General features: G+C 33.8%; 3 protein-coding genes across 6 annotated transcripts; 1 reads left to right on the forward strand and 2 right to left on the reverse strand.

Annotated features, from left to right (window-relative positions):
• The first annotated feature begins 3672 nt into the window (after window positions 1-3672).
• Window positions 3673-6900, forward strand: LOC108455796 (probable polygalacturonase). Its single transcript, XM_017754347.2, has 6 exons — window positions 3673-3910; window positions 4004-4339; window positions 5430-5550; window positions 5648-5822; window positions 5933-6003; window positions 6100-6900. The coding sequence occupies exons 1-6, from the start codon at window positions 3875-3877 to the stop codon at window positions 6807-6809; spliced, it is 1449 nt and encodes a 482-aa protein (XP_017609836.1). The 5' UTR covers window positions 3673-3874; the 3' UTR covers window positions 6810-6900.
• Window positions 6901-7016: 116 nt separating this feature from the next.
• LOC108455806 (mitogen-activated protein kinase 4) lies at window positions 7017-11319 on the reverse strand. Of its 2 annotated transcripts, none has more exons than XM_053030597.1 (7): window positions 11239-11319; window positions 10680-10852; window positions 9942-10071; window positions 9176-9313; window positions 8696-9028; window positions 7915-8098; window positions 7017-7668 (listed from the first exon to the last, which is right to left on the reverse strand). In XM_053030597.1, the coding sequence occupies exons 2-7, from the start codon at window positions 10817-10819 to the stop codon at window positions 7496-7498; spliced, it is 1098 nt and encodes a 365-aa protein (XP_052886557.1). In that variant the 5' UTR covers window positions 10820-10852; window positions 11239-11319; the 3' UTR covers window positions 7017-7495. The 2 variants fall into 2 exon arrangements, with proteins under 2 accessions (XP_052886557.1, XP_017609847.1); XM_017754358.2 differs by lacking the exon at window positions 11239-11319 and adding an exon at window positions 11099-11229.
• Window positions 11320-50521: 39202 nt separating this feature from the next.
• On the reverse strand, window positions 50522-54473 carry LOC108452400 (probable serine/threonine-protein kinase At1g01540). Of its 3 annotated transcripts, none has more exons than XM_053031069.1 (8): window positions 53649-54473; window positions 53070-53174; window positions 52851-52973; window positions 52594-52764; window positions 52305-52434; window positions 52015-52224; window positions 51722-51904; window positions 50522-51412 (listed from the first exon to the last, which is right to left on the reverse strand). In XM_053031069.1, the coding sequence occupies exons 1-7, from the start codon at window positions 54212-54214 to the stop codon at window positions 51740-51742; spliced, it is 1470 nt and encodes a 489-aa protein (XP_052887029.1). In that variant the 5' UTR covers window positions 54215-54473; the 3' UTR covers window positions 50522-51412; window positions 51722-51739. The 3 variants fall into 3 exon arrangements, with proteins under 3 accessions (XP_052887029.1, XP_017605778.1, XP_017605708.1); XM_017750289.2 differs by lacking the exon at window positions 50522-51412 and adding an exon at window positions 51474-51643; XM_017750219.2 differs by lacking the exon at window positions 50522-51412 and having other exon boundaries at window positions 51474-51904.
• Window positions 54474-72089: the final 17616 nt, after the last annotated feature.

The following is a 72089-nucleotide window of genomic DNA, read 5'->3' on the forward strand; positions in this document are numbered from 1 at the left end:
TTTATCAATGATGCTGTTAGTATGGTTGGCCTTGTTTGTTGTCTTTTGTCGCTCACTAGTCTATGTCACAATCGTTTTTCCTACCTCAATCATAATAGTTCATTCTTCTTCTCCCTCGACTCTCATCAGCGACAAAGAAAACCTTCAAAGATCGAATGCACTCTTTTATCCTTTTATTCTCTCCTTTTTCTTTCTCCAACTTTTTTTATTTATAAAATATTAGGGTAAACTATCAAAATAGTCACTTTTGTTTTTATCAAGTTACACTTTAGTCACTTATGTTTGAAATGTTACGTTTTAGTCACTTACGTTATCGTGTTGTAACATTTTGGTTACTAAGCGTTAATTGTCGTTAACGGTGTAATAGTAAGCTGACATGGCACGTTAAATCATCATTTCAAATGAAAATTTTAGGTTAAATTATATAATTGATCCCTTTTTTTTGAGTAATTTAATTTTTTTCTTTTATATTATTTGAACTTTCCTTTTTTTTCTTTTTTCCTCATTCTCTTCTCTTTCTCCCCATGTTTTCTTTCCTTTTTCATTTTTTTAACGTAGTTTTTTTATGTTTTCCATTTGTTAAAACCAGTCGCTATACTTTTATTTTTTTGAGCAATTTTTTTCTTTATTTTTCTTTTCTTCTTCCCTTTTATTTTTCTCTTTTCTTTTATTTTTCACTGCAGAAATATAATCTTTACCCACCAAATAAATCAAATCATTGTTTCTTTCACATGATTACTAAATTGAATTTTACTCAAAACCGAATATCAATCATTCTTAATCAAATAGAGATTTGAATATAGCCTAAATTTAAAACTAAAATTGGATCTAACTAATCAATATAAAAATCATATTCTTAATAAAATCTAAACATAAATTGAATTTTTTATATTCAAAATAATTTTTTTCCTTTTCCAAACTTTTACAGAATCGTGTAAATTATTCATTTCCTTTTCTTTTTATTTTCTAAAGAATAAATTAAGCAAACGATAAAATTGCTTTAAACCTTATTGGATATTCCCAAGCAAGCTTGATTGGAAGTCGAGAATGAATAAATTGAAGAAAGAAAGAGAGCGTAAAATCAAATAGGTTTGGGTGAAGTTGATGATTAGTTTCGTATAGTGGCCATTTTAGTCATTGAGAGTGTAGAGCTAGTTTGAAGAATCTGTGAAACAACGTAGTTTTGAGAGGGCGAGAATGTTGTAGGTAAAATAAATGATATGGTCGTGGGGGTTGGTTAGGAGATTAAGGGAATGGACTCGGGAAACTTTGTTGAGGGTGGACTGCCATAAGTCACAACAGCCGAGGTCTTTGAGTGAAGCGAGCTTGTAGACTAGATCATTGAGAGATCCAAATTAGTTCGTTAAAGTGATGATGGATGACGAGGGTTTGTAATTGTGGGGTGAGAATATGCAAAGCAAGTTTTATTTTGATTTCAAATTTCGTCTTTTCTTTTTTTTCATAAACATAAAAAATGTTTTAACAAATGGAAAATATAGAAAAACTATGTTAAAAGATATGGAGAAAGGGGCAAAACAAGGGGAGAAGCAAATATACTGAAAAAAAAAAAGGAAAGTTAAAAGAATATAAAAGAAAAAATTACTCAAAATGGAAAAATATGGAGACAAATTGTATAATTTAACATAAAATTTTTATTTGAAATGATGATTTAACGTGCCACGTCAACTTACAGCTACACTATTAATAGCAATTAATAGCTCAATGACTAAAATGTCACAACACGTTAACGTAAGTGACTAAAACGTAACATTTCAAATATAAGTGACTAAAATATAACCCGAGGTAAACAAAAATAACTATTTTGGTGGTTTACCCAAAATATTATTTAAATAAAATATGTTATATATTATTTATTTCTCTTTTTAAATGTGAAGAAAATTAGTTTTTAAAATATAAGACATTTACCGATTACTTAATCATGCTTGTAGAGTTTTATACGCATCAAATAATTATCTAATTATTATTATAAGAAATATTTTTTAATATCTAAATAAAATTTAAATTAATGAATTATAATAATTAAATAATACAATTTAAGTAGTGATGAGAAAATCTTTTAAAGAAAATTGCTACACATTTCCTTTTCTGCGTTATAATCATGGCCATTTTGTTAAACATTGTTCTGAAGTTTTTCTTTTGAATAAGTCTCAAAATAGGTATAAATTTAAATGTCAAAAGACAAATCATTATACAGTCATTCCTTCCCATATTACAAATTCTTGAAATTTATAAATAAATAAAGTTAAATTTATTGAATTATTTAAAATTAAGAATAAATTAATAGAATATATTAGTATTGAGGATTAAACGTGTAATTATACCAAATAAAAGAGGTCACGCCATCATTTTGTTAATGATTTAGTAAAGACAAAAATAAAATTATTTATAATTGAATAATCAAAATAAAATATACTAATAATTGAATGATTAATTATATAGTTTACCTTTTAAAAAATATATTTTTAAAAGCTGTTTCATCTTTAAAACTCCAAACGTGATCCGGCATTGCCACCCACGTGCCTGTCTGCATGGCGTGTAATTTCTTCGACCAAATAGCTCACACATTCTTTGAGAAACCCGTTAGTTTCGAATATGAACCAAAAACAAAAGCCGATTAGGAAACTGTTTGTTGGAGGAGACAAGACAAGGCCATTTCTTACATAGGAATGGGGCTCACGTGAAAGTGCACTTTTAATGTTATAGAGATTGATGGACCATAGATAGATGTCTAAAAAGTGGCCGAAAGGACTGCTTATTTCAGTTCAGCCACCAAATCCCACTTATCGGCAAGGCCAGAAACGTTCATTCATTCACCTAAGCAAAATCTTCAACAACAATAATGAAAATCGAGACTGCCTCTTAGTTTTCATTGATTACGTGAAAGCAATACAAATTTTATGTTTATACGATTGCATTAAACAATATCGAACATCATCTTGAACGGGCATTGGGTGAAACTTGGAAGTAAGAGGAACCTGAACCGCTTAACCATCACCATGGTGTTTTAGGCGGGTCAGAGCTAATAATGATCAAGAGAATGGAGGGGAAGGAAAAGGGAAAGGACCCACCAAATTTTACATATATATGTGAAAGTGGGTGGCACTGGCCGGTCACATGAGCAAAGAGGGAGGAGAGATTAGGAGAGAATAATTTTTTTTAACTATGGATGTCGTGGTCCATATAATGAAAGCTTGGATGCTTACATAAGAAAGTGAATTACTTTCTGTAAGGAGTGGCCAATCAGCAAAATAACCTGGTCCTTTTTGCGTCCACAATTCAAGCAAAAAACTAACAAGCTTACACGTTTTTTATAGTAGCCCCAAAGTAATGTGTTCAATAGGCAAGTTTTTATCATATATAGAACACAAGTAGTTTTACTTTTATCATTCACTTAGGCTAACCCCGAAAAGAAAATGGCTGTCGTTCTGGGTCGTATACTTATTGAATTGGAATAATGACTTTAATAATGAGTGCTCCACGTTTTTTCCATTAACGCAAACCACAAAAAGAACATGGTGTTCCAAATTTGACAGTATAAAAATTTAACATTTAGTCTTCTTTTTGAACTTATTTTATATGAAAAAGAATCTGGTCATAATTTCCCTTTCGCAAATTAATATATATTTAAAGGAGTAGTAATTTCTTTGTCCCATTATCTGAATATTATTTTTTAAAGTAAAACCATGATAAACAATGCTTCACTTTGAAGTAGGACAAGAAGCCCAATTGCTGAAGAAAGTAAACCCACCCATCCAATTTGAAACTGTACAACTCCCAGCTTCTATATATATACACTTCATTTGTCTCTTTAGCACATCACATAGCAAGTTCTAGTCTTCACCATTTCCTAACAATGGAGTTGTTAGGGATGAATCCGATGAGGACCAAAGTAAATACCCTTCACACCTTTCCTTCTTCCTTAGCTTTTCTTTACTTTTCCTCATAAGTTACTCCAATGGGTACTTAATTTCTCTTCTTGCAGATGACCAGGATAGTCACAGTCCTTGTCTTGGTGGGTTTTATATTGGGTGTAAGAGGTGGTGAGGCCAGGAAAGGAAAGGTGGCGGAGTCCTTTGCGTACACGGGGATAAGTTGCAGACGACACACTGCATCAATCACAGACTTTGGAGGAGTTGGTGATGGGAAAACATCCAATACTAAAGCATTCCAGGATGCAGTTAATCATCTCAGCAAGTATGCATCTGATGGAGGGGCTCAGCTTTATGTTCCTGCTGGAAAATGGCTGACCGGGAGCTTCAGCCTAACCAGCCACTTCACTCTCTATCTTCAAAAACACGCTTTTCTTCTTGCTTCTCAGGTTTGGTTATTAGTCTGTTTTTCGATTAAAGTTGCATTCAATTTCGTGTTCCACTTTTCTAACGCCGTACCCTCAAGTGGCTGGGATATATAAGTTTCTTTCCAGACCAAAACAAGGCCATGAAAGATACTGACCAATCAATATGTGTTATTTTGGCCCTAAATACTTATCAGTGGTAGATTCGTGGGGTTGAATAAAACATATTTCGTGTCCTGTGGTTTATATCTTCGAAATGCAATTGTCATTATCACCCACAATGAATACATTGGAAATTATGCATGTGGAAAAATATTTTCAAAAAATATCTATATAACAATTCCCTTTATCCATATCAATACCCATAAGTAGACGCCAATTTAGGGTTCTCCTAAATTTTATAATTTTTTGAAGTTGTTTGAGTTTTGAATATTTTTATTTTAATATTACAATTAGTGATTAAAAATAACAAATCTGTGTTTGGCCTTTCAAGTTTTTCAAATTTGATTCTTTTATAAAATTTATAATTTTTAATGATAAATTTAGTAACATTTTTAACGATAAACTTGTTCAAAGTAGTATTTTAATAATTTGGTAAAAACAAAGTTTAATATTAGGTAAAAGTAAACTTAAATATTTATAATATCTAATACAAATTGAACATTTAACTTTTTTTCTTAAATTTTAATGATTAAGATTATCCTAAATTAAGAATATCTTGTTGAAAATAATCACTACTTGTACCAAACCTACTTTTAACATGTATATTTTATATATATATCCCGAACTACTTATCAACAATCTGCCCTGCATATAAGTAGAGAACAAAAATAAATCTGCCATTATGATACTGGGAAGTTGGGTTTTAAGTGCACTTGCACCTAACGAAGACTCAGAAATCAGAAACAAAGACATTTGAATTTCTCTCGTTTCGTTTATTGATTGTTATGACCCCACTGTTATTTGGGTGCGAAAATCACGCCCCAATGCTTGTTTACTACCAACAGTTAGTGGGTTTTTTTGACTTATGGTGATAGTATTAGGTAGCACAAACAACAGCATTTGCTTCATTTTATCTTAACCCTTAACTCTTTTGACTAATCAATTGGTTTAGGATATGAAAGAATGGCCTGTTTTGAAGCCTTTGCCATCCTATGGTCGTGGAAGGGATGCAGCTGGTGGAAGGTTTACCAGCCTGATATATGGCACTAATCTCACTGACGTCATCGTTACAGGTTTATACTATGTTTATCTGCATCAATCAATTAGTAGTAACTTAACTTTACCAAATCAATGGACCCTACATGAGTTAATTACCATCTGGTTTATCAGGGGCCAATGGTACTATCGATGGTCAAGGTTCATTCTGGTGGCAAAAATTCCACAAGGGGAAGTTGAAATATACCCGGCCTTACCTTATCGAGTTTATGTACTCGGATACCATTCAAATTTCCAATCTAACCCTTCTGAACTCCCCATCATGGAATGTTCATCCAGTTTATAGCAGGTAAACCATTTTATGCTATCTTCAATCTTATCTCTCCACGTGTAAAAAACAGATATGGGAGACGTGATTAATTCTTGGTTTTTATTTACTTCTTGATGATGATGATGCAGCAACATTCTTATACAAGGCATCACAATCCTCGCTCCCGTCAAATCCCCTAACACTGATGGCATCAATCCAGGCATTAACACAAAAAACAACCCGAATGTTTTTCAGAACATTAAATTGTCGTCAACTTCTAATTACTGTTGTTTTTCTAACATGTTTTGATGATCAGATTCTTGCACCAATGTTAGGATTGAGGACAGTTACATAGTCTCAGGGGATGACTGTATAGCAGTGAAGAGTGGTTGGGATGAATATGGGATTTCATTTGGGATGCCCACCAAACAGTTGGTCATCAGGAGGCTGACATGCATATCTCCTTACAGTGCCGCCATCGCGTTGGGAAGCGAGATGTCAGGCGGAATCCAGGATGTCAGAGCCGAAGACATCACTGCTGTTCATACGGAATCCGGGGTCAGGATCAAGACTGCAAGAGGGAGAGGAGGGTTTGTGAAAGACATCTTCGTGAGAAGAATGTCTTTGCACACCATGAAATGGGTGTTTTGGATGACAGGGAACTATAAACAACATGCTGATAATCACTACGATCCCAATGCATTGCCAGTGATCCAAGGGATCAATTATAGAGATATTGTGGCCAATAACGTGTCGATGGCGGCCAGATTGGAAGGCATCGAGGGTGATCCATTTACTCAAATCTGCATAGCCAATGTCACAATCGGAATGGCAGCTAAAGCAAAGAAGGTGCCATGGACTTGCACTGATGTTGAGGGGATCACAAGTGGAGTTAGTCCTCGGCCATGTGACCTATTACCTGATCAAGGACAGAAGAAAATCACAGCTTGTGACTTTCCGGCCGAGCCCTTGTCCATTGATAGAGTGATGCTCAAAACTTGCACCTATATGGTTAATCATATGTGATTGAATCGATTAAAGTAAAACCTAAGTCGATTGTTACATGTAGTAAGATTCTCAACATTATCTTATGACAAGTTGCATCATATTATAATAACGTAAATGCATTCTCATACAGTGATGGGTTTATATAGATCATTACTGTAAAATTGCTTGAGAAATGGTAATACCAATATCGCAAGAATCACCATTCACCAGCATAACACATACCAATTTTTGTACACAACATTCTTATTTCAAGAAAAACAAAACCAGATAGCACCAATTGAACGAGATAGCTAACAGACCAGAATCAGAAGGAATTCCAGGAAGAGCCAGCTTGATGTAACCAATATATACAGATAAAGAAAAAAGAAAAGAAGTTTCATCGTAAGACTAGAAAGTTATAGAATCAGCAGATCAGAGCACTGAAGCCTTAACGTATATTACTGTACCGAGGAAAACCTACATGACTTTAGATTTAACACATGCTCCAGACGTGCATATTACTGGTTTACTCCTCAAGATAGAATGAACTGATAACAGCATCATCAGCTTGATTAACTAATCTCTCTAGCAAGAGATTGAAAGTGGAATAAACTATCATTCTGTTTACGAGTTTTCAAGGCCGAGGCACACAGATGGACTGATGAGCCTCTACATGGTGTTATAGCAAACACAAGGTGCTAGGTACACTATACAACAAATGATCCTCAATGAATTGGGTCTGGATTGAATTTTACAGATTCTCTATAGATGAGCTCCTTGATATTTTCTTCAGTAAAAGATGGCTGCTCAAAATCAAAATTGAAAGGCCTTGGGCATACAGGCTCCTCATTGATGTCATGAAGAGGTGCCAAGTATGGGTGGCATAGAGCTTCATCGACTGCAATAAATAATAAAAAGTTGTCAGCAAATGAAGAAAGGACCTTAAGGTGGTGGAGAAGGAAAATTGGAGAGCAACGGGTGGGATAAAGAAAGGGATGATTCAGTTCTGAGTATAAGAATCGTGCAAATTGTCCGATGCTGGTAAAATAATTAACACAACATGGCAATTTGGGCTTAAAACAAGCTTAGAACTATATGAATCTTAATTGTGAAAAACATGTAAGAATTCAGCAACTAGTTATACCTGTAATGCGCCTATGCGGATCAAAGATAAGCATCCTCTCTAGCAAATCAACAGCACCAGGTGACATGTTAGGAAATCTAACAGAAAAATTTTGCCTTGGGTATTGTGGAAGCTGTCTAACATATCTTCTGGCATTGTCACTTCGAAGGAACCCAAGGCTGGAATCATCAGGTGAACCTATAAGCTATTCAAGACAAAGGAAACCATGCAGAAATTTAGCATACTTTGTTCAACTTCCATCAAAACAAGAAACTACTCAACACCTTTGGAAAAATATCTACGGCGTCTCTTAGGCCACAATTGTCAATCTAATACCAGCACTAATAAAACACAAATAAATTAAGATAGAATGTCAATGCGGAGTCCATATTGATCTAACAGAACTGCAAATCAAGGTAAAAGGAGGAGAATGAGATAAAAATCAAGTCTTCAGACAATCATATACTCATTATTTCGAGATTTTGATTTTGTATTAGACCTTACAAACTAAATGCTCAACCATTTAACTATCAGTTCAGATCCAAGGTAACATTTCTTGGATGGCCCCAACTATTGCTGGTTTGACCTCATTAGAATACAAGATCATGCAATTTCACTGAAGAAGCAAAATACATCTCAGAATCTTACAACCAAAGGGTGAAGAGGAACAGGCCAAAACATAAACCAAATGGCATTGTAGGACGCAATTAAAAGATCTTCACACTTCAAGAAAAATGCCAAGTGTTAAAAGAGAATCTAAAGAGGCTTCCTGTAGTTTCTAGTGAGAAATTCTGGAAAATACCTCTGTGATAAGCCTCAACTGATGCACATAGTCTCTTCCAGGGAAGAGGGGTTGCCTGGTCATCATTTCACCAAGTATGCAACCTACCGACCAAATATCAATTGCAGCAGTGTACTCAGAACAATTTAGAAGTAATTCTGGCGCTCGATACCAACGAGTGACTACATATTCTGTCATAAAATCAGTTTCGGATGTCGTCCTTGCAAGCCCAAAATCCCCAATTTTAAGGTCGCAATTAGCATTCAGAAGCAAATTGCTGGGCTTTAAATCACGATGCAATACATTTGCTGAATGTACATACTTGAGCCCTCGTAAAATCTGATATAGAAAGTACTGCAAGAGTGGAACTGCATGATCAACAATGGTTATAGCTTCCAGACAGCTAAACATAAATCATTCGATGTTTCTAACTAAATATGACAAAAGACAGTAGGAAGATCCTGTTATATATTTATACGAGGGGATGTATTTGATACCAACCCGACAATGATCATCTGTCAATTGTTGGTCAGATCGTATGATTTGATGAAGATCAGTGTCCATCAGTTCATAAACAATGTAGACATCATTAAAGTTCTCCCTCAGCGGAGGCCGTATGATGTCTTTGATGGCAATCACCTGAAGAAAAAAGGGACGAACCAATCAAACTATAATTCCACAACCAGATATTACTACTTCAGTGTACTCTCATGCCATTATTAAGATGCATACACAACAAGTGAAGGAACGTTGTTAACCAGACCTAAGAGTAAGAAACCAACATAAAACATGTCCTCTGTTGGCCGTAAACTTGCAAAGATGAAAGCATTAGTCAAGCCAGAAAAAGGAATTCTGATAGTCATACACATGGCAAAATGTAATGTGCTCCAGTTTCATTGAAGCATATAAAGACTGATAAGAAGAATTTTTATAAGATTCAAGAGAAGCCTGGTTAGATAGTGCTTTCTAATATGAAATGGTAAAATAGTGTTCATGCACAATATCGTAAGATTGGCCTGTCCTTAAAGGTTCAAAGTTACTTTAGGGTTAAAAGATGATCTTCTCAAGGAACTCAAATCAACAGGAATGTTAGGCCAAATCCCTCTAAGTACACAAATAGGGACCAAATACAGATATTGTTTAGCCATAGAAACCTGACCTTATACAAGCAAGAAGCCTAACAATTAGGAGTCTATGACTTAAACAACATTATTGAAACGTCCATCAAAAAGTTAACCATGGGAACTATGAAACCAACAGCGCTTACATTCTCATGATCCATGTGACGAAGAAGCTTGATCTCTCGCAATGTCCTTTTGGCATCAATCCTATTGTCAAATGCATTACCAATTTTCTTGATAGCAACCTCCTCACGCGTCTCTGAATTCAAAGCAGCACTGGGAAAAAGATGGGGAAATCAAATCTTAGCCTCACATTGTTAATAACAAAATAGACAGTAAGTCAAATGAACAGAATGTTAGCTTTCTTTCAATCTTCTCAGCCTGAAAGCCGAACCTAAAGTTATTAACTTCAATGGAACCCTAGAATTTGGCAGCTTAATTTCATCAAAAGCGATCACACTGCCAAATACCTTTTATAAACCGTATTACCCAGAGTTTTCATTTTCCTCAAGTATCCATATACAAAATATATTTGGACATGGCTATAAAATTTTGGTCCTCGAAATACTTGTATTAGCCACATACCCTTGTCTAACACTCAGTCCGGGTAACATACTCAAGTGTGATTACAGTGCACTAAAATTAAAATTGTAATTTAAAAGGGGGGGGGGGACTACCTAGCCTGTTTGATCATACTAGTAACTAACTAATTAATCAAGAAACTGGAATCTAACAAAAGAAAAATGATCACATATTGACCTGTTGAAAAACTATCATGTTGAAGCTCTAAGACTAAAACAAACCCAGAAATTGAAATAAACAGGAAGTGAATCGAACTAGGAACTTAAACCGAAACAAAGTTAGAAGGGGAAAAAAGATCTTACCAGACAATACCATAAGCACCACGGCCGACGGGGCGAATAGGAGGGACGTATTTTCTGGAAACTTCGAAGTGGTTACCATAAACGTTGTACAGAACATAGCGTCCACCATGAGTTGGTATTCCGGTTGACTCCATTGACATGCCGGACTCCAACCCAGAATAAAGAAAGACTTTCTGCAGTAATGACAGGTAAAATCAGAGAGGTAGAAAAAGAAGAAAATGGGGAGTGGAATTTAGGATAGCGTGTCGGTGGGTGTAAAGTATGTTCTCTTTCTTAAAAAAATTTCCTTTGGGGTTTGTCCTGTATGTGTGAAGATTCCACTTTTCAGATACGCATATAGGCAAAGTTACTGTTATTCTGGGGTTCATACTTCATAGTCAAACGAGTCGTTAGTTGTAGTCTTAACAAATTCATATTACCTAAAAACTCAACTATTATCTTATTTCTGCCTGACAGATTCTTCAGAACAGCACTGTTTTTATTTTCTTTTATAAAAGTCAAAATCTTTGGATTTATGTTAGGAAAATAAAAATCTTAACTTTTAGATTATGAAGGCTACCTCATTTCCTAACTCTTCATATCCACAGTTGTTCAATTATGTTCAAAGATCAGTTATTGAAGTACAATAAAATGTGGGGTCGAACCATTTAATATGGTGGATGAAAACATCATGGTAATTAATTCTATCAACTCATTGTTATTGGAACGCTGCTACATTATCTTTAATAAAAACTATACTTCCAAAAATTATGAAAATAACTCTTTAAAATTAAATTTTGAAAAAAACCTTGAAAATGTATTCTTTTCTAACTTTAAATAAAAACTTTAAAAATGCAATAATATTTATAGAAAAGGATGATTAAAATGAAAGTAATTATTATTGAGAGGCATTAATCTAATTATTTTTAGTTTTTGAGACGAGTATTTAATTGCTACAATAATATTTAATAATTTTTTTCTATAGCTTATTTTATTCTAAATTTTCTTAATAAACTAAAACTAATGAATTGAGTTGAGTTTATCACTCCATTGATGAAACAATCTTGTTGAAACTTTTTTTTTTAAGATAATACGGTAGATTGAGTTTTAGTTTGATTGATATTAATATTGTTGTCAGTGTTAGAGGACGTGAATTCTACCCATACATCATGTGCTATGTATAGATACAAGTCCATAGCCCATTTCTACCCATACATCTCATGACTTGTCTCAATACAAGTATGTTTATAATGCTTCCAATAACTTGATTTTATTCCCGACAGTTATAAATGGTCTCAAATTTTTCCTTGTTATATATGCACATAAAAATACTTTAATACACAAGAGATGAGCATCCCAAGTATAAAAATTAAGAAAAACCTTCAATTCTTGAAATTAAAAATTTTGATTCATTGTTTTGAATTTTTAAAATTTAGAATTCTTGAAAAATATTATATTATATTATACAATAACTTATTCCTTGAATAAAAGCATACTAAGTAATTTTCTATTTTTTTTATGCAGACGATTTTGAAATTTTGATATGTGATAAATAATAAAATTTATTATTTAATTATTATTTAAGTAATTAATTATTATTTATTTTAAGTATATTATTCATATATATGATTTGAAGGAAAAATAAAATATATACAAGGCATTGATTATTTTATCAATATAATTTTAGTACTTAATTTGAAAATAATTTTGAATATTTATCAATCTAAATAAAATTATAAATTATATAATCAATTAATTTAAACACAAAATAAAAATTGTAATTAATTATAGAATACTTAATTATTTAGAATTTACAAATATAAATCCTTATACTTTCCAAAATAAAAAAATGTTATAAAGTAATTAATAGTTTATTAATTATAATTACTATGCATAAAATGTTATCAAGTTATAATTGTTGAAAATATACTATTGCAAAATGAAATAGTTAGCACGACATGATAAATAAACTGAGGAAAATAAATAAAATAATCATTGTGTCGTGATTGTTAACATAGTATTTCAATATTCGTACACCCGAATATTTGTATAGTGAATGTCACCTCCCAAAGTTAACACAATATTTCAATATTCATACACTCAAATAAAGAAGATAGAACACAGATGGTATTACTCTTTTCAAAAGTAATCTAAAAATTAGACTGGAAACTAAAATTGAAATCTTGGTGGGAAAAGACAAAAAAGATATTGTTATTTGCTTGTTGTTGTGTAAAATGAGAAGAATGACCTACTATTTTTATTGTTTTTCTACAACAATTAGAAAATTTTCTGCAACTAAAAAAATATTTCTAATAAAACTAACATAAGTTTTATTAAAAAAGCATTTATTTCCTTATTAGTAGTCATGCTTCTAACATCAAAATAGGAAGATGCTCTATATACTAGCTTTTGCATGAGGAAAAAGATGCTCTAAATACCATGCACAATGATTGGGTGGATTTCATAATGAATTGCATTAGATCAGTTTCATATTCAATTGTTCTCGATGGGAAAAAAAGGGTAGAGATGTAAGTCATCTAGAGGTTTGAGATAGGGAGTGTGACAGCCCGAAAGTGACCCTAGTCGGAAAGCGGTTTTGGGACCGCTAAACTGAGTCACTAAATTATTTGAGTATGATAGTTACTGTCTAAATATGTGAATATGCATGTGTGAAAATTTCTTAATTGAATTTTTTTGCTTAATTATAGGTGAATTTTAGTGATTAGGACTTATGTGAGAAAATTTAGAAATGTGCTAGGCAAATGTAAGGTGGCCTATTAATACATGTGGGGAAATGGTTGTCCTTGCATGTCAAATAACCCCTTTCCTAAGGTGAGTGGCCGGCCATGACAAAGTGATGGGCAAGGAAAACATGTCCTAGACAAGTTGGCCTAGTGCATGATGTAAGGGAGAATAAAGAAATGAAATTGGAAAAAAAAAAAAGGGAATATGATGAAAACAAAAGAAAAAAAAAGTGTCCATTCTCTCATTTTTCTTTGCATGGCCGAATGTACTAAGAAGAAAGGGGGGGAAAGCTTGAGAAAATCAGCCATGGGAGCTTACTAGACTAAGGTGTTTTGATACAAGAAGGCATGTTTTATGCCACTCTTGAAAATGCATGCATAGTTTGGAGGATTGGTTCAAATTTTTCCTTGAATCTTGGATCGAAACTAAGTTGTTAGGTGAGTTAAATTTCGGCCAAGAATGTTGTATTTCCTAATTAGTGTTTTGTTGTTGTTGTGATGAAAGCATGGAGATGAGTGAGTTCGAATGTTTAACAAAAGGAGATTTTTGTGCCATTGAGTTCTTGTTGTTATGTGTGTATGTGCATGAGTATTCGCCATGCTATAAAATTTATGTTGCAAAATGATTTAATGCTTAATGTGATATATAATAGTACTTGTGAATGAGCTTGAGAGCACCTAAATTATTAGTTGGAAGTGCCGAATGTAGTCTTGGATGAATTTTAAAGAACAAAGAAATTTTGGGTGACTAGAGGTCAAGGACATTCGGCCAAAGGCTTGTGTGCTAGCAAAATTTGGCCTAGATGGGGTAAATGTTAAGTGTTAAATGCAATGGAAATGCTAGATTAATGTTGCACATTCGGCTATAGTTAGGCATGTTTATGATCTCATTTAGACGATTAGACATAAAAGGGTGGTAATGAGGTTGAAAATTGTTGAATGACTAGTTGGGTAATGAATGTAGCATTCGCCATATGGGGTAAAAATGGGTCAAATGTTCGTGAAATAAAACTTTGTGAATTGATGAATCAATGATGATAGTATTGTTGATGTCATGTATATATGTATAAATATTTGGCAAGACGGTTAAACTAGTTAATTTATTGATTAGCTCAAGAAGCTAGAGGGGAGAATCAAGCAAAAGCAAAGGAAAGAACATCGAATAGCGAGTTGGAACCATTTTACCCAACACAAGGTAAGTCATTAAGCATATATTTGGTATTGATTTAAATGATCATAATATATATGCAATTGTGTTTAATGAATTGATGTGTAAATGGAAATGTATGTGTATGGAATGATGCCATCGTTGAATGTATAAAGGTGGTAAATTGCATAAAGTATTGGTCTCGGCACTAAGTGTGCGGGTATAAATGGACACGGTGACAAGATTGGCACTACGTGTGCGGGTTTAAAATTTGTACAGCACTAAGTGTGCGAATTTGATTATATAGCACTATGTGTGCGAGCTGATTTTATAGCACTAAGTGTGCGGATTCACTATATGCTCTTGCATTACAATTGGCACTGAGTGTGCGACATTATCGAGTTAATCCCGGACAGCGGATCGGGTAAGTACCTTGAGCTCATGACGAATAGGCAATATGTTCATGCTCGGGGTTGAGCTTGGTAAGCTTTAAATCTATGTGATGATTGTAATTGTATGATTGTGGTGAAAATGAGTTGGTGTGTGAAAATGCCTCAAATATCTTATTGTATAGAATATGAAATGTGGATGTATGACTTGGTATGAGATTGAACCGAAAGGTCCGAGGAATTATGGTATAGTTTCGATATGGATGGAGTACCTAGCCTCGTTTATCGTTTCATGTTGTGATAATTTTATTGATGGATGGTTGATGAATGCTTATGACTTCTTGAGTTATAAACTCACTCGGTGTTTTCTTGTCACCCATTTTAGGTCTCTTGGACTTGTATCGTTATGCGTGCTCGGAACCGTCGTTGAAGTCATCACACCGGCTGGAAATCTTTTGGTATTGTCTTCGTAGTTGAACTAGGAGAACATTTGGCATGTATAGGCTATTTTGTTTTGTTGAATTGTGGGTTGTAAACTTTAAGCCATGCGAAAATGGCCTATGTGGTCGGTTGAGTGTGATTCTAAAACCTATGGTCACGAGCCTTAGATACCTTAATTTTGATAAGGTGGCCATAGTTGCATTATGTATGATGAAATAGTTGGCCATGGAAGAATTATGAAATAGTCATTGTTTGCTTTAGTAACAGATGCTGCCAGCAGCAGTGAGGTGAGATGGAAAAATCACTAAAAATAGTAGAAGTATAATTAAATAGTGAATAAATAATGAAATTGAACCTTGATGAATCTATTTTCATATGGACGAAACGAAACTACCATATGAGCCGTATTTTAAGAGATATTCTAGATTTCATGAGACAGGGCCAGAACGGTTTCTGGATCCTCTGTTTCGACTTTAAAAATTTACCATAAATTATCCAGAAACAATTAGGAGTCATGCCTTATAAGCATAGATTCCCCTTTGAGTCTAGTTTCATTAGAAACAAACAGCATGAGCATTGGAGCTCTGTACGAGATGATATCCAGGTCGTAATGCGCAAAGGTCAGTGTAATCGAACTCTGAAACAGGGGTGACTTTAACTAATAAACTGTACTAATTGGCTCGACCAAAAATTCTATAAAAAAATGTGTAGATTGGATTATGAGTCTAGTTTCAGGGAAAATTAACGGAACTGATTTTCGAGTTCTGGAACTCGAGATATGACTTTTAAGGTGACAGTGATGCAGTTAGCTAGCCTGCCTGGAACAGAAATTAAACATTTCAAAGAGAGGAATAAGGGAAGTAAGCCCGGTAACACCACGTGGTCAAATCCGGTGACGGTCACGGGTTTGGGGCGTTACAGGGAGACCCTTTTTAAGTCTCTATCTTTTCTTTTCTTTTTTTTTTTTGTAGTGAAGGATCTTTCTCTTTAATGAGATTAGCCAGGGAGGAAAGCAATCTGAAAGGAGCTAAAGTTAGTCAACGATGACCAATCATATTTCCTTACACCCGAATAAATAAAATAACTTTGGAAGATTGCTTGAGGAGTAAAATAAAGTGTTGGAGCACAAGGTAGTTATCTCAAGGTGAAAAAGAGATTTTTATAAAATCGGTTTTACAGGCTGTTCCATCTTATGTAATGATTTGTTTTTTTCTTCCCAATTCTCTTTGTCAAGAAATGGAGAATATTATCGCAAAATTCGAGTGGCAGAAAGGACATGGAAGGCGTGGCATACATTGGAGTGAAGGGCGAAATCTATGCAAATTGAAGGACAATGGAGGTATGGGTTTTAGATATTTATCACCTTTTAATTTTGTCATTACTTGCAAAACAAGTTGGAGACTTATGAATTGTTCGGAGTCGTTATTATCTTGTACTTTAAAGGTGAAATATTATCTCGATTCAAATTTTCTAAAAGCAGAGTTAGGGAATTTATCTCCTTATACCTAAAAGAGTGTTTGGGCTACCAAAGGTATACTGCTAGAAGGATTATGCTGTAGAGTTGGTACTGGAACAAAAATTCTAGTTAGACACTCTGCTTGGGTGCCTGGATTGGTTGATTTTAAAATTGAAGGAAATAACAATATATCAAAAACCATGATGGTGGCAGATATAAATCATGAAGATTCAAGACAGTGGAATAGGGAGCTCATTAATCAACCTTTAGAGAGACTGATGCAAGTAGAATCTTGTTTATCCCTTTGGCGAAAACCCCACATGATGATTTTTTGGTCTGAAGAGGAGAACCCATAGGAGCTTTTTTGGTGCACAATGCTTAAAAGCAGCTATTACAAAATTCTACTATTATGAATCAATTACAAACCTAGGACTGTTACAAACAATTCTATAGGAAGATCTGGGATCTAAAATTTCCCTCCAAATTAAAAATTACAATTTGGAGGTGCTCAAACAATGTTATCCCTAATCATAGTAATCTACACTATAAAAGATTGTCTAATACAATATCATGTCCAAAATGTGAAGAAGAGGTGGAGTCCAGAGAGCATGTCTTCAGAGATTGTCCTATAACAAAAGATATATGGCAATGGTTGAATGTTAAATGGCCAAATGAACTACAAAGTACGAGGTTCAAAGAGTGGTTTACATGGCTTATTGCTAACAATCCTACTCGATAATGTCCCATCATTGCATGTGTGATATGAGAGTTGTGGACTAATAGAAATAAATGGGTTCATGAAAGAAAAAGATCAGTGGTTGAAATTGCAAAATATGTAAAAGAATATGTTATGGAATTGGATAGGTTAGAGGATGCATTACCTAAACCAACTCTGAAACAGGGGATTTGGATACCACCAATACATCCAATGGTCTGAATCAATGTGGATGCAGCATACAAAAAATAGGAAAATAGATCCAGTTCGGGCATAGTTATAAAGGATTCAAGTGGTTGTGTGGTGGGTTCAAGAATAGTTCAAAATGATAACGTACCTTTGTTGTTTGCAGCAGAAGCGTTGGCTTGTGCCTAAAGGATGCAACTAGGACTAGATCTGGGTCTCAAGAATGTAGAGATCGAAGGAGATTCATTTACAGTTATTAAAAAGTTGTACAAAAAAGAAAATGATGAGAAAATAAAATAAAATAAAAATAAAAAAACACACAGATTTTACGTGGAAACCTTTTCGGGAAAAAACCACGGGCAGAGGAGAAGAAAATTCACTATGTCGAAAATTTTGAATCAATACAAGAGGAATAGACTATGTCTATTTATAGGCTTGTAAAGCCATATTCTAGTAAGACTGAAACACCTTATTCTAATCAATATCAAATAGATAGAATTTTATAAGGTTTAAAAAACCTTATTCTAAAATAAAATAAAAGAAGTGTAATTCTATATGGATTCTTCTTTTATTTTATTTTACCACTGTATTTTACTTAAATAATGATTCGAGTCACTTAATTCTAACAATCTCCACCTTGACACGAATTCTCAATGAACAAGTTCTTCATTGCGAAATCTCAGCGAACAAGTTCTCCACCTCTTCCACAAAACCCCTTAAGGGTTTAACTTCAACAATATACACCAACCAAGTCTAAGCAATGCTCAAACTTGGTTATAGAAAGTGACTTAGTCATCATATCTGTAGGATTTTCATGAGTACTAATTTTGCTCACAACAATATCACCACGAACAATAATATCACGAAAAAAATGATACCGAACATCAATGTGTTTTGTTCTCTCATGAAACATTTGATCTTTTATAAGAAAGATGGCACTCTAATTGTCACAAAATACTCTGCTGATTTGAAGGTCTTCATTGAGTTCACTAAATAGTCCCTTCAACTAAATAGCTTCTTTACAAGCCTTAGTTTTTGCCATGTACTCAGCTTCAGTGGTAGACAAAGCGACTGTAGTTTGCAAAGTGGCTTTCCAACTAATTGCACAACCTCCAATTATAAATACATAACCTGTGAGAGATCTTCTTTTATCAAGGTCTCCAGCAAAATCAGCATCAACATACCCAATGACTCCATCTCTTGTTCTTTCAAACTGTAAGCAAACATCAGTAGTACCTCGCAAGTATCTTAGAATCCACTAAACTACTTTCCAGTATTCTTTACCAGGATTCGCCATGTATCTGCTAACTGTACTGACTGCATATGATAAATCTGGACGTGAACAAACCATAACATACATGAGAGATCCCACTACATTAGAGTATGGAACATGTGACATGTACTCAATCTCATTATCTGATTGTGGAGGCAAAACCGATGAAACTCTGAAATGGGCTGCTAAAGGAGTACTAACAGGCTTAGCACTCTGCATATTGAACCTGCAAAGAACTTTCTCAATGTACCCCTTCTGACTTAGGTACAATTTACTTGTTTTTCTATCTCTGAGAATCTCCATTCCAAGTATCTTATTTGCTGGTCCTAAATCTTTCATCTCAAACTCATTACTTAGTTGGGTTTTGACCTTTCTTATCTCTCATTTATCTTTTGCTGCTATCAACATGTCATCAACATAAAGAAGTAAATACACAAAAGAACCATCACTGTTTTTCTTAAAGTAAACACAACTATCAAAACTACTTCTTTTGAAATCATGAGAAGTCATAAAGGAATCAAACCTCTTGTACCACTATCTTGGTGACTGTTTCAAACCATTAAGAGACTTTTTCAACAAGCAAACATAGTCCTCTTTTTCTGAGACTATAAAACCCTCTGGTTGTTGTATGTAAATATCCTCCTCAAGTTCTTCATGCAAAAATGTAGTTTTTACATCTAACTGCTCAAGATTCAAATCATGCATGGCCACAATACCAAGTAAAGCTCGAATCGAACTATGCTTAACAACTGGGGAGAACACATCTGTGAAGTCCACTCCTGGAATTTGACTGTAACCCTTTGCAATAAGCCTTACTTTAAATCTGGGTTCTTCAACTCTTAGAGTCCTTTTTTTTTTAAACACCCATTTACAACGAATATCCTTTTTACCTTTAGGAAGTTTCACAGGGTCCCATGTTCTGTTTTTGTGGAGTGATTCTATCTCTTCTTGCATAGCAAACATCTACTTTCTGAGTCTTCACAGCTAACCGCCTCAGAATAATTAGATGGCTCTTGATTCGCATCTATATCTTCAGCTACATTTAAAGCATAAGTAACTAGATCAGCCTCGGCATACTTCTTTAGAGGTTTAATTTCTCTTCTAGTTCTATTTTTCGCGATAGAGATTCTGGTAAAGAAGCAACTCTATTCTCAATTTTTATTCTGGCTTGAAGAGTTGACTCTGTATTAATCTAATGCTCCACCTGCTTTTGATTTTCTTTATTGGAAGAGTCTTTAAGAGATAAGTTAGGTAGCATAGCAGTTTCATCAAAAACAACATCTCTGCTAATCACAACTTTTCCATTTTCAGGGCACCATAACTTATACCCTTTTACACCAACTTTATAACAAAAAAAAAACATTTAATGGATTTTGGTTCTAATTTTCCATTATCAACATGAGCATACGCAGGACACCCAAAGATTTTTAAATTAGAATAATTAGTAGGATTACCAGACCATACCTCTTGTGGAGTCTTTTTCTCAATGGCAACGGATGGGGATCGGTTGATCAAAAAACATATAGTAGAGGCTGCTTCTGCCCATAATGAATTCGGTAAGTTGGCATTTGACAACATACATCAAACCTTCTCTATGATCATTCTGTTCATTCGTTTTACAACGTCGTTTTACTGTGGAGTATGACGAACTGTCAAGTGTCTCATGATCCCTTCTGACTTGCACAATCTATTAAACTCATCAGAACAGAACTCTAAGCCATTATCTGTACGGAGGTATTTTATCTGTTTTCCCGTCTATTTTTTAATCATAATTTTCTAAGACTTAAAGGTGAAAAACACATCGCTTTTCTGCTTCAGGAAGAATGCCCAAACTTTTCTGGAAAAATCATCAATAAAGGTTAGCATATAATTAGCTCCACCTCTCGAAGGCACTCTGGATGACCCCCACAGATCAGAATGAATATACTCCAACATTCCCTTCGTGTTATGGATTTCTCTAGTGAATCAAACTCTCTTTTGCTTCCCAAAAACACAGTGCTCACAGAAATTCAGTTTGCAAATTCCTTGCCCATCAAGAAGTTCTCTTTTGCTCAATTCTACCATGCCATTCTCACTCATATGCCCTAGGCGCATATGCCAAAGTTTAGTAATATCATCATCTAACAAGGAAGAGGAAGCGGCAATTTGCACCACGATAGAATAGAACCACGCAAAACATATAACTTGGGCAATCTTTCTCGCCCTTTCATCACAACAAGGGACCCTTTGAAATCTTTAAAACCCCACTTTCACCGTGTATCTGCACCTTTTGAATCAAGAGTACTCAACGAAATTAAATTTCTTTTCAATTCGGAATATGTAAATGCGTCACTAAGTGTTCTGACAACTTCATCAAACATCTTAACTTTAATTGTTCCAACACCTGCGATTTTACACGAATCATTATTTCCCATCAAAACAACACCTTCAGACACTATTTCGTAAGTTGTAAACCAATCCCGATTGGGACTCATGTGGAAAGTGAAGTCTGAATTAAGTATCTACTCCTTGCTTACTTTAGAATCATTGACAGAAGTGACAAGAAGTTCACCATCGTTGTAGTCTTCTACAACATCAGCTTCACCGGAATTTTCTGGTTGTTATCCCTTTTGATTCGCAGCCTCCCTTTTAATCTTATTTTGTAGCTTATAGCACTCAGATTTAATGTGCCCTTTCTTCTTGAAAAAGTTACAAGTTTTACCTCTTTTTGAAGACTTTGATCTACCCTTAGATTTACCGCGAAGATTCCGTTCCTGTGTCCTTCCACGATCATCATTAGCATTCCGATCTTGTCTCCCATGAACAATGAGACCCTCTCCCTGAGAGCCGAGTTTAACCACAAGATGCTTCATCTTATCATACGAGGTCAAAGAATCATAAACCTCATCAACTATGAGAGACTCGCGGCTATATAAAATTATGTCTCTAAAGGTTGAATAAGGCGGGGGCAATGAACAAAGTAGAATCAACCCTAGATCTTCCTTATCATACTGAACCTCCATGGCCTCCAAGTTTGAGAAAATTTCTTTAAACATTGTTAAGTGTTCGTGTACAGATGCACCTTCCTCCAAACGATGAGCATAAAGACGTTGCTTCATATGCAACTTGCTTGTTAGAGTTTTCGACATACATAATTGTTCTAGCCTCTTCCATAATACAGCGGCGGTCTTCTCTTTTATCACATCCTGTAAAATTTCGTTGGACAAATGCAGATGTAATTGTGTTAACGCCTTTCTATCCTTACGCTTCTTCTTTTCATCTGTTAATGTCGAAGGCATCTTATTTATCCTAGAAGGCAATCGTCCAGATCCATCTGCTTAAGAACTGCTTGCATCTTAATCTGCCACAATGCAAATCTGGTGTTGCGATCCAACAGCGGAATTTCATACTTTAAAGACGCCATTACCGTGATCGAGATGAACAACCCGGAAGCTCGAATACCAATTTGAGAAAATAAAATAAAATAAAATAAAAAAATACACAGATTTCACGTGAAAACCCTTTCGGGAAAAGACCACGGGTAGAGGAGAAAAAAATTCACTATGTCGAAAATTTTGAATCAATACAAGAGGAATAGACTATGTCTATTTATAGGCTTGTAAAGCCATATTCTAGTAAGACTGAAACACCTTATTCTAATCAATATCAAATAGATAGAATTTAATAAGGTTTAAAAAACATTATTCTAAAATAAAATAAAAGAAGTGTAATTCTATACGGGTTCTTCTTTTATTTTATTTTACCACTGTATTTTACTTAAATAACGATTCGAGTCACTTAATTCTAACAGATGATGAATCAGAAATTCATGCAGTTGTCAGAGGCCGCCTATGTTTGTAGGGAGGTTTTTGGATTTGTCAGTTTAAGTATGGCTTTCGGGATATAAAAAAAGTAGCACATATGTTGGCCAAAAAAGGATTTAAGAAAGGAGAACAGTGGGACATGAGGATGACTTTACCGGAGGATATAGCAACGGAGGTGGAGAAGGATTGCAAGAGGATCTCTGCTAACTAGATCGATGAGTTATAGAGATGAAAGCTGGAAGACATAGAAATGAAAAAGGAAAGAAGGGTAGATGAACGTTTGGAAGCATTTTAAAAGAAAGTGTTTTAATTAAGATGTTCTGATCTTTCCAACGTTTGCTCTTTTAGGTGTTAAAAAGATTTATTGATGGCTATTGTAGTTTTGAGAAGACTCTAGAGTACACTCCTTTTTGTTTTCGCTGGATTGGGACTCGTCCAATGGGGTTTTATTTTTACTGATTTGTTAAGTATGCTTTGTTTGTGTTTTGGAATTTTTTATTTGAGTTTATGATTTCTAATAAAATCTAACAGAAATTTATTAAAAAAAAAGATGCTCTATATACAAGCTTTTTGGTTAGAATACAAAAGCACTACACAACTGTTTTTTTTCAAACACACTATGTTCTTTATTGCTTTTGCAAGAGCGGCCCCTAAGTCAAAGTTCCCCATGTTTGTTTCTTGCATACAATACAATAAAGTTCGGTATTAGAAGTGCTCATGGGGTATTTAGATTAATTTTTTAATTTTAGGTTTAATTTCATTTGAAAATTGGACTTATTTTTTAATTCAAGTCTGATCCAATTAAGAAAAGCAAACCCAAGCTCAATCTGTGTAACACCCATAACCCGTAACCGTCACCAAATTAGAGTTACAGAATATTACCATTCAACTCAAAATAATGAATATCAAATAGCATCAAATTTACCAAATTTAATTAACAATTTCATAAATAATTCTGATTGTGGTAGAACATCTATTTACGAGCCTTAAATCGAGCATTCATGGCCCTAAAAAATAGTTTTGAAACAATCAAGGACCAATTCAAAACAAATCAAAAAGTTTAGGGAAAAATTAAAAAATTTCAATTCAGGGGTCACACGGCCGTGCGTCTAGGCCGTATATGACAAAGCCCAGACCATGTGTCTCCAAACATGGTTGTGTGGTCATCCAGCACGCTAGCGTGCGACCTCAAACGCCTATGTGCGTGGGCCAAGTAACTCTCTGACTTGGGTCATACGGCCGTGTCGCAGGCCGTGTGCCAGCCCGTGTGTACTAAAAAATGGCCTAAATCATGCCCTTTTTTATCCAATTGCATAGGACCTAAACCAACTTATAACACATACTCACAAGGCCATAAACACACTTAAGAACAACCAAAAAATGCCAAATTCAACAACCTATGACCTAACCAATGTATCATACATGAAATCACACTATAAGCACTTATACATTCACACAAAATAACGTTTTTCAATCTCACCATGCCAAACCTCAAACATGACAACTACTATTTCATGTTAGGCTACTTAACACCAACAAACATACATACTTTATATAGTTGTTTTAAGCTACCATATCAAAAGCATAGCACATATACACTACAATAAGCTTAGGAACCATAACAAAACATGGCCAAATTATCCTATTGCATACCATGTGACCCAAGTTAAATTCAAAATCTACCAAAGAGGCTCTCGGATAGTGTGATTCTTCGAGTTAATTTGATCTCTTAGTTCCATAAAATGCAATCTACAAAGAAAAAGGCAAAGACACGAGTAAGCTTATGTAAAGCTTAGTAAGTTTGTCATTTAAATGATAAAGCTTACCAAATTAAACATAGCAATTCAAATAACAAGATAAAAGAACAAGGCTCCTGTCAAACACAACCTCAACAGGTGAGTATTGCTCAACACAATAATATTAATAAATTTTTACATTTCAATACCGTCCAAAAATCAATAAAACATAGCCTGATGAACGATAAGTGGATATGAGGACACGGTTAACCATCCAGCACACTAGATGCTTGAATGAGCCAGACCAACCAGCACACCAGAATGCTCGTAAGAGCCAGATCAACCAACACACCAGAGTACACTGTAATATAACACGATAGTCCACAACAAAATGTAGGACTTCGGCATATCCAGTGAACATAGAATATACAGAAATCATCTCCACTATTCAGATCAATCCCATACTGCGTATAAAATAACCTATTGGCATGCCAATCGTACTCTATCCTATGTTCATCGGTTTGGAGTATTTCATCATAGAACAATTCTTGAATAACTTACTATCTCATGTTCCATTTATAAGCAATAGTTTAATAACCCAATGTTTAATATCAAAGTTCCTACAACAAAAGTTAAATTGCACTGAAATTAAATTGAACGAACTTACCGGACTAATCTGCAGTAACAACCAAAGTACAAAGACTACTTAGCTACTTTGTCTTTTTCTCGGTTATCAACCCGTTCTTGATCTAAAATAATAATTTCATTCAATTAACTAATCCAACAACAAAATTAAATCATTTTATGCAATTAAGTCCTTTTTGACATTTTACAAAATTACCCTTAATTTTTCACTTTTATACAATTTAGCCCTAAGCCCAAAACATGCAATTTAACCATTTTCACTCACATTTAAACTTAGCTAAATCATGTTTGCAAATATTTCACATCAATTATAAGCTATTTTATCATTTTAACAATTTAGTCTTTAACATTAAATCATCCAAAATTACTTCACAAAATAGTCCTATCTAACAACTAAGCTTAATAATTTAACATAAAACTTCAAAAAAAACTCAAACTCATCAATGACACAATTCAAAAAAATTTATGATTTTACAATTTAGTCCTCGGGTTAGCTAAATTTAGCTAATACGAGCTCAAAAATATAAAAATTACTAAAAACGAGTATCAAATACCTACCGAATAGAAGAACCCTAACCAGTCGAAGCTCTCCTCGCCTTCAACAATGGTTTTTCATTTAGAAAGTGTGAATGGAAGAAGATGACTAGAAATTTCTATCTTATTTTATTTTAATTTCATGTATAACCTAATTATTATTGTACCCTTATTATTTCCATTCAAATATCAACAATTATATGTCATTTACCGTCCACTATAAAGAATAATGGTTTAATTACCATTCTAGACCTCTTTATAGCTATTTGACCACTTTAATTTATAGCAAACAACTTTATCAATTTTTATGATTTAGTCCTTTTTCACTTAATTAATTATCTAAACAACAAAATTTCTTAACCAAAATTTAATACAACACTAATGACCTCATAAATATTAGATGATTAATATTTACGGACTGACACATCAGAGTTGTGGTTTCGAAGCCACTATTTTCCGACACTACTAAAAAACAAGTTGTTACAATTTGCCCGTCCATATTTGATTTTTCTTTAGATTAGTTTTCATTTAAAAATATAATACACCAAATGCACTAAAAACGCTAAATTAAAAGTTTTCTAACACATTAAAATATATTAAAAAGTATTTATATAATAAATATTTTATTATATTAAAAACACAAATAAATAATTTATTGTATTAAATTTAATTTTTTAAAATTTATATTTTGGATCGATTGTTTAATTGGGTAAATTTTTTTATAGGTTTTGGGTAATGAGATGAATTGTTATTGGATTAATAGTTTAATATAAATATATATTGTTATTTAACATATATAATTAATATAATATTTTATAACATAATATATTCGAGCAAAGCCGAGTCAGGCTTAGGCCAAAAAATTCTTGCCCAAGGCTCAGTTCATGTAGAAACGGGCCTTAAATTTTACCTAAATCCATTTTTCGAATGGACCTTCGGGCTTGGACGGATGGCCCAGCCCATAAACATGTCTACTTGGCGCCTCGTAAACAAGGAAAGGTTAAAGGAAGAAGGTGGAGGCAATTTCTAAGCAATTCCAGAAATTAAGATCACTCATTACTAATTATTACTAAGGTAAATCATTGTAGATTTAGTAACTTATGCATGATTTAAATTATATTTTGATCATCAAACTTTAAAAAGTTACAATACGGTCATTAACATTATCAATTTTTACATTTTGATCACTAAACAATTAAGTAACGTTAAAGGTGTAATAACAAGCTAAGGGACACATCATATAATCATTTAAGAGGTATTATATGTAGGTTTTGTTTTTGAACAAATTAATTCTTTTCCTTTCATTTTCATCTAATTTTCCCTTATTTTTCTCCTTTTTTTTTCACTTTCATAACCATTTTGTACAAATAGGATAATACGCATGAAGCAATTAAATCTAACTTAGTTGATGTTTGAAAAAATCTAATTGAAAAAGAAGGTTGATGAAGGCTCTAGAGCTGGATTGCTTTTAAAATAAGAATTAATATATCCGTGCTAAATTATTATTTTAGATCATATTATTAATTCTTCTATTTTTATTTTTGTGCACACTCCACTTAATTCTTTACTGTTATAGTTTTAACTAGTCTTTTTACTCACGCTATCTCCCGACAAAATGTAAAATTTTAATTAAGAATATTATATAGATATATGTTTTAAGTGAGAAAAAATTTGCATAATAATTGTAATTAAGTTGTAATATTGTAAGTTATTTTTATTATGTAATCATATAAGTGGAAAAATTAGAAGAAAAGGCCAATTGTAGAACTTAATTAGGATATTAGGTTTTTCTTTCTTTCTAAATTTAGAGAATAGATTGGTTTTGGAGAGAGAACCAAAAAACGTGTCTTGTTAGAAGCGTTTGCTTCCTTCCAAAAATTGTTTTTTTCTGTGTGTTGGTTGTTGGAAATTTAGGGAGAAAGATTTATTTGTGTTTGTGTTTTTTAGAGAAATTGTGATATTTTTAAGGTATGTTTGAGTTCACGATGATACGATGACATTCAAAGACTTACACATTTCATTTATCGTGTAGGGAGTGCACCATCACCTTAGAAGATGTCGCATTGCAACTCGGACTCTTAGCTCACTGTGGTTATACGATCACAGATTAAAGTATAACTAGGGCTCCCAGTTGACAGTGGTTATACAGTCACGGGTTCAAGTCGGGTCCCCAGTTGACGATGGTTATGAGATCACGGGTTCAAGTTTCATGCCACTAGAAAAGGATGATTTATAGACCTCATACATAAGTTTGAAATAATAATCTTAGGGAAAAAAATGCTCACTAGTATTATCAACTAAATCTTTTTCTCCATCAAAGTAGTATCCTTAACCTCAATATCCAAAACATGTGTCAGAGGTGGGACCAAGAAGACTTTTAAGGGGAGTGACTATTACGATGGAGAAAAAGATAAAATTTGAGTAGGGACAGTAGTGATTGTAGTTATTAATGAGTTATTTAATCACAACAACTGTTTTCGTCCTGAGTTACGTTTCATCTTTTCGCCACCGCCACAATCACTCCCTCTAAAAGTCTTCTTGCCCCCAATTCTTTCATAGGTTTGGGGCAATGAGGTTAAGGATACTACTTTAATGGGGAAAAAGAATAAGTTGATTATACTGATTAACCTTTTTTTTTCCTCTATGATTATGCTCTCAAACTTATATATGCAATTTATAAAGCATCCTCTTCTGGTGACATGAAACTTGAACCTGTAATCGTACAACCACCGTCAGTTGGGGGCCCGAGTTATACTTAAACACATGATCGCATAACCACTGTCAACTGGAAGCCCTAGTTATACTTCAATCCATGACCATATAATTACCGTCAATTGGGAATCTGAGTTGCAATGCGACATCTTCTAAGGTGATGGTGCACTTGACAGAGAAGGGACGGAAGAAGGATCGTATTCAAGTTGTTCAACACGAGAAACAAGGATTAGGATGTGACCTGAAAGAAACTAAATAGATTTAGAAAAAAAAACAAAGAAAATAAGAAATTTAAAAACAAAGAATAAATTATTAAAAAAACAAAAAATAAATATTCAAAATAATAAATAGATAACTAAATGAAATTTAAAAGTGAAAGATAGATCGAATAAACCGATAGATGTGATGGATAGATGTTTAAGTGTCCAATTGAACCCTTTGTGATATAAACCCTAGCAAACTCAATTAATGACTCTAATCAACCCTCCAAAAAATAAATTTTGACAAATTGAAGGGTAGAGAATGAATTCCCACGACTCATTGAAGAACATTAAGAAAAAAACTATTTCTAAAAACCATAAGGAAAAAATATTGCACAAAAAAAAACTCCCAAAGTTGAAAACCTTATTAATGATGAAAACAATGAAAAACCTTTATATAAGTTAGCTAAGTACATCTAAAAAAAGTATAAGTTTGCTAAGTACATCCAAATAAAGTCTAAAGTATATTGAAACTCTAACTAATCTAAATAAGAATTAATTTTAAACTAAGCTTTCTTTATTTGACTAAGAAACATAAACTCCTAAGTAAATTAAAATACTTAAATAATATATAAAATTCGAAATAAATAAATAATAAAATAATAAAGCCTAATAAATACAATATTTGGCTCATATATAATAAAAATTAAGCCTAAAAATCGAACATTTAAACTTGAATTAAAAGCTTGAAACTCAAATTAAACCCAGAAATTCTGCTATTGGAATCTTCATTAAAACGACCATAACTTGAGCTTCCGAACTTGAAATTGAGTGATTAAAAATGCGTTTCGAAGCTAAAAAATAAATCTTCAAAAGCTATGCAGACATGACTAAAGTAATAACATGAATAGGAATTATGAATATAACAATATAACATGTTTTTCTTGAAACAAATTATGGGAGGGGATAAATGTTTTGGGAAATTTATAAATGACAACATGATTCAAATCTTAACAATTCGATTAGGTAGAGGCAGTATAACATTGTAGACTTTATTAGATGTTATTGATGAAAAGTATACAAATGATACCTATAAAAGAATACTGTGATGCGTAACCATTATTTGTGTGTAGATTCCACTATAGATATAATTCAATAAAGGAAACTCTTGGGGGTAAAGATTATAAAAAAAAAGGCAAACAATTGGAATATTGATAAAAAATACTGGGTAAGGTGAGAAAGTAAGTGTAAATTAATTGAATTATATAACAGAATGTATTTCTGACTGCATTCACCCGATTTAATATATATATTCTAGGGCCCAAATTTTGCCCGGCCCAAGATACAAGCTAAATTACAATAAACCAGGCCCGATAGGCCCAAAGTTTTGAGGTTTTCGGAAACCCTAGGTTTCCTTCTGCGCCGTAGCACCAGCACCTCCACGCACGACCCCCGTGTGCCCCGCTCCACGTTCGAACCCACGCCCCACGTCTCCTTTCTCCACCTACGATTTGAACAAGAAAATAGCAAGAAACCACTTGTATTTGGCTATAAAGCCTTCAAATTTTGATTGTAAAAGGGAGGACAAACGCATATTGAAAAAAGAAATCAATCAAAATCAGTTTTTCAAAAAGGTGATTTGAGATCTCACTTTTCTCTAGAATTTAGTTCTTATTTCTTTGATCTTCATTTGCTGAAAAAAAATAAAGATATAAAGGAAGAGGGGTTTTTCTTATCTGTTGTTTCGAGTCGATCTAGCCAGTGTTTACTTCTTCGGTCCAAAGGTTGACGGATCCTTGTGGATCTGGTTGAAACCGCAACGGTGGTGGAGGTGTATTAGGCGTTGATGAGACCCACCGGTCGACTGAGAGGGAGGAGAGGTTGAAAAGTTTTGAGAGAAAAGGTTTTGAAATCTGTTTTGAGAGAATAATCGGCGCAAGAGAAGAGAAAAAATGAAAACCCTTTTAGACTTCATCAAATTTGACGCAAATGATTTTGGTAAACAAAATGGCTTAGTGTTGTCTGTATAATGAAACGGCACCATTTGGGTAAAAGAGGTAGGGATCGGCGCATCCCAGCTTAAAATGGGTAATTTGCGTGGTTAATCCTCCTCGTTTGCGCCGCTGTTTATTTGGGTCCTATTTTTTTTATTTTTTTACAAATCTTGCACCAAAATTTCGTGTCAATTGCATTTTAGCCCACGCTAAAGCACTGCGTTTTGGGGAGTTGGGTTATTTACATTTTTAATCCCGTTTTGTTTACGTGCACTGTTTTTAATCCTTAATTCTATTTTATTACTTTATTTATTTTCGAATTGTCCTTTTGATTTTATTTTTATTGCAATCGAGTATTTGTTATTTCAGTTTACGTTTTTATTCTTTGCAATTCTTTTATTTTTTTAATTGATTTATTATTCATCTTGTAGAAGTTGTTTTTAACATATTACCTTGAATTATTTTACTGATTTTGCATCATTCTTGTTTGTTATTTCATACTTTCATTTTATATATATATATATATATATATATATATATATTAATTGTTTTATTTTACAATTTATTTATTATTATCTTTTATGTATATTTCTACATTTTACATGATTTTTAATTTAATGCTATTATACATACATATACATAACTTATACTAAATTATCTTTTACTCTAAGTACACATTATTGATTTCATATTATTTTATGTCAATATTTTCTTTTAAATCTATTATGTATATATATATATATTTTCTTTTAAAATTATTTATGCATGTAATTAGTTTCTTTTAAGACCCTATTTTAAATTGTATATTTTATTTATTTTAAACACTTTCATATATTAGCATATTTGTATATACATTATTTATATTAGGTTTTCAGTTTCATATATATCATTAGTTAAATCAATATGTTTTGTTTGAAATTATTTTGTATATTATTTATTTCAAATTCTTCTTACATAATATCTATTTTAATAATCATTCATAAATTATTAGTTTTATTATTATACATGCAAATTATTTCAAACCCTATCATGTGTTGTTCATTCTTAAGTTTTCATATTTTAATAGTCTTTAAATCGTTTATATCACATTGATTCCTAGTTTTCATATTATTTTGTATATCATGTGTCGTTTTTGGTTTTCATATTGTATTCACATATTATTGTTTTATACATGTAATTAAGTTTTTATTTCTGTTATTGCATCATGATTATGATTCTCATATTCACTCCATATCGATTGACTTTTATCTCCAAACAAGCATATTTTGATTCGGTTTTTATAATTGTTTATTTGAAAATCTCCCAAAACAAAAGCAATGTTTGGTGTTTAAGGAAATTCGGGAAATCGTGCCTAACGTGCTGGGTTTCGATTTTCCATTTGTCCAAAATAATTAAATATCCCTTTAAAATTTTGTCCGTGTTTTCTAAATTTTAAAACAAGACAATGTCCTATGTTTGGAAATCCGAGAAGTCGTGCCCTAGCGTGTTGGGTTTTGATTTTTTCATTGGACCAAATAATCGGATATCCTTTTGTAATCTTCAAATGTATGAGCTTTTGGAAATAGGAAATTGATTGTGGCTTCGAGGGTTTAAAGGATCATGTCTTAACGTGCTGGATGTGATATTGTATTCCTTCGAAACAAGCGAATTTTAATGTCCAATTTAAGTTATTCAAATGTTTTAAAAGAAATCGTATTTCAAAATATATATATTTTAAATTTTCGATATTAGGACCTTAATTAATCAATTGGTACTAACTTTGGGCGTTACGAGGGTGCTAGCCCTTCCTCGTGCGTAACCAACCCCCGAACCCTTTTTCTCGAATTTCGTAGACCCAAAATCATTATTTTAATAAATCAAGATGTTTTATTAAAATGATCAATCTCAAGGTGATCCGATCACACCTCGAAAAAAGATTGGTGTCGACTCCATATTTCATTTTTTTAAATCGATCCCCGTTTTTTCAAATTTAAAAATTTGGTTTCAACCGCTTGGAAACTCCACTGGGGACCATAAGAGAGTCAAGCTGTAAAATTGATTATTTTCTGTCCTTTTGTCGAAAATTGAAAATTTGATTTGAAAAATCATGCGTCTTTTGTCGCATTTGTTGGTGTCATGTCATATGTTTGTTGTGATTTAAGATACGTAGGGTATTCCTTCATCATATTGCATGACCGTTGTGGTCACACCTTTTAAGTAGGAGTGAGAAACTATGCCTTCGTGAGGTTTTCACCTCCACATGGATTAGTGGACTGCTTTCGGTATACATCCGTACCTATGTCTTCGTGAGGTTTTCACCTTCGCATGGCTATAGGGAAATATATTCCCTTGAACTGAACTCGATCCGCATGAGCCTATAATGGGTGAGGGTTGAGGAATCTGTTGGTTCAGGTATCCTTTCTTAGAACCAAACCGCATATAGCGAGCCTTAAGAGCCCACCCTAGGTAGAGCCTCCAAACCATAGTGGTTACCCAAGTAGGTGCTCTATTTGCTAATTCTGTATTTGTATTGACGTGTTTTGTTTTGTTTTAGTTATGATTGCATTGCATTTTCATCATAGAAAAGAGGTGTTGATTCACGTTCAGTTGCTAAAATAAAGAGCTTGTGATGAAAAATGAATTTCTTGATAAAGTGGAATACAATACGGTCGTCTGAATATGGTCCGAGTAAACACGACAAGAGAAGGATGAGAGTCCACAAAGGAGCACACGACTTGGCTTCAAAATTCAAGCCAACAAGGATTATTCTGGAACCGTCAACGTCTCGACTTACTTAAAGAAACTGACGAGCATCAAGAGGATGAATGAGCAATGAGCCGTAGCCCAGATCAAACAAAAACTAGATAATTCGTAAGATTTGATTTTAGCGTCCAAATATGAAGAAAATGATCGATGTCTACGCCTGGAATATACGGGCAAGGCCGTACATGTTTCCACTTTATGTAAAGAGATTTGTTATCTAGAAAAGTTGTTCTAACAGAATTGAACTAGAATAAACATTTCTTTTTGCATTCATTTCATACATTTGTATTACATCGCATCATGAGCATTTCACAAAAGAATCCTAATTAATTAGAAATTGTGTTATAGTTACCCTAGAACATCACTACTACACACGGAGAAAAACTAAAGTTATGGATCAAAAGTTGGAAAAACTGGAACAAATGCAGAAGGAAATGCAAGATCGGCTGCAAGTACAGATGCAAGAGCAACTAGCCAAGATTCAGCAAGATATGAAGGATCAGATGTTAGAATCGCAAAATAACATGATGAATCAATTAACCCAGTTACTGTTTGGAGGGCCAAGAAAAGGAAAGAGCCCTATCGTCAACCCCAGGCATAACAGTGAGGACCCTGTCTATCCACTGGTTTCGCCCCAACAAATACCCCAACACAACCCAATGTATATCTATCTAGCTTTTCCGTCAATATCAGTCCTCAGTATCAAGCCGGCGTTTCGGCATTAACACACTTCCCAATAGGCTCAGGCTCCAGAGACAATCCGGCAAATCTCGATGTCCCTGATCTGGACAACGTGACGGAGGTAGAAAAGGTAAAAGGGGAACTCCCAAAGTAACTGGAAGACCGATACAAATGGCTGGAGGAAAAATTCAAGGCGATGGAAAATGCTGATGATTATCGTGGAATTAACGCTAAGAACCTGAGCTTGGTTCTGGACTTAATACTTCCCTACAAGTTTAAAATGCCTGAATTTAAAAAGTATAATGGGACTAACTTTCCAGAAGCTCACATCACCATGTTTTGCAGACAAATGACTGGGTATGTCAATAATGACCAATTATTGATTCACTGTTTCTAAGAAAGTCTGGTTGGGGCAGCATCCAAATGGTACAACCAATTGAGCCATACTCAGATCAATTCATGGAAAGATCTAACACAAGCTTTCATGAAATAGTATAGTCATGTAACAGATATGACTCATGATTGGATTTGTAACGCCCCCACGCCCGAAACCATCACCGGAGTCAAGCTTGAGGTGTTACTAAACTTATCTTACCTTTTAAACAACTCTAAATCACTTATTTTAATTTTCGGAATAAACTATTTTTCTGCGTCATGGTTACTTAAAAATTCATTTCTCGAGTTTCAAAACTCGAAATTAAGATCCGTAAATTTTTCATGAAACTAGACTCATATATATATCTACTAATTTTTTTCTAGAATTTTTGACTTAGCCAATTAGTACAGTTTATTAGTTAAAGTTTCCCCTGTTTCAAAACTCGACTGCACTGACCTCTTCTTACTACGAACCATTTTTCTTCCTGTAAAAAATTCATATGACTAAGTCGTTTGTTTCTCTCAAAACTAGATTCAACAAGCATTCTAACCATATAAATTATACCTTCTAATTAGTTTTGTACAATTTATGGTGAATTTCCAAAGTTGAAACAGGGGATCCAGAAATCGCTCTGACCCTGTTTCACTAAAACTCAGATATATCATAAAATATAATACTTTTACCTGTTTTGCTTATTCCATAAGAAAATATACATAATAAGCTTTAATTTCATATATTATTCATCTTCAAACTATGTTTCTACAATTTTAGTGATTTTCAAAGTTACATCATTTCTGTTACTTGAATCTGTTTTAGGTTACTTTCACATTTTCATAATTTTCATGTGATAATCATCATTCAATCATACATATTAATAAACATGTATATCATCAGCTATTTTCTTAGCTAATCACTAGCAAGTATTTACACATCATTCATTATTCATATTATACCAAAAGTAGCTAAGTTTCTATACATGCCATACCCAAAACAAAACGTCTAGTTATACCGAGTTATTTCTTTGATAGTGTGATCGGCCTCCGACATTTCCTTCGATCCCGAGTGACTAGATAAGTACTATAAGAAGAAGAAAATAAAGAGATTAAGCACTAGGCTTAGTAAGCTTACAAGCAAATAAATCACAACATTCAACATAATGAATAATTATGCATAATATCATCTAACATCATAAATTTCTTTACTTCTCAATTTCTATCTTCTTCTTTATTCCCTTACCTTCTTTCTTACGACCTTTCCTTTTCATAAGTATAATCTACTTTTCCTTTGCTGTTAATTCACTGTAATTTAACTCAGATCCTGACCCGTTGAACCACTCGGAATACTAAGGATACTAGGGTCGTTCTGTCTATCAATATCTCGCCAATGCCATGTCTTTGACATGGACTTACATGAATTATTCCTGCTCCAATGCCATATATAATATGGACTTACATGGCTCAATCCTGTCTCCAAAGCCATATTTCTAATATGGACTTACATGGCTCATTTCATTACGTCACACAACCCTAATATCCTAACATTCCTAGGGTTCAACCGGGCTTTCTAACACTTTTCCTCTGTCACTTCACCTTAAATTGACTTTAAATATTTTCATAACATAATATATAAATGCTGAAATTGACAATAATAATGTAAAATAAAAAATATTGCATTTATTTACTGTAAACTTACCTCGATACAAAATGTGACTAAACTTTACAATTTAGTCCTTTACTTTTTCTTTTCCCGATCTACTCTCAATTTCGCTCTTCTTGATTATGAAGCTTGAAAGTTGAAGAAACCCCAGCTATGGAGAGAGGTAAGGTTCTGCTGGTAACTTGAAGAAGATGATACAATTTTATCATCTTTTTACCTTTTATTAATGTTAATAACCAAATGACCAAAATGCCCTCCTTACTAAACTTTCAAAAATTCCTTCCATGTCCTAATTTTGTCCATGAACTTAAAATTGGTCAAATTACCATTTAAGATCTCCTAATTAATATTCCAAAATAATTTCATACTAAAACTTATAGAATGCAAGTTTTGCAAATTATTCGATTTAGTCCCTAACCTCAATTTAAGCACTTTATGCATAGAATTTTATCACGAAATTTTCACACAATCATGTAATCATACCATGAACCTCAAAATAATAATAAAATATTTTTATTTTTTTATTTTTTTACCACAATTTGTGGTTTCGCAACCACTGTTCCGTTTAGGCCCTATTTCGGAATGTTACAGGATTACTTTATAGAGCATGGAAAAGAAACTGAATGAGAGTTTCTGGCAATACGCCCAAAGGTGGAGGGAAATTGCCATACAAGTTCAGCCACCTCTCCTAGAAAAAGAGATTACCATGCTTTTCATCAATACTTTGAAAGCCCCGTTCATTAGCCATATGTTGGGAAGCACTACTCTGAGCTTTTCAGATATAGTAATGTCCGTTGAGATAACTAAAAATGCGGTAAGGAGTGGGAAAATAGAGGCGGAAGAGAGCGCTAAAAGGTCAACCCCAAGAAACAAGGAAAATGAAGTAAACATTGTGAGCAAGCCTTCCAAATTGGTCAACATAGGCCAGCCGAGGGCTGTAACTACTGGCTATCAAGACTCTTCAAGGCAGGAATCCAACTAGAGGCCAAATACAGAAAGGTTCAAGTTTATACCCATCCCAATGTCATATAAGGAGTTGTATCAGAATCTTTTTTATGTGCATGTGGTGTCTCCGTTCTACTCAGAACCCGTGCAACCTCCATTTCCAAAATGGTATAATGAGAATGCTCAATGCGAGTACCACGTGGGAATAACTGGACACTCAATTGAAAATTGCACTACATTTAAAAAGTTGGTCGAAAGGTTCATTGAAATGAGGATTGTGAAATTCGATGATCCCCCAAAACCTAATCGCTCTGACAATGAAGTGAATGCGATATTTGAAAGTATGGGCAAAAGAGTGGTGATGTCTTGAACAAGTCAAAAGCCTGAAAGGAATATCGTGGAATCTGAACAATATATCCGAAGAAGGAACCAGGGAATAAAGGTTTTTCAAACCCTTGCATACTTGAGAGTGTTTTGAACAATGGGATTGTGAAGGAGATTCCTGTATTTTTAGGGCTAATCTAGAGTAATATTCAAAACATGCTTGTTTCTTTAAGCCTAGAAGCAATAAGAATCCTTTTGTGAAACAGACTTGTGTCCAAAATTTTTATTTCAATAAAATACATCCTTTTTGAGAAAATATTCTTTCATTCTTTATATGTTCTTTTGTTCTTTGAATATTCTTTTATTCTTCATTCATGACCATATTATAATCATCCTTAGAATCATTTATTCTTTGAAAATATGCCTTTGTACCTACAATAGGTCCCCAAATATCAACAACATGAGCAACGTTGTAACTGACTCCCTTTTGAGGTGAGATATGTGTTTAAGCGGATCTCAAGACTTTAAAGGTGACAAAGATTGTAACTTATCTCCTGATTTGTTAAGGATGGTAGAACAAGATGAAAAACAGATCCTACTTTACGAAAGGTCAATGGACATTGTGAGTAAAAGGCAAAGATCGGAACCTGAGTTACCGCAAAGACAAAGCGAATTGTCATTGAGTTATTCCAAGAATGCAAAGATGTTTTCGCATAACCATGTCAAAATATGCCTGGGATATTAAAACTTGTGGCTACTAATGTCTATGCGGTGTTAGAGGACACATGTTAATAGTTTCACGGTAGCCACACTAATCAAGAGGTTTAAGTACTATTGATCCACTATGGAAGGGGACTGTATTAGCTAAGTTGTATTTAGGGAGACAAGATTCATGTGCCTCATTTATTTCTTCAAAGTTTCTCTATGTGTGGTATAGATGTTATCAAGCCATTTTCATCTAATATACATTGATTCATCTTGGCAGTCGTTGTTTACTTCACAAAGAGGGTGAAGGTCGCTTCATATGCCACTGTTACAAAGACGATAGTTATCAAACCCCCTCCCAAAAAAAGGTGTCGACAAGTAATATCAAAAAAGATCATGTCTAATACAACTGCACAGTGTCAAAATTTTGCAGTATATTCAAAGATTAGACACTATATCACAGTGCAGCAAAGGCAACCAAAAAGAAAAATAGAAGTACAAAAAAAAAGAGAGAAAAATAATAAAACAAAGGTCATAGTGAAAGGCGACTGAGACTTGTAAAGATTGGCATAAAGAAGTTACCATTTACCAAACGTCGGCCAGGACCTTCACTCATTGGTTTATGGGATAGAAATAGTTTTGAAGGTAAGATTATTTTTCTCTGAGTCTTGTAAGAGTTGAAGTTGGATAAGGCAGAATGGATCTAAGCTCGATATGATCAGTTGAATTTGAAAAGAGGAGATTCTGTCATGGTCCAATACACCAGAAATGAATGATATAAGCTTATAATAAAGATGTTTATCCTAAAAAATTCCATAAAGGAACTTGATATTGAAGAAGATCCTTCCTATACAAAAGGAATTCAGAGGAAGAAATAGGTCAAACTAGGAGGGACCTTATGTAGTAAAGAAGACCTGTTGTGGAGAAGCGTTGATATTGAGCAAGACGGATGGAAAATCCAATCAAGGAGTATTCTACCTAAAAGAGGAGAGGCAGGCCAATGTGAAAACCCACAAAGGGCTCTTGAGACCTTAAAAATAAAAAAAAATTAAAAAAAGAAGAAGAATCAATCAAAAATTAAAAAAGAAAAGAAATAAAAAGGAGAGGCCAAGGTAAAAACTCGCAAAGGGCACTTTGAGACCAAAAGAGATTTGAGTTGAAAACCTGAAAAGGGCTGCTTAAATTTGGATCAAAGTGGGGTATACAGTAGCCTTGCTATGCCTGAATTAACAATGAAGAAGTATGCTACGTCTTGGGGCATCGACAAAGTACTCCAAATCTCTTAAACACATATTAAGCTCAAAATGGTCCTCAAGAAGTTGGTACAGAGAAGCTCAAGCTGCGATATCTGGGGTACCTAGTTTTCCATTTTACCCACTTTTGAATTTGCTATCTTTAATTACCTTGTTCTTTTCAAGATACATCCTAATAAATTTCCTTCCTAATTGCATTTGCTATCCTTTATTAACTTACTTGCTTCGAGCTATGCTCTTAATTAGTTTTCTTCTGATCCATTGTTATGATCTTTTTCAAACATTTTGCATTGAAATAACGATTAGTGGACTAATAATAATTTCATAAAAGGAGTTTTGTATATTACTCTAGAAGGCTTTAAACAGTGCAAGGACCTGAAACTGGACTATTGTTTAGAATTTACCCAATTTAAGGGTTGGAAATGTTTGAGTCTAAATTGAGATTATCTCTTCAGATTTTCAGTCAAAGATATCGACTGAACAAGAGGACAGGATATCGCATCAATAACGAAAATGAGTGATATCAACCCAAGCATAAGAGGGGATCATTCTCGGAAAAAGATAAATGATATTCCTTATTCATGCAAATATCAGGTGTACACATCTGGTCATGACACTCGAGGAATGGTGTAATAGACCAAATTGATGGAAAGATTCGGATCCTATACTCCTAGGTTGCAGGGGAGGATTTGAAGATGATACAAACCTTAGGTCCCAGAAGTACAGTGAAATAGACCCTGAAGTTACAATAGGGCAAACCAGTTGAGCAAAATGGGTTGTTTCTACGGGTTTTCTATTGGAAAATGCTAGCCGAGCAAAGAGGCAGTATAATACAACAGTGATAAAACTCTGATGAAAAACAAGTGATGTCACTTTAAGCTTTTAAAAAAAGGGGGAATCATTCTCATGACATTTCTACTTTCATATCATTCATAGCGCATTTGGTTAGGAGCATCTAATTCATTTTGATTATAGCATCCTAATCATTTGGGCATAAACATAGGCATATGAAACTGAGTCTACAGAGCATGTTCCCCAGAGGATAGTGTAGTGATATCGGTGAATTCGCAGATCTTATCTTCCTAAGCAGTAGTGGAGCAGATCGAAGACGAAAAATCTTATCTCCATGTATCGACAATGAAGTAGATTTTAGCAACTAGTCTTATCTCTCTGAGGTAGCAATAGAGCAAGTTGAAGATACAAGTCTTATCTTCTTGAGGTAGTAAGGAAGCAGACTGAAAATTACAGATCTTATCTCCCTAAGCAGTAGTGGAGCAGATCGAAGACGGCGGATCTTATCTCCATGTATCGGCAATGGAGCAGATTTAAGCCACTAGCCTTATCTCCTTGAAGTTGCAGTGGAGTAGGCTCAATATATAAGTCTTATCTCCCTGAGGTTGCAGTGGAGCAGACTAAAAATTACAGATATTATCTCCCTAAGCAGTAGTGGAGTAGATCGAAGATGGAAAATCTTATCTCCATGTATCGGCAATGAAGCAGATTTAAGTCACTAGCCCTATCTCCTTGAAGTTGTTGTGGAGTAGGCTCAATATACAAGTCTTATCTCCCTGAGATTACAGTGGAGTAGACTAAAAATTACAGATCTTATCTCCCTAAGTAGTAGTGGAACAGATCGAAGACGACGGATCTTATCTCTATGTATCGACAATGGAGCAGATTTAAACCACTAGTCTTATCTTCTTGAAGCAGTAGTGGAGCAGACTCAATATACAAGTCCTATCTCCCTGAGGTTGCAGTGGAGCAGACTGAAAATTACAGATCTTATCTCCTTAAGCAGTAGTGGAGCAGATCAAAAACGGTGAATCTTATCTCCATGTATCGATAATGGAGCAAATTTAAGCCACCAGCCTTGTCTCCCTGAAATTGCAGTGAAGCAGACTGAAAATTGCAGATCTTATCTCCCTAAGCAGTAGTGGAACAGATTGAAGACGGCAGATCTTATCTCCATGTATCGACAATGGAGCAGATTTTAGCCACTAGCCTTATCTCTCTGAGGTAGCAAGAGAGCAGGTTGAAGATACAAAGTCTTATCTTCTTGAAGTAGCAATGAAACAGATTGGAAATTGCAGATCTTATCTCCCTAAGCAGTAGTAGAGCAGATCGAAGACAGTGAATCTTATCTCCATGTAGCGACAATGGAGCAGATTTAAGCCATTAGCCTTATTGCCTTGAGTGGCAGCAGAGCAGACTGAAGATGCAGAGGAACAAATTGAAGCTATAAATATACAGATCATAGCCAACCTTATCTCCCTGAAGTTGCAGTGGAGCAAGTTGAAATTACCAATTCCATTCTCCATGAAGTTCTAGTGGTGGATTAGAGCGAGGTTACGTGAGGAAAAGAAGTATCAAGAAGTCAAGACTCAGTGAGACTAGGCAAAATTGGCCCTTTAAAAGTCTTTACTCTGTTCTTATTTCACGACAATGAGCAAAGAAGGGCAACTATAGGGCCTAAATTTGGCCCGGCCCATGATACAAGCGAAGTTACAATAAACCAGGCCCGATAGGCCCAAAGTTTTGAGGTTTTCAAAAACCGTAGGTTTCCCTCTATGCCGCAGCACCAGCACCTTCACGCACGACCCCCGTATGCCCCGCTCCACGTTTGCACCCACGCCCCACGTCGTACTTCTCCACCTATGATTTGAACAAGAAAACAATAAGAAACCACTTGTATTTGGCTATAAAGCCTTCAAATTTTGATTGTAAAAAGGGGGACAAACACATATTGAAAAAAGAAATCAATGAAAATCAGTTTTTCAAAAAGGTGATTTGAGATCTCGCTTTTCTCTAGAATTTAGTTCTTATTTCTTTGATCTTCATTTGCTGCAAAAAAATAAAGATATAAAGGAAGAGGGGTTTTTCTTATCTGTTGTTTGGAGTCTATCTAGCCAGTGTTTACTTCTTCGGTCCAAAAGTTGACAGATCCTTGTGGATCTGGTTGAAACCGCGACGGTGGTGGAGGTGCATTAGGCGTCGATGAGGCCCACCGGTCGACTGAAAGGGAGGAGAGGTTGAAAAGTTTTGAGAGAAAAGATTTTGAAATCTGTTTTGAGAGAATAATCAGTGCAAGAGAAGAGAAAAAATGAAAACCCTTTTAGACTTCATCAAATTTGACGCAAATGATTTTGGTAAACAAAATGGCTTAGTGTTGTCTGTATAATGAAACGGCACCATTTGGGTAAAAGAGGTAGGGATCGGCGCATCCCAGCTTAAAATGGGTAATTTGCGTGGTTAATCCTCCTCGTTTGCGCCGCTGTTTATTTGGGCCCTATTTTTTTTATTTTTTTACAAATCTTGCACCAAAATTTCGTGTCAATTGCATTTTAGCCCACGCTAAACCACCGCATTTTGGGGAGTTGGGTTATTTACATTTTTAATCCCCTTTTGTTTACGCGTATTGTTTTTAATCCTTAATTCTGTTTTATTACTTTATTTATTTTCGAATTGTCCTTTTGATTTTACTTTTATTGCAATCGAGTATTTGTTATTTCAGTTTACGTTTTATTCTTTGTAATTCTTTTATTTTTTTAATTGATTTATTATTCATCTTGTAGAAGTTGTTTTAACATATTACCTTGAATTATTTTACTTGATTTTGCATCATTCTAGTTTGTTATTTCATGCTTTCATTTATATATATATATTTTAAATTGTTTTATTTTACAATTTATTTATTATTATCTTTTATGTATATTTCTACATTTTTACATGATTTTTAATTTAATGCTATTATACATACATATCGTAACTTATACTAAATTATCTTTTACTCTAAGTACACATTATTGATTTCATATTATTTTATGTAAATATTTTCTTTTAAATCTATTATGTATATATATATTTTTTCTTTTAAATTTATTTATGCATGTAATTAGTTTTTTAAGACCCTATTTTAAATTGTATATTTTATTTATTTTAAACACTTTCAATATTAGCATATTTGTATATACATTATTTATATTAGGTTTTAGTTTCATATATATCATTTGTTAAATCAATATGTTTTGTTTGAAATTATTTTGTATATTATTTATTTCAAATTTCTTCTTACATAATATCTATTTTAATAATCATTCATAAATTATTAGTTTTATTATTATACATGCAAATTATTTCAAACCCTATCATGTGTTGTTCATTCTTAAGTTTTCATATATTTAATAGTCTTTAAATCGTTTATATCACATTGATTCCTAGTTTTCATATTGTTTTGCATATCATGTGTCGTTTTTGGTTTTCGTATTGTATTCACATATTATTGTTTCATGCTTGCAATTAAGTTTTTTATTTCTTGTTATTGCATCATGATTATGATTCTCATATTCACTCGATATCGATTGACTTTTATCTCCAAACAAGCATATTTTGATTCGGTTTTTATAATTGTTTATTTGAAAATCTCCCAAAACAAAAGCAATGTTTGGTGTTTGGGGAAATTCAAGAAATCGTGCCCTAACGTGCTGGGTTTTGATTTTCTATTTGTCTAAAATAATTAAATATCCCTTTAAAATTTTGTCCGTGTTTTCTAAATTTTAAAATAAGACAATGTTCTATGTTTGGAAATCCGAGAAGTCATGCCCTAGCGTGTTGGGTTTCAATTTTTTCATTGGACCAAATAATCGGATATCCTTTTGTAATCTTCAAATTTATGAGCTTTTGGAAATAGGGAATTGATCGTGGTTTCGAGGGTTTAAAGGATCATGTCCTAACGTGCTGATGTGATATTGTATTCCTTCGAAACAAGCGAATTTTAATGTCTAATTTAAGTTATTCAAATGTTTTAAAAGAAATCGTATTTCAAAATATATATATATTTTAAATTTTTGACATTAGGACCTTAATTAATCAATTGGTACCAATTTTGGGCGTTACGAGGGTGCTAGCCCTTCCTCGTGCGTAACCAACCCCCGAACCCTTTTTCTCGAATTTCGTAGACCCAAAATCATTGTTTTAATAAATCAAAATGTTTTATTAAAATGATCAATCTCAAGGTGATCCGATCACACCTTGAAAAAAGATCGGTGGCGACTCCATATTTTAGTTTTTTAAGTCGATCCCCGTTTTTTCAAATTTAAAAATTTGGTTTCGACTGCTTGGCAACTCCACTAGGGACCATAAGAGAGTCAAGCTGTAAAATTCATTATTTTCTGTCCTTTTGTCGAAAATTGAAAATTTGATTTGAAAAATCATGCCTCTTTTGTCGCATTTGTTGGTGTCATGTCATATGTTTGTTGTGATTTAAGATACGTAGGGTATTCTTGCATCATATTGCATGACGATTGTGGTCACACCTTTTAAGTGGGAGTGAGAAACTATGCTTTCGTGAGGTTTTCACCTCCGTATTGGTTAGTGGACTGCTTCCGGTATACATCCGTACCTATGTCTTCGTGAGGTTTTCACCTCCGTATGGCCATAGGGAAATGTATTCCCCTAAACTGAACTCGACCCGCATGAGCCTATAATGGGTGAGGGTTGAAGAATCTGCTGGTTCAGGTACCCTTTCTTAGAACCAAACTGCATATAGCGAGCCTTAAGAGCCCACCCTAGGTAGAGCCTCTAAACCCTAGTGGTTACCCAAATAGGTGCTATATTTGCTATTTATGTATTTGTACTGACGTGTTTTCTTTTGTTTTGGTTATGATTGCATTGTATTTTCATCATAGAAAAGAGGTATTGATTCACGTTCAGTTGCTAAATTGAGTGCTTGTCATGAAAAATGAATTTCTTGATAAAGTGGAATACAATACAGCCGTCCGAATATGGTCCGAGTAAACACGACAAGAGAAGGATGAGAGTCCACAGAGGAGTACATGACTTGGCTTCAAGATTCAAGCCAACAAAGATTATTCTGGAACCACCAACGTCTCGAGTTACTTAAAGAAACTGACGAGCATCAAAAGGATGAATGAGCAAGAAGCCATAGCCCATATCAAGCAAAAAGGAGATAATTCATAAGATTTGATTTTAGCATCCGAATATGAAGAAAAAGATCGATGTCTATGCCTGGAATATACGGGCAAGGCTGTACATGTTTCCGCTTTATGTAAAGAGATTTGTTATCTAGAAACGTTATTTTAGCAGAATTGAACTAGAATAAACGTCTCTTTCTGCATTCATTTCATGCATTTGCATTACATCGCATTACATCGCATCATGTGCATTTCACAAAAGAATCCTAATTAATTAGAAATCGTGTTATAGTTACCCTAGAACATCACTACTACACACGGAGAAAAACTAAAGTTATGGATCAAAAGTTGGAAAAACTGGAACAAATGCAGAAAGAAATACAGGATCGGCTGCAAGTACAAATGCAAGAGCAACTGGCCAAGATTCAACAGGATATGAAGGATCAGATGTTAGAATCGCAAAAGAACATGATGAATCAGTTAACCCGGTTACTGCTTAGAGGGCCAGGAAAAGGAAAGAGCCCTATGGTCAACCCCAGGGATAACAGTGAGGACCCTGTCTATCCACCGGGTTTCGCCCCAACAAATACCCCAACACAACCCAATGTATATCCACCTAGGGTGTCCGTCAATATCAGTCCTCAGCATCAAGCCAGCGTTTCGGCATTAACACACTTCCCAATAGGCTCAGGCTCCAGAGACAATCCGGCAAATCTCGGTGTCCCTGGTCTGGACGACGTGGCGGAGGTAGAAATGGTAAAAGGGGAACTCCCAAAGCAACTAGAAGACCGATACAAATGGCTGGAGGAAAAATTCAAGGCGATGGAAAATGCTGATGATTATCATGGAAAATTCAAGAGAGTTGCATAAGTCAAAGGTTATTATTAATAAGGAAATTGAAATGGGAACATAATTAGAAAGAAAAAACAATTAATTGTGTGAGATGAAGGCAAAATTATAGTTTGTAGATGGTAAAAGTGACTAATTGATGCATTTAAAACGTAATGTTCAATTATTGTATATCGGTAGTTCCGTGTAAAAAAATTAAAAAAATAGTAAATTTAGTTGAATTAAATTAACCAATTATTTTAATTTAATTCTAATTAAGTTACGCATTATTAAATTAAAATTTATGTTTACTTTAAACGTTAATTAAATATTAAATATAAATTATATACAAATTATTAGAGAATTTTAGTTTTATAAAATTAGTTGTTTAAAAAGTTAGAGAACGTTTTCAATAAATTTGGTAATAAATAATATTTTAATATTAATCTTATTAAATATTATCAATATTAAAGAATTTTTAATTCAAATAGTAATTAAATTACACACTTAAATAGTTTGATATTAATTATTTTAAATAAATTTGGCAATAAATATTATCCATGTAATTTAATATTAGATAATTGGTTAATTTAATTCAAATAGTTTTTGAATCCAAGTAATTCATTTTAGTACTAAAATACAATTCACACAGTGCTATTCAGTTTTTTTTTTTTAAATTCTTTTAGATGCCGTATATGGAAAAGAACAGGTAAATAAGATGTAGATGTGGCAAATTCTGACGTTGCCACGTGTTGAAAAAAACTTAGTCAACTAACTCAATTTTTTTTTTAATAAAAGAAAACCTACCAATAGAATATATATTAGATACAGACTTATTGATCAACAATGTTACTTATCTAATTTTTAGGGCGATTTCATTCTTATCATTAAAAATAAAATTTATATAATTTAATTATTTAATTTTTAAAGCGTTTTATTTTAGTCATTTAAATATTAAATTTTAAATAGAAGTTAATTGTCTGTGCCATATCATGTTTGAACTTTCATTTTGATCACTTAACTTTTAGGTAGCTTTTATTTTGTCATCTAAAAATATCTTTTTAAGTATTGATTAGGATAAAAATTGAGAATTAAAGTAAAAAGTAGTAGAAACTAAAATAATACACAAAATTATCAAATTGTATTTGTTTATCCCATTACCAAAAATTCTATATTTGGGTTTTGAAATATAAATTTTAAATATTGATATTCAAAACTATAGTAGCAAATTGGTTGACATTATCAATAGATAAAAATTTCAATAATTTATTTAATTTATTTTGATGTTTTGAAATTATTTTCAAAAGTTATGAATGAAAATTTTGTCTTTCTACAAAATCCAAATTTCTTTTAATTATACCAACTTATATCTTCTATGCTAAGCTAAAAGCAAAAAAAAAAATTCTTTGCTATTAATTTAAATAATTAATTTTATCTTCCATTCCAAACAAATATCATAATTTTTTCATCATTTTTTACCTAAATAAAGAACAGATAATTAATGTAATTAATTGTAAGTATTTTTTCCTTTACTTTTAACTTAGTAAGATAGATTCGATATTATATAATCAAAAAATTTTAAGTTTCATAGACAATTATTAAATATGAGTTATTTGAATTGATTTTTGGTAAGAATAATTTAGAAATATAAAATAAAAATTTAAAATTTAGAAGGAGATTAAATTAATTAATTTTAATATTATAATAACAAATCGGTTGAAAATTTTTCAACAATTTATTCAATTTATTTTGATGTTTTGAAATTTAAAATTTTAATATTAAAAAATTTAGAAGTTCGGCAATGGGATAAACAAAGTACAATTTGACAATTTTGGTGTATTATCTTAGTTTCTATCACTTTTTCACTTTAATATTTTTTTTAATCCCAATCAATAATTAAAAAAATATTTTTTTGGTAACCAAAATGAAAGCAGCCTAAATGTTGGGTAACCAAAATGAAAGTATAAACATGATGTAACATGTACAGTTAACCGTCATTAGAGATTTAACATTTGAGTGACTAAAATGAAAGTGCCCTAGAAGTTGAGTGACCAAATTGCAAAAAAAAAATCATTTTGGTTCCAAATGATAACATCTTAAAAGTTGAGTGACCAATTAGGTAAGTTACAAAAAAAATAATGTAAATATATTTTCTTCCTAGCATAATCTAGATATTATTTACCGATTGGTGGCTCATTATTAGCCATCCTTCAATTCTTGTATGAGAAAAAAGAAATTGTTTTTGTTTTAGTTGGGTATACTTTTATTTGTTTGTCCTTCAATTCAATACACAATGTGTACACATCTAATACAAGTAATGGCTAGAGTTACGAAAGGGAAAAGAGAGAAGAAGAGAAGGAAAAAAGTTAAAAAAAAAAAAAAAGAAAAAGTTTAGAGGTTAGTTGTGTAATTTAACTTAAAATTTATATATGTCATGCTTGTTATTACTCAACGATTAAAATATGACAAATTTTCTTTTTTTAATGCAAAAAATAGATAATATTAATTATTGTAAACATAGACAAATCCTAAAAATTAAATTACAAATTAATATATACTAAAATTATACTTTAAGAATGATCATATTATATATTTTTAATTTAAGTAGGAAAGTATAATTTAAATGATAGGTCACTAAAATCTTAGTTTTACTTTATTACTACTAAAAGGAAATCTATAATGTACACAGTCATATTCTATGGAGTTGGATCATATTATGCAGGTTATCAGATTTTCTCCATTGCTGCCTTCGTCATGGTCGGTTGGTTACTGTCTCACTGACGCGGTTTTTTTTTTTATCCAAATAAAAAAATTAAATATTAAAATAGTACGTCAATATCATTATTTATCAAAATGGTATATTTGAAATAATAATAAATGATGCAGGTTGAGATGGGCAGCATTCATGATTTTTTTGACACTCATTAAATTATCGTTACAAAATTATGTGTGTTTAAAAACATATATTTTTTTAAGAGTGGAGGGGGAGAGATAGACGGCATCGGTATAAAAAATAAATTTTTTGCTCAAATTATTTTATTTTAGTTGGAATAATTTTACAAAAGAAATTATTTGAACAGTGAAATAAAATAATTTGAACAAATTTTTTTGAAAAATAAATAAAATTGATTTCAAGTTAGAATCAGATTTTTACAAAAATATTTTTGATAGAAATTATTTTTGAATTAATTAGTAATAAGCTTCTCTATTTTTGTGTTGGTAGGACTTATGAAGCAATTTAACATTTTTGAAGTTTCACAGCACCTAAAAGGTTTTTTTAGCAATCAATTAAAATAGTAATTTTATATATTAGATCCCTAAATATTTTAAGTCATCACATTTTAGTCTAGTGTTGCCTCTCTCTTATCCTCTACTAGTCAAAATGTATTTTTTCACCACAAAAAATACTCGTGCCGCCCATCTCTCCCCTTCCACCCTTAAAAAATATTTTATTTTTAAACACACATTATTTTGTAATGATGATTCGATGAGTGTGTAAAAAAAAAATTCATGGGCATTATCTATCTCTTTTCCTCTATCCTTTATTACAGTTTTAAATATACCATTTTAATAAATAATAATACTGAGATACCATTTATTTGCTTTATATATATATATATAAAAAGCCTACGGACGCTATTTATTGGACTTACAGCCAACCCTAAAGTATAATATTCTTAATTAGCCATATTATTTTATAACAATATAATCAAAGTTACATTGTTGGCAACGGCTAGATAGATGTCATACATCAATTTAATGTAATACGATAAATAGTTGTGGTGGGTATAGTATACATTGTTTTCGGTTCCTTTTATTATATTTAAATTTAGTATTTAGTATTTAGTATATATGATATATTTTTATTTTTATGACATTATTAGTTAGTTTAAACATTTGATACCTTTAATTATTATGGATAAAATGCAAAGGTAATTTTTTTTGTTAAAAATACTCGTTTTAACTTATTTTATTATAAAATAGAGATTCAAATTAAAATATAAAAACTAAATCCAAATATAATAGAATCTTATTATAGTTAAAAATAATAATAAAGAAAAGAATTGTACATGTATCATGAAGGAAAGCCCTTCTGATGTTTTTTTATATATATTAAATTCATATTTTAAATGTTGTTTTTTGTGTTATCTTCTATATTCGTTTTATAATTTATATTAGAAGTTGTTCTCTCTAAATTTTAAACAAGTAATCTCTTCTTGAGAATGAAATGCGTTTAACATTACAAATAACAATTGGTTTTTCTCTCTTTATTTTTATAAAATTATTAAAATTTTAATTTGTATTAAAAGAATGAGCTAATTTTTTAAAGCTCATATGAACCCTAAAACCCTAAATCTTAATAACTTTCAACCCAAGACCCAAACACCAAGTTAAGCTCTCCCTATCATTTCAATCTCATAACAGAAAAGAAAAACATGCGAGGCCCCTCCATAAAATAGTAGATTAAAATTCAACTTCAATTCATCCTAATCCCAGGTTATAACATAAGATAATCCCTATAAATAATAATAATCCCCACTTTAAATGTAAAAGAATAAAAATAAAAATTGAAATGGACCATCGAATGCGTTTTGCCATGTTAGGGTGAGAGATGAAATGCTTCGGAGGAGTTGGGAGGAAAGAAGGGGGTGGGTGGGGGACAAGATTAAAAGGATCTCGTCAGAGGCAATGATATGCCTGAGAATTTATCCCCCATGTGTCCTGCTTATATGCCTTGGAAGTTTTAACATCCTTGTCTCCCCCGTCCTCCGCTCTTCCCTCTAGTAATTTATGCCCACTTCTTCTGCTCACTTTTAACGCACAGAACTTGATTCAGATTAAACCCGAATATGGGTGATAATGCATGAGCTTCATAGACAAAGAAAGCGAACAATAAGCCAAAAGGACAACCAGGCTAATACTACTTGTGTTTAATTGGGGATGAGAAAGACAGGTTCCATAGATGATTTGGATAAGACCCAGTCCCCAGAGATTGCCCTTAAAATGCCAAAGGCAGCTAAAAGGGTCCACCACATCCAGCTTAACTCTATCTTGCCAAATGTCGTTATTCAGCTCCCATGGCCTATCCCATGCTCTGGCATTGATGTTGAAATTCACCCCTATCTAACGACCCCACCATCCCATCTTGTTTTTGCTCCAACTCCAACAAGCCAACAAAGATAAAGGAAAACACACACACATATATATGAATCCGTTGCAATCAAATGAGCCCGTTGCCGGGTCCATCTCTCACCACTATCCGACGTTGAAATTTGGCATTGATGCAGACATTTATGAGAATAATGAATGGTCCACCACCAATCTAACAAATGAGGACTCTGAGAGTTGAAAAGCCAGGCAATGCAATGCATGTCAAAGTTTAGAGGACTACAACAATAATAGACGAAAATATAATTTTTTTTCTTGTGATCCTAACAAAGACATTGAATTACAATGGGTATAAGAATTTATGGATTCTTCCATATTCATACATGTAAAGCAAACATAAAATAAATGCCAGATTATTGTTTTCTTCTCGTAATTGGAGATACAACACCAATACCGGGGAACTAATAGAAAAATAAATTAATTAATAAAGAAAAAAGACTCCAAAAAACTTAAAAAGGGACTTTAAAGTTGTTAGTCACCTAATGTTGTTGATAGCATTATCTCCACCTAGTTGGCTGGTGATAGTTCCTCCCACTATCCCCTTCACTTGTATCAGAAGCAGAGGCCCCATCGAATCGTCTTTCACCTACTTTTGCAGAGTTGCGGTTCGTTCGATGATCATCAGAACGAGAATTGGATTGTTCTCTTGCAATCCGACGTTCCTGAAAAACATGATAAAGGTAAATATATGGTTCACAAAGAAAATAATGTGAAAGCTCCCTTTCTGATGCGGTAAACTGTTGTTAATCTACGGTAAGGAAGAGGTGCTTACATCACGGAAGAGCAGATCATCAGCCTCAAGCATGTGGATAATATGCCCCATTTTTGGCCTCTTTGTCGCATCAGGATCAACGCATTTAAGAGCAACCAGCAGTACACGTTTAAGTGCTTTTGAAGCAGGCATCTCGGGTAACTTAGGGTCAACTACTTCCTCAGATTTTCGGTTTCCAACCTTGGTTTTTAACCACTCCACCAAATTCACCTGTCAGTTGGTTCCATCTTAGCAACTTCAAGAATTTAGGGTAAGCAATATAGAAGGAAATTTAATAAGTCAAGTCTAACCTCTCCTGGAGGACGGCTATAGTCAACAGGGCTTCTCCCGGAAATAATCTCCATAATAAGTATACCAAAGCTATACACATCACTCTTCTCATTCAGCATTCCAGTACAAGCATATTCTGGAGCAACATAACTGGGAAAGAAAAATGTAATTTTCCTACTTCAGGACTACATAGCATTTTGGTTACAGCTCAAGTATGCATTCATAATGGTTAAATTCAAATTTCTTTTTTTTTTAAAAAAAAAAAAGAGAGAGAGAGAGCGTGCAAGAAGGCAAAATGGAATTACTAACCCAAAAGTTCCCATCACACGAGTTGTCACATAACTATTTTCAGAACACAAGAGTTTAGCAAGCCCAAAATCAGAAACTTTGGGGTTCCACTGGCGATCAAGTAGGATGTTGCTGGATTTTACATCCCGATGGACAACCTTCGGTTCAAGACCCTCATGAAGGTAGGCTAAACTGCACGTAAATAGCAATACACAATCTGAAGAAGAAATTATAAACAACTGTATAGGAACCAAAGCATACAATTCTAACTAATGTACCCTTTGGCTGTTCCCACTATGATATTCATTCGTATCTCCCATGTAAGAGGACTGACATCCCCAACATCCCCATGGACCCACTGTTCCAGATTCCCATTGTCAACATACTCATATACAAGCATCCTGAACAGCAAAACCAGATAAAAAAGGTCACTTCTCTTACACTATTCAGAAAAAGAGTAGCATTTTTGTTTTCATGGTGGAAGATAATCACAGTACCTATATGCACCTTCAACACAGTATCCAAGCAATCTTACAAGATTCTTGTGCCTTACACGCCCAATTGCTTCCACCTCCACCTTAAATTCCTTCTCAGCTTGACCCCTGAAGGATTGATTCATTACTTTGTTAAGCTAATTGGTAGGCAAACCAAACTTAAATAAATGAATTAAGGGGAATAACGAAGACAAAAAAAGATTCCATAAAAGTCTAACCAAAAAGAAAAAACACATTATCGTCCAGGCCTAATAATGACTTCTTTTCCTCAAAAAGCAGTGATTTTTACACTTTACAGCACAATGTCTGACCAACCCAAGGCAAGAACTTTAAACCAGAAAAGAAAAAAAACATTGAGGCAGCTAACTGTTCACAGTTGCATGAATACATCGATTTCATGACAGAAAAAATTTTGTGTTTTTCCCCTTAGCAATCAAATTAAGTTCAAACTAATTACTATAATGAAAAACAAACCCAATCAAAGATACATAATTCGCAAAAGAACATTCATTTCAAGAAATGACAATTATTAACAAAAAAAAAAGAGGCATAATCAAATAAAAGTTATAAAAAAAGGGGTACCTGTTATTAAGCAAATTCTTAACAGCAACTTTAGTTCCGTCAGTTAAAACGCCACTATAAACAATTCCATAGCCACCTTCCCCAATCACATTCTCTTCACACAATCCATTGGTAGCTAATTCAAGTTCCCTCAAAGTATACCATCTTCCCCACCCAAGATGAGACACTTCCGGACCCACGCTTCCACTTCCAAACGACGCCGTCTCGCTCACACTAGCAGCGGCACTCGTCGGCCCTCTGCTTTCCCCACTGGAGAACACCACCCTGTGTTCCACTTTCCCCAAGTCAACTTGAATCTCCGGTACCGGCGGGGCGGCATGGTGGTGATCTGGTGCGGGAGGGTGATGGACTATTTCTTGGATCTCTTTGGAAATTGGCGGCGTGGGGTCCAGGTGTTGATGTCTACGAGATTTGCGGCGTGTTGTGAGGCAAAGTGAGAGAAGAAACAGAGTCAAGACTATGAGTGAACCAAGTAGAATACCGATCACCACCCATAATCTTAACCCGAATATCGACGTCGGCTTTGATAGCTCCGTGTTAACAAATGCCGCGTCGTACACTGACATTTCCTTTCTTTTTCAGAATTTCTTCAAACAGTTCAAGACTCCGGCAGGATTAACTACGCCGGAGAAACGACTTTCATTAAAAAAAAAAAGTTTGGGAACAGGAAAAAAGAATCAAAACGAATATAATTAAAGCAAAATGGAGACGGAGAAATAGTGTTTTTTTTTTTTTTTTAGTCTCCAGTACCATACCTCTTTTTCTTTTTTAATATCTGCTGTACTTTTAAATAAGTTGTCCGAAAAAAAAAGGCTGTCTTTTGTTTTTCTTAAATTATTTGAAATTAGAAAAATATAATATTGTCTAGCTGGAATTGGATGTTTGTGTAATAAGTGAAATGACGAGATTGTCCTTTTCTTTTCTTCCTTTTTCAATATTGAGACGGCGATGACCGTTAAAGGGAAATTCTAGGACACGTGTTGGCTGGTTAAGTTATTTGGTGTATTTCATCAAACGGTAAAGATCACGAATCAGATTGCGTATGGAAGACCTACACCAGAGCTTCACGTGGTTGATGAATCAACGTTTTTAAGTAGGACCCACACGTGGCCGCACCACATTCACCCGTTTATGGAATTAATTAATTATTTTTCAATTAGTATATCTTAATTTTCGGGCTAAATTAGAAAAAATATGTGGTTTTTTTAATTGCTTTTAGGTCGTTCTTTTTCCTTAAATTAGAGAAATATATTGTTTTTTTTTTAGAGAATATAAAAGCACATCCAACTTGGTGTGTTTTCTTGCAACGATCATTTTCCCAACAATAAAATTTTTTAAAAGAGCCAATAGTAATTTTTTTCCCTATAAATATTAGGCTATGCTATTTTTTATTCTTTTCACTCAAATTTAATTCTCTTTCTCTCTCTAAACTCTCAATTCTCTCAACTCTATTAATTTCTCAATTTTTGTTTGAAATTTTCCTATACACTTTATTTAAAGATACTATAGTTTTATTTAATTATTTTGTATATTCATTTCGATTAATTTTTCACGAATGACAAACTTTCTAATTCGTTTTGACGATAAGCAAATTTCCATTGCTCAAGCAATAATGTTAAGAACAATTTTAAATTTCGTTATTTTCAATTAAGTTAAATTTGAAGTTTTTAATTTTTAAAATATTTTATTTTGTCAATATAAATGGGCGAATGATTGTGTTTTGGAAGGGTTCATACATAATTTGTCAAAGAGCGTAGACACTGAAATTCGTGGTTATTTACAAGACGCGAGATTTTTACATTCGTCTCATATGCTTGAGCGCTACAAATTGGATCCTACACTCATCAGCGTGTTGGTAGAAAGATGGAGACTCAAGACACATATATTCCTTCTTCCATGTAGTAAGTGTACAACCACATTCTATAACAGCCCGTTTAGTGGAGGCTATGTAAAGTTACTGTTTGGCGTGTAAGTTGGTTAAGTCGAAGGTAAAAATTGAGTAAGTTAGTGAAATATTTGTTTTTGATTGGGTAGTGTATTCTATGGGATTCATCATTTGGCAAACTCCAGGATTTGGCGAACTCCAGGGTTTGGTGGACTCTTCTGTTTAGCTATCCACCCACCCAAATGTTTTGGGCGAACTCGTTAGTTCGCAGCTCGATAGATTTGTTTCCGTGTTTAGTATATATTACGATGGTTTGGTTAGTAATGTTGGGGTTTAGTTGAGACCTAGTTAGAACTAAACTAGGGTATGATTAGATTCTTAATTATTTTTTTTCAAAATTCTAGAACGATCGTGGAATCTTCTGACTTTCCACTAAGTTTTGCTCTTGTATTTCTATGTTATATAAGGATATCTAGTTGGCATGTTTTTGCGTTTTTGCTTCTGCTTCTTCTTCTTCCTTGCTTTTTTCGCTAAACCTTTAGAACTTTCTAAGTTGAAATTAATAACGAGGAGTTTCCAGTATCTAGCTGACATCATTGTTAGTACCAGTTTATTAGTAGTTTCTAGTAAATCCGTAGGTTATTATTGAAGGAATTTATGTATTTAAAGTAACGCATGCATAGGTTTTAGAACTATTCGTGAGGAAGGAAACTTCCTAATTCTAGGTTGCATGCAACCGATTCATGCATACATGTTAAATTTCAGTAGTTTAATGATCTGGTAGACATAATTGTCTCTCTTTTTAGCTCGAGAAGCTAACAAAATTCCAAACAACAAGGGCAAAAGACCTGCTAAGTAAATTACTGTATTAGGCTTTCTGGTGAGTTCCTTCTTACTTCCTTATGTTATAAAATTATTTTCCTGTATAGCTATTTAAGGTAAGTGTTTCCTCTCAGTGATGTAGTGTATGGTATCTGGTTATGGTGGTATTAAACCAAAGTTGTCAAGGTGAGTATGGTCAGTTCATGTTTTGAGATAAAATACCCTTTTTTTTCCGCGCGAGCCAGCATCATCTGTATGTGAAACGCGATTGTAAACTTTCAATTATATAGATTTTTTATAGTTGTTTATATCACCTTTTTACTTATAATTTATGTTAATCCCTAGTATTTAGACATTTAATTGGGTGATTTTTGTTCATATTGAGACAATGGGCATAATTTTAGTAAAGTATGCAATTTTATGGATTTATGTATTAAATTTTGCATAATTTAACTATCTTATTACATAGTAATTTTTGTGCTTTAATTGTTGTAGTGGGACCATTGAATTAATAATTGTGGAAGCTTATTCAATACAAACATGGACATGAGTTATACTCTACCTCAATTGGACGACAAATACAACAAATTGAGTCAAGAGAAGTCAATTTGATCCAGTTAAAGTTGTCTTGTTGAAAAGAGTAAGTTTGATAGTTATTTGGGTCACAAAACTGTCCAAGTAGGGGGAAAGTAGTCCAATTCGGCTAAGGCATCAAGAGCAACCCAAATTAGCTTTGGAATAATTAATTTGGAAGTCCATGTACTTGTGAGAAAAATTAAAAATTAGCCCTTAACTAATACCTAAGAAACTGTCCAACCCTTTGCATGAAATCAAGCATGAATCAAGCAACTACCAACCTCTTCCTCCACATTCCATGGCTGATTAAGAAATAGAGCATTTCAAGGGATCTCCATGTTATTTTCAGCAAACTCCCTAACCATCCCTCTACTATAAATACCACTCCTCATTTCTCATTTCAAGCATCCCTTATTCATCTCTCATTCACATTCCTATCATATTTTTCTTCCCTCCTTTCCACACATAAGCCATCCATTTCTCCACCTCCCTTAAATAGCATTTCCCTTGAGGAAAATCGCTCTTGGCCGCCTACTTTGAGGAGCATTTTGCAAATGAGCAATTACGAGAATCAAAGGAAGCTGCCACAATTAGTCTTCAGAGAATCATTAAAATCATCAAAAGTTTCTTCTTTCTTATTCTTTAATTTTGTTCTTAGTTATTCAACATGTTTGCAAATTATTATGATGTTTTTCCATTGACAATAATGACTTAATTTTGTTTAGCTAGAATAACTGTAATGACTGAATAAATTCATTTAATTCATGTTTATATTTTTTTGTGCCTCGGTTGTTCATACTTCCAATTAAAATCATTATGTATATGTTTGAATGTATTGGAATTAGTTAGTCAGATGATAACTAATGGAAACGATAATTAGAAGGTGCATGCTTAATTTATATCTTAATAAGAATAAATTATGGATTCGTAATAGACTAAGAGAACTTATTACCTTGCATAACTTTAGGTTTATGTGATTAAATTGTTTTAAATCTAATCCTTCCCTATTACTTCACATAAATTCTAAGGAATTCTTAGTTAAATTATGACATTGGTTTATACATATTTTTCTAAATATAAGATTCAATTGAACTTATATGAGATTCCTAGTTAATGAACGATCGGGTTGCCATGGAATATTTTCGGAACATTGTTAAACATGATGAAAATGAATTGAGTCAAGTGTTGTAATTGTTCTAGCTTATCTATGTTATTGTTGTTGAACTTGTGAAATTGCTGCTAAACCATCACCTTGCATTTTATTTCATCTCATTTGAATTTAGGTTAATTTGCATCTAGTTAATTAATTTAATTTTAACATCAATCACTTCAAAATTAGTTTTTTTTTACTAACTTGTAAATTCATAATTTTTCAATTATTTGATTAACAGATACAGTCGCTGTGGAGACAATAACTCTTTTACTTACTTATTACTTGATAACAACTGTGTACACTTACACAAACCTACGCGTTATAGTGATATGTGATAAAAGAGAAGGAGATATGTTTGTGATGTCTCCGGTAGGGTAACTATATTGCAAATTGGACTAGCAGATCATGGGAAAACATGTTCAGCTAAACAAAAATTATATAAAGAGTTATAGGGTAGAGTATATGCATATGAATATGACTGATTGAAATGATTCTGACTCTGAATTTTGGGTCTGAGACTGGCACGAGTATAAATCACGTGAAAAGCATGCACATTATATTAAGTTATGGTTTAATAGGCGGATAGTGTCTGCCTATAAGCCATGTTACAGATTGAGTCCGTTTAAGAATTGTGAACGCCATTGGGCGTATTATGATTAGTATGTCTGAACCTCTTTAATAGGTTGAATATTATTATGGGTATTAATGTTGGTCCACTAGTGGTATTCCTGAATATTGTTTGTGTTTTCTTTATTTATGGAACTCATTAAGTTCGTTTGAACTTACTCTGTTATCCTTTCCATCTCAAGCATGTTGATAGAAGAAAGAGATTCTGTAGAAAGAGACTACACCAGAGTTACTGTAATACCCCGAACCCGAGACCATCGCCGGAGTCGAACACGAGATGTTAACAGACTTCAAACCACTTATTGAGAATTTCCCAGACAAGCTGCCAATCTGTGTACTAGTCGCTTCAAAGATCATAACTTGAGTTTTACAACTCGAAAATCAGTTTCATAATTTTTCCCTAAAACTAGACTCACATGTACATCTACAGATTTTTTTCTAGAATTTTTAGTCAAGCAAATTAGTACAGTTTATTAGTTAAAGTCTCCCATGTTACGGAGGTCGACTACACTGACCTTCATGCGTTACAACTCGAATAACTCCCTGTGCAGGGCTTCAATACTAATTCCGTTTATTTCTATAGAAACTAGACTCAAAGAGGAATTTATAAATATATGGTATGACTCCTAATTATCTCTGGTTAATTTATAAAGAATTTTCAAAGTTGGAACAGGGAATCCAGAAACCGTTTTGGCCCTGTTTCACGAAAACCCAAATATCTTTTAACATACAACTCATATGACCGTTTCGTTTCTTCCATATGAAAATGGATTCATCAAGGTTCATTTACATAATTTATTCACTATTTAATTCCATTCCTACTATTTTTAGTGATTTTTCACATCCACGTCACTGTTGCTGCCAGCATCTATTTCTAGGGTAGACTTTCTCTAACACATAGTTTCTATGATTCAACCACCCCTTTTACATATATAGTCCAAAATATAATCATGATGACCCATTCTAATGGCTGGTCATTGCCAAACATTTCTGTGCTTCTTAATGAGCATCTACATACCCAATGATTATAACATTATGCTCAAAACATTTATAAGCCATTTTCGCATGGCTATTCAAAATTTTACATACCAAGTTCAAACAAAACATAATAGCCTATACATGCCGAAATGTACTCCAAGACCAACTACGAAGAAAATACCAAAAGTTGTTAGCGGTGTGATGACTTCGATGACGGTCCCGAATACGCAAAAAGTCGAGTCCAAGAAACCTAAAATAGGTGACAAGCAAACACCGAATGAGTATATAACTCAAGAAGTCATAAGCAATGCACTAACAACCATTAATAACATTATCGCAAGAGGAAACAAAATGGAACGAGGCTAATTACTCCATTCAAACCGAACTATACCATAGTTCCTTAGACCTTCGATTCAATCATACATCTACATGACCTTTCACTCATTCGCGATAATTCTTATGTACGTGACTTCAATTTACATTGTCACATAGGTTCAAACTTACCAAGCTCGACCCCAAATATAAACATAGCGCCTATTAGCCATGAACTCAAGGTACTTACCCAATCCGCTGTCCGTGATCAACTCAATAGTGTCGCACACTCAGTGTCAATAGTGATTCAAAAGCATATAGCGTGTCCGCACACTTAGTGCTATATAATCAACTCGCACACTTAGTGCTACATGATCAAACTCGCACACTTAGTGCTGTACAAGTTTTAAACCCGCACACTTAGTGCCATTCTCATGATCACAAATGTTTATACCCGCACACTTAGTGCCGAATCAACAACTCAATACATCTCACCTCTTTTCCTTCCATTCAATACTTCCATCACCACATACACACATGTATATAAATTCATCATTCCTTTCGGCATAATTACATAGACATTATGTCTATTCAAATCAATACAAAATATATGCTTAGTGACTTACCTTGTGTTGGGTAAAATAGTCCAAGTCGGCTACTCGATGACCTTCGTCTTTCCCTTGCTTGATTCTCCTTCTTTAACTCCTTGAGCTTAATCAATAAATCAACTAGTTTAACCATCTTGCTAAACATTCATAATTCAATTACAAATGCATATGTATGTTTGTATATTCGGCAACCATCCTCACTTATTACCCATTTAGTCAATTATCTAAGCCAAGATAAGGCTTCAATACGGTTGCCTCTAACCGAATACATGCACACCAATCTACTTCATTTGGCCGAATATGCATGTCTATGTTGAGGCCAATTTTACACTTAATACCACACAAAAAACAGCATACATTTTACTAACTAACGATTACATATTGTAGCTCAATACACATCTCTCATTTACTACATAACCAAACATCATCACAAGCAAATATACACCTTGAAATAGTATATATGTCATACCAATTCATCATGTGCAAACACATATTCATGTAGGTGCAAGGGTCGAATCTCAAGTTGTTTATATCCAAATATAAACACATATCCAAAGCTCAAATCTTACCTCCCATGCAACATGCATGAATCATACTTATGGATATACCATGACCGAATACATCACAACACCATAATTTTGGTCATGATTAAGCAAAGAACTTAATGTCTTACTCAAAAATACTAAAAAGAAAGTCCAAGAGCCATCAATCCCCATCACATATACCATTAACAAGCTTCATATTTAACATGCAATGGCATTAACACAAAATCCACCTTGGCCAAATACCATCCCCATGATATAACAAAGATTTGAACCATGGGCTAATAAGAACATCAAGCTAGTAACTAAAAACATGCATGAATCTCATGGCACAACCTCAAACATACCTTAATCTTGATGCAAGTATAGCCAAACCCCTTCCTAATCCTCTTCCAAACCAAACATGAAGCAAAAATTCCCTCTTCTTCCTTAGGATTTTCGGTCAAGAGAGAATGAAAGGATGATCAATTTTTTTCTTTTCTTTTCTTCAATACACGGCAATAGGGGGGGTTCACTCACACATTTTTTTTCATTCTTTATTACCCATGCTTATTTGTTTATTTCTTTTCTCCCTAATGCACCAACAAAACATGTCTATGACATGTTTTGCCCATCCCTCATTGTCATGGCCGGCCACCTCTTATAAAAAGAGGGATATTTGACATGCAAGGCCATTGTTTTGCATGCATGCTTTAATTAGTCATTACACATTCCCCCATCATACTTCCAAAGTTTTCTACTAGGTCCTTTCTAGTGAAATTCACATTTATAACTCTAAATCAAAACATCAAAAATGTCACACATGAGTTAACACATATTATAGGCAATAAAATAAATATTAAATTATTTTTATGGCTCGATTTTGTGGTCCCGAAACCACATTCCGACTAGGGTCGTTTTAAGGCTGTCACAGTTACTGTTGATAGTGACCACTTGCCTATTTTTGTATCATGTATGACTGTTAGGAAGGGTGGCATGTAGTTCTATTTTGTAACCAACTTTTTTAATAATTTACAACTATTTCCAAGACACTGTTTTATGAGAACTTTTACAAACTCTGGAAGTATATGTTTAATCTAGTGAATTATAATTTATGATATTGTCTTTTAGACATATACGCCAAAATTGTTTTGAATGTTGTTTAATCGCCAATGATGTAATTGGAACTTTCACATGAGAAATAATTATTGTGCATTTTATATAACCCTAGCAACTTTCATAAGGCTTCTGCCAAATATTTGTCTAAATATGTTTTACTTAGCATATTATTGATTTGATTGTTTTGTTATTGTTATATTGGAGTTTACACCAAATTTGTGGTATACGCCGAGACCTTAAAGCTTTTAAAAATTCTAAGTGTTTTTTTGTCAAGTTCATTTGGTTTTGTAACACCTCTAACCCGTCTCCGTTGTTGAATTAGGGTTACGGAGTATTACCAAGCAATTCCAAACAATTTATATCAAAACATATATCATTAACGTCATTCATTAGTAATTAATGAAGACTCATTAAAAATCGATAAAAAATAAACAATCGGGTTTTAAATTGGACCTTTTAGGTCTTAAAAATTAGTTTAGAAATAATTTGGGACTAATTTGAAACAAAACAGAGATTTTAAGAAAAAGTTACAAAAAGTGAAAACAGGGGTTACACGACCGTGTGGCCAGCCTGTGTAACAATCGATCAAAGGACACATGGCAGTGTCCCTGCCCGTGTCCTCACCTCTGTAACTCACTAAGTAGGGTCATACGGTCGTGTCATAGGCCGTATGCCTCTCTAACTTGCCACTCACGGTTGTGTGCCAGGTCGTGTAACTCACTGACTTAAAACACTAGGAATTTACAAATGACACACGGTTGTGTCGCCAGGTCGTGTGTGTCACACGGCCGTGTGACAGCTCGTGTCCTAGGCCGCATGCACCAAATTTTACCCAAAAACTATGTCATTTTAAGACTAAACCATACCTATTCAATCATTCCAATTATACACACATTCAATATGTAACGCCCCCATGCCCGAGACCATCGCCGGAGTCGAGTATGAGGTGTTACTAAGCTTAGTTTAACATTTTTAGAACTTTGGATTATTGTTTCTACATTCACAGCTTTTAAGCTACTTGCGTCACAGTCACAAGAAAAATCATATCTCGAGTTACGAAACTCAAAATCAAGATCTGTAAATTTTCCCTAAATCTAGACTCATATACCTATCTACTAATTTTTTTCTAGAATTTTTGGTTGGGCCAATTAGTACAGTTTATTAGTTAAAGTTACCCCTGTTTCAGGACTCGACTGGTCTGACCTCTGTTTACTACGAACCACATTTCTCTCTGTAAAAAATTCATATGACTATGATATTTGTTTCTACTAAAACTAGACTCAATAAGGATTCTGAGGATATAAAATATACCACCTAATTATATCTTTATAATTTATGATGAATTTCTAAAGTTGGAACAGGGGATTCAAAAACTGCTATGACCCTATTTCAATAAAATTCAAATATCTTCTAACATATAATTCCTTTACCTGTTTCATTTGTTTCATGTGAAACTAGACATAATAAGCTTAAATTTGATATGTAGTCCATCACCAAATTAAATTGCTATGATTTTTAGTAAATTTTCAAACTCGCGTCGGTGTTGTTGCAAGATTCTGCTTATGGCAAATTTCATCCTTTTATGAGTTTTTATGCACTAAGTATCTTAATAGTTTTCCTTAACATCAAACATAATCTACACTAACCATTTTCATAATTTATCATGATCAAGCATTTCTTCAACCATTCCACAACCATACCATAAGATCATTTACACAAAATAGGTATATTGCTATACATGCCATACTTAAATTTACAAGCCATTTACCAAAAGTCTTCCGGATAGTGTGACTGAGCCTTCGACCTATCCCGACTCTCGAAATGGCTTGTCCAAAACTACAATGAATAAGAAGGAGGAGTAAGCATAAATGCTTAGTAAGTTCATATGCAAATAATAAGTAACATAACAAACAGTTATACCAATCAACATTAGCATACATTACTAAAACACATATCACATTTCTGATCATTTTTCATCATCTTATTACCTTATAGTGGTTGTATCAATACTCAACCCGACGGTTAAATACATACCTGTCCAAAATAACCATTTCACATCACTCACCAATACTTCTCTTTACATCTCGAATATTCCTCCATTGAGTAGAACTTTACCGTTGAACACATCGAATATAATTCGATACATGGATAATTTGCATATAAGTGCCACATATTCAATCAAGCAATCATGTAACTCGCCCATAAGCGAACTCGGACTCAACTCAACGAGCTCAAGCGTCAGATCCATAAGTGAACTCGGACTCAACTCAACGAGTTCGGATGCCTAGTTACATCTCACGAACTCGACTCAACTCAACGAGTTCGGACATTCGTATCCATAAGTGAACTCGGACTCAACTCAACGAGTTCGGATGCTCAACCATCCTAGTGACATGTCACTTGTATCCTAATCTATTCCTAAGGTTCAAACGGGCTTTTTCCTCGAACACTTATCCTTGCCGCCTTCCGTAGAATGCCGAAATCAATACTCTGTAACAATTATATTTAACAAGTAGTTCACATAATTTACATATTATTTGAAATTAACCACAAAGCATACATTTCATAATAAAATTCAGCATAACATATAATTAACATCAATAACTTAAAAATAACCATTATGCTACATTATTTACACATGAACTTACCTTGGTACCAAAATACAAAGATTTTGCAATTTAGTCCACAATATTTTCTTTTCCTCGATTGAGGTCGATTCCACGTCTTTCTTGATTTAAAATAACACATTTAGATTATTTAATACTCACATTATCAAATTAATCCTTAACTCAAATTTTGGCAAAATTACAATTTTACCCCTAAACTTTTGCATATTTATATTTTTGCCCCTAGGCTCGGGATTAAACTTTATTCCTTATTCTTATGTTTTACAACATGCTGATCACTTTTCTCTTCTATGGCAACATCAAATTCTCACTCTAACATGTACTTGTGACTATTAGGTATTTTTACCGATTAAGCCCTTTTACTCGTTTTTGCTTAAAATCGAGTAGTACAAGTTGTCTAACATAATTTAAAACTTCATATTCTATCATAAAACATCAAAATACACAAATTTCACCTATGGGTATTTTTCCAAATATAAACCCTAGGTTAAATTATTGCTAACATAAGCTTTATCGAGTTAAGGGATCTCAAAACGTAAAAATCATTAAAACGGGCTTGGAATCACTTACTATGGAGCTTGGAAGCTTGAAACAAACCCTAGCTATGGAGAACCCTTGAAATTTCGGCCTAATGAAGAAGATGGACAAAATTGGCTTTTAATTTTGTTTTTAATTCATTTTAATAACTAAATGACCAAAATACCCTTACTACTAAACTTTCCAAAATTCCTTCCATGTCCTAATTTTGTCCATGAACTTAAAATTGGTCAAATTGCTATTTAAGACCTCCTCATTAATATTCCAAAACAATTTCATACTAAAACTTCTAGAATGCAAGTTTTGCAACTTATTCGATTTAGTCCCTACTTTCAATTTAAGCACTTTAGGCATAGAATTTCATCACGAAATTTTCACACAATCATGCAATCATATCATAAACCTCAAAATAATTATAAAATAATTATTTCTATCTTGGATTTATGGTCACGAAACCACTATTCCGATTAGGCCCTAATTCGGATATTACAACTCTCCCCTTTAAGGATTTTCGTCCTCAAAATCTTACTCAAATAGATGTGGGTATTGATTTCTCATAGTTTCTTCAATTCCCATGTAGCTTCTTCTACTCCATGCCTTTGCCACAACACCTTCACAAGTGCAACATTTTTATTCCTTAGTTGTTTGACCTCTCGAGCTAAAATCTTAATCGGTTCTTCTTCGTAGGTCATATCCGGTTGTAGTTCAATTTCGCTTGTGAAACTACATGTGAAGGATCCGAACGATACCGACGTAACATAGATACGTGGAACACATCATGAATCTTCTCTAATTCAGGTGGTAATGCTAACCGATATGCTACCGGTCCAACTTTTTCAATTACTTCATACGGCCCAATAAAACGCGGACTTAATTTGCCCTTCCGTCCAAATCTAAGGACTTTCTTCCACGGAGACACCTTTAAAAATACTTTATCACCAACTTGAAATTCAATGTCCTTTCGCTTTTAAATCGCATAAGATTTCGCTTATCCAAGCGACTTTCAAACAATCTCGAATTACCTTCACTTTTTCTTCAGCTTCTTTTATTAGATCAACTCCATAAATCTAATTTTCCTTGAGTTCAGTCCAATACAAAGGCGTTCGACACTTACGACCATACAATGCTTCATAAGGTGCCATTTTCAAGCTCGTCTGATAACTATTATTGTAAGCAAATTCCACCAACGGTAAGTATCTTTCCCAACTTCCTTGAAATTCCAATACACAACATCTAAGCATATCTTCAAGAATCTGAATTATTCTTTCTGATTGTCCATCAGTTTGTGGATGAAAAGCAGTACTGAAATTTAACTTTGTACCTAACGCGTCTTGCAACTTTTGCCAAAACCGTGAGGTAAACCTTGAATCTCTATCTGAAATAATCAACAATGGTATTCCGTGTAATCTAACACTTTCTCTAATATACGTTCAGCCAACTTGTTAAGAGAATAATCCGACGCATCGGATAAAATGAGCCGACTTAGTTAATCATCAACTATTACCCGATGGCATTTTTCTTTCCTGAGTCAATGGCAATCTGAAACAAAATCCATAGTAATCCGATCCCATTTCCATTCAGAACCATAATAGGTGGAGTAATCCTCGAAGGTACTTGGTGTTCAAATTTTCACCGTTGACAAATTAAGCATTTGGACACAAACTCGATATATCTCTTTTCATTCCATTCCACCAATACATTTTCTTCAAGTCATTATACATTTTCGTACTACCCGGATGAATCGAGAAATAACCACTATGTGCTTCCTGTAGGATCTTTTGAATCAATTCCTCATTCTTCTGACACAAATCCGATCTTTAAACATTAAGCACCCATCGAACCAATTCAAATCGATCCCGTGTCGACTTCACACTTTATTTTCTTTTGGCTAGCAAATCTTGATCATTTTTCCGAGTTTCGAAATATCTTGTAAAAACATTGGTTTTGCTCTTAACTCGCAAGAATCGAACCATCATCGACACTTTCAACCGAGTGTTCATAACTCTCAAAGCAAACAACAACTTTCGCTCAAAGCATCAAGAACCACATTCGCTTTTCCGGATGATAATCAATAACAAGCTCATAATCTTTCAATAACTCCAACCATCTTCATTGTCTCAAATTCAAGTCTTTTGTGACATCAAGTATTTAAGACTTTTGTGATCGGTATATACTCGGCACTTTTCACCATACAAATAATGTCGCCAAATCTTCAAAGCAAACACCACTGCAGCCAATTCCAAATCGTGAGTAGGATAATTCCTCTCATGAGGTTTTAACGCCTCAAGCATAAGCCACCACTTTTCCTTCTTGCATGAGTACACACCCCAAACCATTTAGAGAAGCATCACTATACACCACAAATTCTTTACCTAATTCGTGTTGTACCAACACCGGTGCTTCAGCTTAATAACTTTTCAATTCTTCAAAACTCGTTGACATTCTTCCGTCCATTCAAATTTAACATCCTTTCGGAGTAGTCTAGTCATAGGAGTAGCAATTATAGAAAATCCATTTACAAACCGCCGATAATACCCAGCTAGCCCCAAGAAACTTCTAACTTCAGTTACGTTTTTTGGTGGTTTCCAATCAACAATGGCTGAAATTTTACTAGGATCAACCCGTATACCATCACCTGAAACAATATGACCCAAAAACCCAACTTCCCGGAGCCAAAATTCACTTTTACTAAACTTAGCATACAGCTGCTTATTTCTCAAAGTTTGCAAAACTATCCTCAAATACTCAGCATGCTCTGTCTCATCTTTTGAATAAATTAAAATATCATCTATAAACATCACAACAAATTTGTCCAAGTATGGCTGAAATATGCGATTCATTAAATCCAAAAACACAGCAGGAGCATTTGTCAATCCGAATGGCATAACTAAAAATTCATAATGACCATACCTTGTTCTAAAAGCAGTTTTAGGCACATCCGACTCTTTTACCCGCAGTTGGTAATACCTAGATCTCAAGTCAATATTTGAAAACCATGTCGCTCCTTTTAGCTGATCAAACAAATCATCAATTCTTGGCAACGGATACTTGTTTTTGATTGTCACCTTGTTTAACCGCCGATAATCAACACACAACCTCATAGAACCATCCTTCTTTTCACAATAACACGGAGCACCCCAAGGTGCAAAACTCGGTCTCACAAAACCTTTATCACCAACTCTTGCAATCTGCGACTTTAATTCCTTCAACTCTGCTGGTGCCATTCTATACGAGCAATCGAAATCGAGTGTTCCTTATCAAATCAATACCAAATTCTACTTCCCGACTAGAGGCAAACCCGCAATTCTTCTAGAAATACGTACGCAAATTCACACACAACCGGCACTGATTCAACTTTCTTTTCAACTTCTTTTATATTAATTACATACGCCAAACAAGCTTCATAACCCTTTCTCAGATATCTTTGAGCCGACATTGAAAAAATCACACTAGGCAATGCCTCTGATTTATCTGATTCAACCCGCAGAGTTTCACCATTTTCACACTTTAATTCTATAACCTTTTCTTTGCAATTTATTTTAGCATCATGCAATGTCAACCAATCCATACCCAAAATAACATCAAACTCATCAAATGGCAACAACATCAAGTCGGACGGAAAGTAATGATCCCGAATCATTAAAGGACATTTCTTACATACTTTATCAACAGTCACACATTTACCTAACGGATTCGACACTCTAATCATAAATTACGTGTTCTCAACAGTATATTCATACTAGACACCAATTTCATGCACACATATGAATGAGTAGAACCGGATCAATCAAAGCAATAACATTAACATTATAGAGGAAAAATGTACCGTAATCACATCGGTGAGGAAGCATCTTCACGCTTTTAATAGCATAAGTTCTAGCCGGAGCCCTTCCTTCAGGTCTAACCGGTGCATCCCTGGCTACATTCTTACTGCTTGTTTCACTTCCAGCTTTTCTCGGATACCTTCCCCTCGAGTCTGCACCACTAGCTTTTACATTCTGAAATTTTTCTTTCTCACTCTCTCAGGCGCCTCTAATAAAATGATCCGAGAACCACATCGAAAACATTCATTTGCTCTGCACGGACCAAAATGATTTCTACCACACCGCTGGCACTCGGGTTTAACAAATCTCGAGTTCCCTACACTGGCTGCAGAAGTATTATGAGATTTAGGACCCACATTTTGCTTTTTATAATTCCCATATGATTGTCCAGCTGAAGCTTGGGAACGAGGATTCATATTCCTTGACTTTCTAGGTTGCTGTGAAAATGAACTACTCATCGGTCTTTTCTTCTAATTTCTAGTCTCAGCCTCTACCTTTTTCTTTTCTTTAAGTAGTTCTTCAGCCTTGCAAGCTCGATCAACCAGTACTACCATTTCTTTTAGTTCAAGGATCCCGACAAATGCTTTAATGTCTTCGTTGAGCCCGTCTTCAAATCGTCGGCACATCTTGGCTTCAGAGGAACATATTCCCGCATACTTACTCAATCGAACAAACTCTCTTTCATATTCGAGATCGTCATATTACCTTGCTTCACTCAAGAAACTCTTTACATTTCGATCAATAAACCTTTCACTAATATATTTCTTCCAAGCTCTTCTTGAAAGAATTCCCAGTTTACCCTCTCTTTCGGTACCACCAAATCAAAGTCTTCCACCAATTATAGGCTGAATCTCTCAACAAAGATGTAGCACATTTCAAACATTCTTCGTGTACAAGATAATTCATCAAATACCGGATAGAATTTTCAAGCCGAACTCGCTTTCTCGCATCATCATTAATATTTGCTCTAAATTCTTCACCCTTTGTTTACTTAATTCATCAACCGGGTTCTGTGAAATTTTATCATATCCATACCTTGAGGCATCGGGGTACAGGTTCAGAATTGGGGAGGTGGGGAGGTCGTACATTTGGGTTCGTCGAACTAACTCGATGTACCATGCACTCATCATTTGGAGAAAGGCTTCCGATCCCTTTCTCCTCCTCCCCGACCAACATGAGGGGTGGATTTTCAGTCGGTCTGCTCCTTCAGCGAGTGGCGCATTACTCTCTACTTCATCTGCCACACCGGATCGGGATCCATTTACTATATATAAAAAATTCATTTAAAAGGTCAAGTCGTCACACTATCACAATTCATACATATGGCATGTATAGCAAAATCCGTACATACAACACGTAGTCCGAGAACCGACTAAACCTGCTCTGATACCACTAAATGTAACGCCCCCACGCCCGAGACCATCGCCGGAGTCGAGTATGAGGTGTTACTAAGCTTAGTTTAACATTTTTAGAACTTTGGATTATTGTTTCTACATTCACAGCTTTTAAGCTACTTGCGTCACAGTCACAAAAAAAATCATATCTCGATTTACGAAACTCGAAATCAAGATCCGTAAATTTTCCCTAAATCTAGACTCATATACCTATCTAATAATTTTTTTCTAGAATTTTTGGTTAGGCCAATTAGTACAGTTTATTAGTTAAAGTTACCCCTATTTTAGGACTCGACTGGTCTAACCTCTGTTTACTACGAACCACATTTCTCTCTGTAAAAAATTCATATGACTATGATATTTGTTTCTACTAAAACTAAACTCAATAAGGATTCTGAGGATATAAAATATACCACCTAATTATATCTTTATAATTTATGATGAATTTCTAAAGTTGGAACAGGGGATTCAAAAACTGCTATGACCCTGTTTCAATAAAATTCAAATATCTTCTAACATATAATTCCTTTACTGTTTCATTTGTTTCATGTGAAACTAGACATAATAAGCTTAAATTTGATATGTAGTCCATCACCAAATTAAATTGCTATGATTTTAGTAAATTTTCAAACTCGCGTCGTTGTTGTTGCAGATTCTGTTTATGGCAAATTTCATCCTTTTTATGAGTTTTTATGCACTAAGTATCTTAATAGTTTTCCTTAACATCAAACATAATCTACACTAACCATTTTCATAACTTATCATGATCAAGCATTTCTTCAACCATTCCACAACCATACCATAAGATCATTTACACAAAATAGGTATATTGCTATACATGCCATACTTAAATTTACAAGCCATTTACCAAAAGTCTTCCGGATAGTGTGACTGAGCCTTCGACCTATCCCGACTCCTGAGCTGGCTTGTCCAAAACTACAATGAATAAGAAGGAGGGAGTAAGCATAAATGCTTAGTAAGTTCATATGCAAATAATAAGTAACATAACAAACAGTTATACCAATCAACATTAGCATACATTACTAAAACACATATCACATTTTTGATCATTTTTCATCATCTTATTACCTTATAGTGGTTGTATTAATACTCAACCCAACGGTTAAATACATACCTGTCCAAAATAACCATTTCACATCACTCACCAATACTTCTCTTTACATCTCGAATATTCCTCCATTGAGTAGAACTTTACCCGTTGAACACATCGGAATATAATTCAGATACATGGATAATTTGCATATAAGTGCCACATATTCAATCAAGCAATCATGTAACCCGCCCATAAGCGAACTCGGACTCAACTCAACGAGCTCGGGCGTTCGCATCCATAAGTGAACTCGGACTCAACTCAACGAGTTCGGATGCCTAGTTACATCTCACGAACTCGGACTCAACTCAACGAGTTCGGACATTCGCATCCATAAGTGAACTCGG

The sequence above is a fragment of the Gossypium arboreum genome, chromosome 7 (assembly GCF_025698485.1).
Source record: "Gossypium arboreum isolate Shixiya-1 chromosome 7, ASM2569848v2, whole genome shotgun sequence".
Classification (NCBI taxonomy): domain Eukaryota; kingdom Viridiplantae; phylum Streptophyta; class Magnoliopsida; order Malvales; family Malvaceae; genus Gossypium; species Gossypium arboreum.

Coding starts and splice junctions, on each gene's coding strand:
- LOC108455806 (XM_053030597.1), bottom strand. CDS start 10,819: ATGTCAATGGAGTCAACCGGAATACCAACTCATGGTGGACGCTATGTT. Junction 10,072..10,679: donor GGTGCTTATGGTATTGTCTG/GTAAGATCTTTT, acceptor TCTTTTTCCCAG/TGCTGCTTTGAATTCAGAGA. Junction 9,029..9,175: donor TGACAGATGATCATTGTCGG/GTTGGTATCAAA, acceptor CCACTCTTGCAG/TACTTTCTATATCAGATTTT.
- LOC108452400 (XM_053031069.1), bottom strand. CDS start 54,214: ATGTCAGTGTACGACGCGGCATTTGTTAACACGGAGCTATCAAAGCCG. Junction 52,225..52,304: donor ATAGCCGTCCTCCAGGAGAG/GTTAGACTTGAC, acceptor ACCAACTGACAG/GTGAATTTGGTGGAGTGGTT. Junction 51,905..52,014: donor ATGATCTGCTCTTCCGTGAT/GTAAGCACCTCT, acceptor CATGTTTTTCAG/GAACGTCGGATTGCAAGAGA.
- LOC108455796 (XM_017754347.2), top strand. CDS start 3,875: ATGGAGTTGTTAGGGATGAATCCGATGAGGACCAAA. Junction 3,911..4,003: donor TGAATCCGATGAGGACCAAA/GTAAATACCCTT, acceptor CTCTTCTTGCAG/ATGACCAGGATAGTCACAGT. Junction 6,004..6,099: donor CACTGATGGCATCAATCCAG/GCATTAACACAA, acceptor TTTGATGATCAG/ATTCTTGCACCAATGTTAGG.